This window comes from Haliaeetus leucocephalus, unplaced genomic scaffold (assembly GCF_000737465.1).
Source record: "Haliaeetus leucocephalus isolate CR32 unplaced genomic scaffold, Haliaeetus_leucocephalus-4.0 Scaffold702, whole genome shotgun sequence".
Taxonomy (NCBI): domain Eukaryota; kingdom Metazoa; phylum Chordata; class Aves; order Accipitriformes; family Accipitridae; genus Haliaeetus; species Haliaeetus leucocephalus.
The window spans coordinates 2,099,095-2,170,958 of NW_010973138.1; the positions used below are offsets into that span (position 1 = coordinate 2,099,095).

Here is a 71,864-nt window from a genome sequence, read left to right on the forward strand (position 1 = left end):
CTAGAAATATCCATTTGCTCTTTTGGCTCTGAATTTAGAATATCTATACTCACATAATGCTTTGATACCTCTCTTTTCATTAATTTTCCTTTACATGAAATAAGGAATGACATAAAAATCTGAGAGTGAAGTTTATAGAGAGAGAGGTAATTCTGTTGTTAAGTCAATCTGTGAGAAACTCTATCTCTGTAAATAAAGGCTTTTATTTACTAGCGGATTACACATGCAAGTATCCCATTCTCTTCTTTTTAAAACTCTAAGCCTAAACATATAATACAGCGCATTATTTACGATAACTTTTGGATTGTTTGCATAGTTTGATTACAACCTATTGTTACAAACAAATCTTATTGCCATTATGTCTCATAGCTTATAGGAATCATATTTCTTACAGTAGTTATTTTTGTTATTAATGCTTTTTTAATATATACCAATCAGTCTTTACTCACATACTGCCATGATTGGTCTATTTATTTTAAAAATGAAGAGGTTCAGAAAAACTTCAAAGCCCTCAGAATTTGATTTTGCTGCATCTGTCAGTAAGCACAGTCTTTTGAAAAACATGCTTAAAAACCAGAAGACAAATCTTCCCGTTAATTGATTTCATGTTCCATTTTTCATTTATGTAAGTGGGCAGTTTTGGCTGATGGAATCCTTTAGTCCATAGCATTTTGCTAAATCTTTTTATACATGTTTTTTCAAGTTCAAACTATGTTGTGAATTTTATTAATTAAAAGAATGTTTCCCAACTTAGTAGGCAGGCTAGACTAGACCCAGGAGGTGGGGTAGGGCACACTGCAAAATAGGAGAAATTTGAGGGCAGGGAAAACTACTTACCTTTCCCACCCTCCTGCAAATATGTTCCCACAGTTATGAATATAATTGTCTTTGAAAATCACCCATACAGCTTCCCCTGACACTTGTGGTGCCTTCTACTGTGTCAGATTCTATTTCCCCAAATGTAAAGCTTCTGACTCAGGCAACAGCCCCCAAAACTTCTTTCCTATTTACATATAAAGAAATATTCAAGAAAGTTCCGGCATAACACTTAACGAGATGGTGTTAACAAATGAAAATGAGTTTAACCCCCATATGGTTACTCTGATTAAGAAGTGAAGAGGTTTTCGATCACTGTCTAGCTCAGTACATTGATTCACCTTAATATGTCTATATGTTTTCATGTACACAAGACCTTGGATCTCTCAGATCGTGTTTCAAGCCCTTCAGAGGAAATAATGGCTTGTGTCCCTGAGGGAGCTATTGTGAAATACATTGGAGTATGAATTTAAAATGCAGCAGTTTGCCTGCATTAACTCCTCATGTGAATGCTCTATTCTGCAAGCAGAATGCCTAGCAGCTTAGTTTAATCCAGTCTACTAAGAATAGGATGATTAAAAACAGATAATAATAAATAGGTTTTTTCACTTATATATTTTTATTTTTTAAAAAAAAGGTGTTTAAATTTGAATCAACTGTACAGTATTGGTAGTGGCAATATCAGCCTAAGGAGTTTCACCTGTTTCCCATTTCCTCTAACCAGTGTTTTGATTTGGTTGAAGGCCAGATCAATTCCTTGTCCCAATTCAATGTGTAGCCTTACAAAATTGTGCCAGCCCAGCAGAGAGGTTAAGGGGTTAAATTATTGGGAACTGAGAGGAATACTTTCAACTGTGACTGGTGACAGTATGCAGTTGAATGACACCCTGTGTTACTTGAAGAAAATGCAATATGCAGTCTACTTTTACTCTGCAGGTGTGGAGTTTTGTGGAGTGAGGCAGAGGCTAATTAAGGTTTAGTCCCCCTTGTCACATAAGTACTGACTCATGGAGTGCTGTGTCCATAACACCTAATTCAGTTTAATCATTGTGCAGCCTTCCCATTTCTGTTGGAATTACCTGCACTGCCCTCATAGCCTTCTCGTGAGTAGGAGCAGGTAGAAATGAAGGGAGGGGAGAAGGTAAAGATATGCCAAAGAAATAAATCAACAGAAATACATTAACAGACACATCCCTGCCCCAAAGAATGGGTAGCATTCACTCAATTAGTCTAGAGAGACTTTTCAACTACTAGATGGTAGGTGAAAATTCAGGACCTGGTTTGTGTGGTGGATACTGCAGAATGTTCTACATTTTTGTAGTTGATGTAATTGTCTCTGTGTTGGGGTGAGTTAATTAAATGTTACTGCAATATTTACTGGTGTCTGTTTGGTTTCTAAAAACACTTAATTCTATGTTCCTGTCAGTTGATTTCCTGCCAAAACTATCTTGTCTTCTTCATGCTTCTATTTTGTTTTTAGATTACCTTCAATAACCCAGTGTGGTTTTATCAACATGTTGCTATTCATGCCTGTGCTACTGAGGAAGAAACTGTTACAGATCAGAAGAAAGCTGTTTATTGTCACTGGAAAGGTAGTTCATATTAAAAAAAATCCATTTCAAAAACTATTTTGCTGCAGTGTTTCTTATAAAATTCACTTAGTGCTACATGTTGCATAGGAACTTGTGAGAGATCTTCAGATATTTTTTTGTCTTAAATAGTTGCAGAAACATTTCCATTTTATGGGCACTGTGATTTAAGTAGAATAGTTCCTATCATCCATGGGGTTGAACAGCCTCAACTCTCAATTAGTCTAAGTTGAGAATTGCCAGTACTGAACAGGGTTGGGTTTCCTCATAATTCTGTCTGTGGTTGATAGTTCATATACCATTCAAACAGACTTCACTTATATTCTACTACTCAGGATCAGGGTTGTGTCCTTCAGAATAATCTGTCATGGTGAGCTTACTCTTTGCTTTCCCTCATCTGTTCCCCTCAAAACAAGGGAAGTACAGCTATTGCCCTCCTAGTTTTTCTCAACTCTGTGGTGAGAAAGAGCATTTTTAATGCATTCTCTGTATTGCTAGCTACCTCTTTGAGTTAAAATTATTGTCATGACTTCAAAGCTGATGTTCTGCCCTTGGCTCTGTTGTAGAAGCCACATTCCATTGACGGTCTTTCATAGTAGATGCCTTGATTGTTTGAGTAAGGGCTAAACTATGGACTGCCATTTGATGTGCATGCCATTCAGCTTCAGACCTATGAAGTGTATGTGCAGAACCTCTCCAGAAGATAAGACTTTCTGCTGAAGAATGAGACAATTTGTGGAACTCTGGTCCTGGAACAGATCATTCTGTGCTTGCTTTAAACCAATCAATTTGGCTATGTCTTGTAAAATGTGTCAACAAAGTCCAGGTTTGTTTGGAATCCTCTTGGTGAACCCTTCAGATAAGTCTTTTCAATTCATGGGTTAAAGTTACATTTTGGGTTAGCTATTCACTGGAATGATGACAGAATCCTGTTGGTGAATGCAAGGTGACATCATTTTGTTCCTTTTCCCTCTTGAGATTAGCTGACAGGTGCACTATTTTTTTGGGCTGGGGAACTCACTCCAGTGAGAATCTGTAGTACTTAGAGGAACAAAAATCACACATCAGTGTGATCATGACTTTATAAAATATAGCCCATTAGGACAGGTGAAGGGACTCCTCTGACTGTATAGCTTAAATAACAGAATGGAGAAAATGGAAATGCAGAAGAAAAGGAATATGGTATGTCTTCAGATGTTTAATAAATGCCCTGCTGTTAGAACAGTGAAATCATCTGTTCTCCACGTCTGTGCTAGAAAGGATGAGAAGTAATGAGCTTCAGTTGTAACAAGAGAGGTGCATGTTATAAGTTAGGAAAGCCATTTTAATAGCGTATTTTAAAATACTGTAGCAGTTGCCTGTTGAAATTATGGAGGTTGTCTGTCACTGGGGAACTGAGAAGACCTCTTTTGAGACCAAGGTGTAATTGATCCTGCCTTGGAACAAAAGAATAGGTCCTGGGGCTTAAAGGGTCTGTTGTAGTCTGTGATCTTGACATACAGGGTGGTGGTATACATTTGAAAATGACATGCAGAATCATAATGTCCAGGCAGTGAAAGACAACTTTTCATTTGCACCCCCAAACTTAACAAGCAAGGACAAGCCAGTAAGGTCTCATGTCTGTGAGGAAGCAGTTGTCATGTAACTGGGACAATAGATAGAAGGTGATCAGTCTTTTCCAGGGACCCTCAGTAATACTAGCTGGCATTTGTGATGGTCCCGCAAGAGTGGGCTGCTCTGCAAGGGAAGGCAAACTGGGAGTTAAGGGTGACAGTTAGGCAGACAGGGACCTCACTGACAGGGTGCAGTCTCACAGAACTTGAACAAGAAGAATAGAGCAGGTCTGGTGGTGCTAGCCAGGTTCAACCACAGCCCAGTGATCACCAGCCAAGTCCACTGTGACGAGACAGGTCTGAGGTCAAGCCAGGAAGTCCAGAGAACAAGTCACAGGCAGGTCCAGAGGTGCAAGAGGTAGGTAACTGCAGCTCCCAAGCCAGAGAGCACAGGGTGAGTGGAGGCCCCAGATGAGGCTTCTCACTGCTGTTTCTCACAACTTAGCTGTTTTCACAGAAGTGTGATTGAAGCTTGAACAGCATCACCATATTAGAGCAGACCTCAAATACAGACAACTAAACTCTTAAATGTGTGGGGTGGAACTGGCAGCAGAGGAGGATTACAGAGAAAGATGGCTGTAGGCTGGTCAGGGCAACCAGAAGCTGTTGGTATACTTGGGGCCCTGGCAGAGTTCACAAAGGAAGGATGTAAGAGAGAGATTCAGTCTGATGTCATTTATATTCCATTTTGTATCTGGGGCTAAACAGAGACAGAAATCTTCATGTTGTACTAGAAGAATAACCAGTCCTCCAGCTTTTGATCTAGACATGGGAGCTTGTCCTTTTTCTATGGCCCCTCCTGATCAGAAGTATCCTGTACACAGTAGAGGTGAAAGAGACACTGATGATCCTGTTTCCTCATTGTAGGCAAGGTGAGGTTTTAGGATTTCCTTTGTCTTTTAATAAGGTGTCTAGAGTTCAGTCCCTTTACTAAGTATGTTAATCTGGAGCTCAGAACTCCTTTCCAGGAAGCTGCCTATATTCTACCCATTGGAGTGGATGTGGGTTGTTATCAAGGCTATTACATTCTTGTTCTACTTGAGAGAATGTGCCAGTGAATAGTAGAAATGGAACTCACGATGCACATACTTGGTTAAATGAACTAGGCAAATCCATTTTGTTAAATGAATTTTATGTATTCATTTCTGAGACCAAAAGGTATCCAACCTGTTGTTGAGTTTGATTCACTTGATTAGTCTTAAAAAGAGTAATCCACAGAAGAATATTTTTATCTTTCCCTACCTCTTGCTCTTGAATTTTAATTTAGTCCTCTTGATTCTTAAGAGTCTTTGACTGGGTCCGGGCTACTTCACCTTTCTAAAAAGGCAGTATTCTGCATAGCTGTTATCTTTGTTAGGTAGATGAGAGAGACTTGTGGCTGCTTGTCCTTATGTGAGAGGGTAGGCTATTCCTTCACATCTGTCTGAAGTTTTCTCCTGAAAGTAGTTCTTTAGTTCCATTTACACCAATACATTAACCTACTAGGGTTTTTCCCCTTATTTGTCACATCAATAGCCAGATCTTTCTACTTGTGCTGTTAAAACTTGCACTGTGTCTATGGTACCAGACTGTTCCTGAGTTTGAGAGATCTGAGGACATAGCTATTTATATGCAAAGATTGTTTGGTGGATAGCCGATGGCTTGCGGTTAACCACCATGTGATTGTGTATGTAAAGATAGAAAATGTGAAGATAAAAAAAAAAAAAGAGGTCAGGAAGTGGAGTTCTTGGAGATGTACAGTTGGCGTATTCACTACACCATCTTGTTCTCCTGGTTATCCAGAGACCACGAAGATTGCTGGAATTCTGCGATGGGGGGGCAACAGGAATAGTAATGAATGTTATCTCTATTCTACTGTATGGGCATGCATGTGGGGTCAAACACTTTGACATGCGAGGGTGGAAAGCATAGCAGCATGCTCTCTGCTGATTCAAAACTGAATTTTTTGTGAGACACACACATGGCCAACATAATCTTGAAGAATTCTGATTACTGACAAATAATCTGGCTTTAGCATCAATATTTGTGGGGTTAAATGTCATGTGATGTTTGTAATAGTACCAGTCTGATTCCCACCCCCCCGAAGCTTTTTTGTATGTTTCTAAAAATACAACAGTAGACATAAGTATGTAATAGCCTTTTCTGTTTCTACATAAGAAATAGTACAGTACTCATGTGCAGCTTTTTTTGTTTGGTTGGTTTAGATTGTTTAGGCATATTTAAAGGAAAGCATAAGCTCTTGGATCATTTAAGAACCCACACACAAGAAAGAGTTGTAGCATGTCCTACTTGTGGAGGAATGTTCTCCAATAACACTAAGTTTTTTGATCATGCAAAGAGACAAGTTTCAAAAGATAGTAAGTGGATATGCTCTTATTTCTGTTTATATTTGTAAGAAATTTTCATTTAAGGTGCTTTGTGATAATGTGCACATGTAATTTCATAAATATTTCTATTTTTCATATAAGTCAATTGCATGAAAGCAGGGTTTACTCCAGGAAGGCAGTTGTTTTCATAAAGCATAGAAGTTCTCTTGACTTTGCATGTCCAATGAATTAGATTAATGAAAGTGAGCAACAGAACACCCTTAGATCCAGCAGAAAAGCTACTTGCTTGGCAGCTGTGGCATCACACTGCCTCTCTTTCCTTGGTGCCTGTGGCACTGCGTAACATTCCACTGACACTGGGAAACTGCCCGTGAATGGGAAAGACTTTTGATTATTGAAGAGTGAACCTCCACACGAGCCAGACTTGGATTACAAAATCTCTGCAAGTAATCCCAATGAGCATTTAACTGCTTTCAGGTCAAAAGGCAATTTTTTTCTCTTCAGCTTTGCTTTTCCAGTAAGTATTTTCCTCACCAGAATACTCCCTACCTCAACCAACTCGGTATTAGTTGGCATGCTTTCCTGCATGCTAAAGAGGAAGGGAGAGGTGGTTGGTTTTTCTGTTTTTAAGTGCTTGGAATATATTTAGGAATTGTGGGTGTTTTGGTGATGGTAAATAGGTGCATTCTAGGTAACTGACAGAAGAGCTCAAATTCCAAACTGTTAGTGTTTTGAACAGCTTGTTATTCTGTTTAGGATAAAATTAACTTGCTGATAAACAGTCCTTTTCATTAAGCGTAAACTAAATTTTCTTCTGAAGAGTATTGGTAATGAAAAAGAATATTGAAACTCTCTCAATGCTGTGTTAGCTTATTCGTTAAACTGGCAGGTATAGGTTATTAATTAATAAATCTTTCATAAGTTATTTGTATTGCCACTAAATAGTTTCTACTTAAATTCAGAACAAATATTTGTTTGCCAGAACTGTCAGAAACATTTTGCCAATGAAAGGCTGCTACGAGATCACATGAGGGGACATGGTAAGTCAGAGCTTTTTAAGATAAAATGTACTTTTCTCAAGGTCACCTTGTACAGAACAGGTTTGATAAACTACAGAGTTGTAAGTATGATTATATCAGCTAAGAAAATCAATATATGGAACTAGGACAACTGTGTAATAAATGCTGGAAAGTAAGAATTTCATTGCCAGTCCCTCTGAAGCATGGAAATTCCCTTCATGCCTTCTGATCTTAAAGTTTAAGGGGCTTTTCTATTTTGCAGTAGCTTCTGTGCAGATGCTTTTTCTTCACTTGCATCTCTGTTTATTTGCTTTCATGACTAGGGGCATGGTTAAAGCCAAAGCTATGTTTTAGCTTGGGCTGCAACTCTGCTCACCTTGCAGTGCATAATCAGCCTCACTCAAATAGTGTAGTCCATCGTTGACCTAACCACAATCTCCCTGAGGTCCCCAAATTATTCCCACAAGTTATACTACAACAGTTATGACTTGCTGGGAAAGAATCCTACAGCATCTAAGCACAAGGAAACATGTGATATTGCTGTTGGACATACAGGAAATGCAGAAGCCAAGAGGTGGGTAGGTCTTTGCTTTGGGAATAGGAATATTTGAACCATGTAGCTAGACCTGGGTACCAGTCGTTTAGGTTGTATAAACATACAAGTAGCTTTGCGCAGACTTGCTCAGTCAGGGTAGATAGAATCTGCTGCATTCTTAAGGAAACATGATTTTTCACTGTCTGCAAGTCACATTGATGCTTAACAACTATGCATTTGATTTTGTGCTTACTGTGAGCTACCAGGACTGACCATGTCTGTATTTAAGTGGTTTTGCAGTTGACATGCATCTGACTAAAATATATTAATTTTTATATTTTATATTAGAAAATATAGAATTAATTTAGGTTAGTTTACTAGATTAGTTTTATTCCTTTGTCTCAAGGTGATTTTGGATAGAAATTGGAAATAAATGCAAATTATGATTTTTTTGGTTTTGTTTTTATTAGCTAATGAAGCATAAATATGCTTCTGGTTTTTTGTTGTTTTTTTTTTTTAAATTAAAGCATAACACACCTTGAGATAAATTTGATATATTAAATAAAGCACATGGTGAACTGAACTATTTGTTTCTGGTCACTCTGGCTGCACTTAAACTTTTGTGAATTGTACAATGCACCTGGCTGTCTTTGCCCCCTGATAATTCAGACTGTGTTCTGCTTGCATAGCCAGGGAAAATCACAAGGTGGCTGGACCTAGGAACAAGGATGATGTGAACCTGTGTCATGTCCCAGTAAGCCACAGCGAACCAGCTGCAACGTGAACTTGGCTGAAGCAGCTGGGAGGCATTCCTGGGTCCAACTGTTTAGGCACAACCTAAAGCCATTCAGATATCAGAGCCAGTTACTTTCCTGATTCGTGATTTAGCTTTCCTTAAAAATTCTGGCAGCATACATGTCTACATGTTAGTGGAGACTGCCAGTGCAGACATGACATTTTCAGATTCTTACCCCAGCATATTTCATAATAGCTTGCTGGTATAGATAAATACTGAAATTTTCTTTTAAAGAGCTTGCCTACCTCTAAGAAATTATTCTGAAATACGCTGTGATGTGAATGCAAATGCTGTAGGTACTCTGAAATCACTCCCTACATGGACCTACTTACATGCCAGACAACTAAGTAAACTGTTGGATACTCCCATTTCAAGAGACTGCTGAACTTCACTGATGCAGTTTTACAGATTAAGTTATTCTAGACTAGTTTTCCACACAAAACTATTTATTTTAGGGAGGAAAAAAAAAAAATCATTTTTCCTGATTTAAGACAAACTATGAGGAAAAGTGCCTAGGCAGGGAGTGATTCCAGAATAGTTACAGTGCATTATATTTACTTCCTTTTTTGAGAAAACATGAGCACTTCAACTGTGTGTTTTTCTTTGGCCACCTATAAAGCACTGGGCTGATAAGATAATGTGTTGTTTCAAAGTCCTAAATATAACATTTACTCTAAATCCAAAACTTCTTCATTGAGACTCTTCCTACTGCATTCATCAGGTTGCTGATTTATATGCAGCAAAGCAAGCATTTGTTCAGCTTAAGATGTTATAGTCCTGCCTGCCAATCTGCCAGAGGTTCTCTGCAGTTCCAGAGTCGTCAGAGCAAACTTGTGTCTCAGCCATTGCAGTTCATAGTCTGGCAGCTTAGCAAGCACCTAGCATTATTATGCCTTAAGCAAATATATCTGAATGTGAAATGGGGAGGCGGAGGACAGACACATACTCTTTCTGCCACCTTTTTAAGAGTGGTATTGCCTTAAACACTAGAAGTAGATTTGCCAGTGCTTGTCTGTCAGAAGGCCTCCAGACAGCATCCACCTTCTAGAAATCCTCCCAAAGTGCCAAGGGCAAAACGATAATCATCTTTTTTGTTAGAGCCTAGAGAGTGAAACATGATCCTCTACGTCTTTTTCCCTTACCTTCTATTTTTTGAAAGTAACTCGAAACATTGTAAGATTGACCATTATTTCACTACCTTCTTTATTGCATCTGCGTTCCATTTTTATCTCATTTTTTTCTCTGTACATTTTATTCCCAAATGTATTATAATCTGTTAATTTTGATATGATATTTTAATACATTTTTTTTGTCATATGTCATAGCAGACAGTGTCCTGGTGAAGCTGTAGTATAGAACTGAAAGTATCTTTCTTTCTACTATCTTTTCTAGTTAACCATGTTACATGTGCCCTTTGTGATATGGTATGCACAAGTGTCTCCTCACTGAAAGCACACATCAGATTCCGACACTGTGATGAACGTCCTTTCCATTGTCACCTCTGTGACAGCGGGTAAGAAAATTTGAGGCTCATGGCTATGTGAGCAGAACTGTAGAACCAAGTTAGTGTTCTACATAGGAGTTAGTAAAGAAAGAAAAGTTTTCAACCACTAAAATAATCAGCTGTTCAATGAAGAAATCTAACAGCTTCATCTGCTGTTCATCTGACTTCAGCTGCTGAGACATTGTAGTTCGTGAACTTCTGGTGCAGGTAGGACTGATGAGTTAAAAGGTGAATTTTCTTGGCAAGACTGCATACTACAAAATGGTCATCACGACGAGTTGAGATGTTTAGCAGTAGCGCCTTAAACTGTGGGTTTTGCCATTCTAAATGATTGCTGGCTGCTTGCTGGGAGAGACACAGTCTTCTCCTTTGAGTGACTTTTCTGCCACAGGCTTACTATACCTTGTGCTGTCTTGCACTTTCATCTTTCTGTGGTGGTTTCTTTTCTGCCTTTACCATATGATGCCACACAGTAGTGAAATTAAAAAAAAAAAAAAAGTGGCATTGTGATGTGATAGACCAAGTTGCATATATAAGCATTGGCAAATTGTGTTTAACTTTGCCAGAGAAGATGAGAGGTCTAGCCTTTTTATGCTGGAAGTGGGATAAAATGAACAAATATTTAAGTACTTCTGTGTTCACACTGTGGGTGGACAGAAGGAAATCTGAATTTCTAGACCAGAGAGGGTGAAGTGACTGATTGATAATGGACAAGAATTTTGTCTATGTGAACAGAAAGAGAGGATGATGCCTTACAACATGGTTGTGGAATAATTACCTAGATTTGGGCATGGTGTGGATGTGTGGGAAGAAAGAGGGAATGGAAAATGAAATCCAGAGCACATCAAAGAGATGTCTGTACTATCCCCTTTTCACAGGTGGAAAAACTGAGGTAGAGAAGTAATTTACACATATTCCGCTTTCACTTGTCATTGTCGGAGCCAAAAATTACTACCTCCCAGTCCTAAACATTAACCACAAGACTACTCCTCTGTACTATTATATCTGTTATTTGTTTTACTTTGTTTTCAGTTTTAAGAATGCGTATGATCTGCATAAACATGTTGAAACACACAATGATTCAGATGCCTACAGCTGTGATGTTGAAGGATGTGGTTTTATTTCATGGACTTTACGAAATTTGAGACAGCATTACAAGAGAGTGCATGTGGTGAGTATATTAAATAGCAGAAGAAAATATATTGCTATAAATGAGACTAAAGCTTCAAATTTACGTGCTTTTAGTTTCTTCTGAATTAATGAAATGTTTCATTTTTGCATCAAATCAAGTATTTATTTGCACACATTTCTAGGACTCTTGCAAGGATTATGCAAATACCTGACTCATCCTTACCTATAGATTTTGAGTACTTACTTTAGGTGCATGCAGTTGCATACTCACAGTCTTGAACTCTGGCCAACCCCCTCCCCCACCTTCCCTTTAAAAAAAAAAAAAATGCCAATCTTAATCTCAACAGCAGAGTATTTTGGGGATTAAAATCCAATGTCACCTTTCTCCTTATATTGGTACTCCATCCTTAGAACTAATATGTTACCTGAAAATAGGGAAACTATAAAGTCTGTAAAGCTTATATCACTTTTAATTGGGTGAGTCTGGCCACAACATTAAAATACAGTTTTGGCTGCTATAGTTTATGCATGCTTGTTGCCTGTTTCTTCAACTTTCTGAGTTATGATCACTTCTATGTTGTAAAATGAATATATTTTAGTGGAAGCTATGTGTCACACTGCTGTTGGAGATATCTGCAGTACTGATGGCCAATCCAGAGAATTTCCATGTTCACTAGGGTTCCTTAATCAGGCAAGTTCTAAAACACACAAATTTTAAATGTTTTAGGAAGTCAACTTCAAAAGGTTTTCAGCTAGTTAGTGCGGTTTTCCCCTTTTCAACAAAGGAGTAATTTTTGTCATATATACGTGCAAGCCTTCAATGACTTTAACAGTCTTTCTTCCTAAGAGTAAAAGCATTCTGAAGTATAAATGCCACATCTGTCAGAAATGTTTCTCCTGGAGTTATACATTGACGCTACATCTTCGAAAAGCTCATAAACTCAGCAGTCATTCTCGTTTCAGGTATGTTACCAGTTGATTCTTGTTCAGATCATAAAGTATTTTTTTTTAACTTTTTGTTTAAGAGATCCAGATATTTAATTAAACACTATCTTAAGCTGTGTTCCATTTTAAACATTTTGACCATGAAAAAATTTACTACCTAGGTTTCACTATCATGATGGAAAACCTAGTGTAAAGATGGTTAAACCAAGGAAATAAAAAGCTCTTTTGCTTTTACCACTGTGAAAATCTTGTAACCTAGATTGTTGAAAGAAATTTTTTCACCCTGCAAGTTATAGCAACCAAAGAGAGTACATAAATATATCAACAGCTTCTGTAGTATAAACAAGCCAAACTCTCTATTTTGGGACAAGAAAATCCAGCAAATAAAATGTAATTATGAATAGGTATCTTTTATTTTCTGTTATGTGATGTATATTTGATAAAAACTACTTATTGGAACCATCTTGCAGGTGTTCCTTCACATAGTGTGTCTTGTTTGAGTTCCACCTTATAAATAGCAATCTAATTCATCTTTTAATTGCTGACATTCTCAGGTTTGGCAACCTAATTAGATGTTATTCTTATTTTCTGCTGTAAATGCTATGTTTGAAACTTGTATTTTCAATTTCATTTCTTTAGATACAAAGAATATGATGAGGGTCATATGAGTTTGAACATAGAAGTATATAATGCTGTCATGGGTTTAGGTCAGGCTGTTAATAACAAGATGGTAACAAATAAGTCTTCACCAAGTCAAAATAGTTTTGGAAGAGAAGGAGGGGGCTCTTGCGAAAGAGACACTTCAACAGTAGAAGTACTTTTCACACAGCTTCAGCCGTGGTCACAAGCTACTGGAGAAAATGTTCTGGTAGAAAGAGAGACTTCTATGCCAGAGCCTGTGTATTCTGAACTTCAAACTGTTGTACTTCCGCTAAAGTTGCTGAAGCAACACCAATGAATTTGAGGGAAAAACTCATAGAAATGGAACTGGGCTTGGGAATTCAGATAGCTTTCTAAAAAACAGCCTTTTTGTGGATTTTTACTGTGAAAACTATACTCTTCAGAAGAGGTTTGGTTTTTTTAAACAAAATATGTTTTAAAGTCTTCACTTTTATCCTTGTCAAATCTTATATATAATACTGTGTTTTCTCAGCTTTCATGTTAAATTATTCTCATGCACTTAGAGAATATATGCAAGATACAATACTATACACACATAATACTTTAATTTTTAGCCTTTTGGAGTTCTTTGTATTCATATAGCATGTATATGTGTATGCGTGTGTATTTATTTATTTATTAAAAAAATATAGCCCATGGGGAAAGTGTTGAGCCAATGCATGAGACAAACACTTTGAATCGGTAGGTAAAACATCCCATTTTTTATTAGCACACTATGTTATTTATTAGAAATCAAATAACAGCTTGTGAGATGTATATAAAAAAAATCTACAATTTTTGGCACTTAGCTTTACTTAGTGACTTTAAAATTATTTCAAGAGTTATTAGAGAGACTTTATTATTATAATGGACTTTTAAGCTACAGTGTATTGTTAAATGAATACCTTTAAATAAAAAAAGGTTAGGTGTAAATAGAACAGTTCAAGATGTTCGTAGAGCTGACTTTAGGATTTATATACCATTTGGTATAATGGAAATTTTATAGTTATTTGTTGGGTACTGCAGGTACAATGATGAGAAAGTAAAAGAATGATATTGGCAGCATAGCTAAATGTACCTAACTGTATTTTTATAAATAATTCCACATAGCCATAGTAATTCTGACCTGTTAGGAAAAATGCTTGGCAAAGACATTCAGTTGATTCTTGTGTAAAGGGCATAGACAAAAAGACCGGCATCTTTCATCACAGTAAAAATTAATTACAATGTTTGAAACATTTTTTGAAACAAGAACTGAAGGAGCCCTCCAACTAAAGTATGCAAGGCTTACACACAGGAGAAGGTAGTATTGAGTCAGCTAGAAGACTAACTTACCCTGTGTTAGGTACTACAAGCCAGTGTCCCTTGAGGACCCAGAGGTATTCTCTGAGAAGGGCTTGCTGTGCCACTTTGAAAGCAGCTTCCAGCGCATACACAGAGCTGTATTGCTCACTGAACGTTCATTCCTTTATGTAGACAAACTGATGCTGAGAGCCCAGGACAAGCAATCAGCCTGCACGCAGGTGAGTCCCCAGCCAATCAGAATGAAGTATCAGACAGACTGAGAATAGTTTGAACAAAAAAATAGGTCATGTGAAATTGAAGTGAACTTGTCATGTAACTCCAAGGATGCTGGGGCACTTCTATTTGGGAGGATTTACACTGTGCATCTTCTGTAGAAAACTTGACTCCCCTGAACTGGCGCCTCATCCTCTAATTGCCGACTGCTGTTGCATGCGAGGACTATGAAGCTGTGCAGGGCCAGGGGAAAGAAGGACTTTTTCCCTCTCATCCCCACAGCTGGAAGAGCACAGTGCTCTGCCTGGGGCCCTCACGAAGGCTGGCAGGAGCAGGCGAGGAGGGGACGTTCTTACATGAACTGTTCCTTCTGCTTCCTGCATTTGCTGTCACAAAGAACGTGGGGAGAGCGAGCCCGCTGAAAGGTCTGTGCCATTTTGCTGCAGATGCATTATGAATAGGAGCAGGGCTTGCTGGAGGGAGCTCTAAGTAATGCCTGACTGTGCACTTGTGCTCAAACAGCAGTGCTCACTGCTGCTTCAGCCTAACAGCCTAGACCAGGTTGTCTGTGATGTTTAGCAATCTTGACCTGAAAGAGAAAAGGAATTTAAGACCCCTGTCACAACTATAGGCAGATTAAAAGTTATGGCTGTAAAAATCTCCCTCCATACCTGTCCACCTTGTTAGTTCCTGCCTTGAAAGTTCCTGCTTTGCAGGCAGCTGAGATCTTTGTGCTCAGGTTTTAGTATTATTAAATATGCTGGGCTGTAATTTGTGGCAATTCAGCTGATGTTTCAAGAGCAGTTGAGCCATCTGTGCAGTAGGGGCAGGCCAGACAGATGTGGGTGGCAGCCTGATTTTAATCTGGCTTTGTGGGTGAATCAGAGACCCAGCATTTTTAATACTTTACAATATGGGTAAAACTGACTCACGTTTCTCTGGGCAATGAATAGGTACCACTGTAGCCTCTGGGATTTCCCCTGCTAAATATCAAAGGCCTGCAACAAACAACAGAGGTGTTAATGCTTCCCAGAGAAAGAGTCCTTTATAATGGAAAGTATTAGTCAACCAGAATACAGAGTAGTCTTTTCCAGATCTTTTACACTAGCTTACCAGAAGCCTTTAATCCAATATCCAACAATTTACTCCTTTGGGCAGATCCCCATGCCTGCCTGATTGGGAGGTTGCTGCCTTCATGCAAGCTGCACTGCAGGTACCAAGGTTAATTTACACAAAGCCCGTTCAGGGCTTCACATGACAGATTTAAACATGGCATTATAGATCTCTACTTGAGCTGTGGAACCACGCTTGCAGGGCAAGGGTATGACCTGCAAATTCTGAATTGCCACAACTTTGTGTGAGCCTATTAAATACATTTTGGAAGAAAAAATCAACTGTGGGGGCAGACACAATGGGATGATAATTTATTAATGGAGACCTATTTTTGAAAATCATATTTTAAATTAATTTCCCTCAGTTACGCTGCTTAATGACACTCTAGAGTTTTATTCTACTCTTGCTTAGGTACCCGTTCCACTTTATTATTATTCACAGTGTTTGCATTCACACAAGGGCTTTGCAAAGCTAAAAAGTTACCTCCATTTTCTTGTCAGTAATGTAGTTTAAAGTTTACATTCTTATATTAGTTTGTATACAGATGCTTTGTTAACACCCATGTATTTACTAGGCAATAGTAGTTAGTGACAATGGATTTCAAAGGTGCTTTGTCAGATTTTATGTTAAGATTTAAGTGTTACATTAGGACTCCAAGATGCTAGTTTGCATGTACCAAGCAAAATAAAATATCCATGTGAATGAAAGCACTTTGGTGAAGAGGCTTTTTTTCTGATTTTGATACCAAATTATAAATTTTTCATGCTAGTTATTTGTACTAAAATAACTGTATGTAAATCTATTCGGTTTTGAAAGCTAGGGTTTTGTTTCTGCTTAATTTTCAACGTGATTCTGAAGCTGTTTTCTGCCCAGCAAGTGCTGCTGAGTGCTGTCCCACAGAAGAGCCTATAGAGGGTGCCTGAGGACTGAACGCTCTGAATCACCCTGCCACCTTGTCCTACGACACTGTGTGACATGTGTCAAGCAAATAGCTTCATTGAACACATACTTTATTCAGCGCCTCCTGGAAGAAAGAAGCTCTACGAGAAACAAGGCATTATTTGCTGGGATTTGTGGGACCCAGCCTGAAAAACAACTTCTTCCCGTGCACACCAGGTATGAGGTGGACGTGAGTCATTAGGGACTTGTTCTCATGGAGCCAGATCATCAGATAAGGTAAACTGGCGCAGGTCCACTCACGTCTGTAAAACCAGCATAATGTCTAACTGTGGCTCTGGCACGGGACCTTTGTGGATTTCGGTAGGACCGGACTAGCCCTTGGCTTTGTGGAGGCAGGAGGAGACAGCTTGTCAGGCTGACAAAGAAACCCTTTGATAATGACCTCGGAGATGGTGCCCTGCAGCACAGCTAACAGCAGGAAAAAATGCACCTAAAAATGACGGTGTCTGCCAGGAAGCAGAGCAAGATCGAGCTTGAGGAACTCATGCAGAACACCTTTTTTGTTCTCAGAGGTTTGAGAATGAAAATTTAAAAGTAGGCATTCTTTTCCTTAATACCACAGCAACAACCGTGTTAGTCATTCACTGCTTACATGAATGTGATTAATTTTTTTTTTATTCTGTATTTTTTCACTTTGTTCAGGCTCTCTGCCATCATAAACAGAGCTGATAATGAGATACAGGTAAAATTTGGGTTTAATACTTCTCGATTAAGTTCCTGAAAGCAGGGCTTTTTATTATCCTTACAGAGGAAGAATGTTAGCAAAAATAGTTCAGAAATTTCTAAGAAAGCAATTGTGAAAAAGCACAGTATTTGTCTCTTGGAAAAAAAAATTCTCAAAGCTGGATCATTAAGCAGCACTATTATTTTGCACGGGCTGTAAAGTTCAGCGTCTGGGAGAGGAGTGGTTGCCCTGATCTGGTTTTTGGCATATAATTCGATGAAGTAAGACGTGTTAAAAGCAATCTGCAAAGCCTACCTAAAGCCCTTGAAACAGTAATTTTCTTACTAGATCACGTCAAATACAGAGAATGTTTTGTTACTCTCTCTACAGCAAGAAGCATGTGTGATCTCCAGCAAATTATGATGTGCCTTGGTTTTCTGCCTCTAAAGAAGAGTTCTCAGCTTTACAAGGAAGCCACAAGATTTTTATTAACTTGTGTTTTGATTTGTTCAGCTGTTATAGTCATGAGCACTAAAAACACGCTGATGAAGGCCCAAGCATGGTTGCCAGTCAGCCTTTTAATTCATGGCTTACTTTTGTACGTTCAAATCAATTTATAAAGGAACTGACCCTTGGGGTGCTGAGCAGGCAGAGCTGCCATTAACTTAAGATCTTGAACTAGCAAAAATTCATACACGTGCCTCCCTCTGGGCACTAGGAGCAGCCCAGCTGGAGTGTGTCATTGACTTCATTAGGATTACCTACACTGTACCTTTTTTTTTTTTTTTTAATTTTCTTCTGTGGAAAAGTTAGTTTGAGAATTCCCACCCTCTTCCTACTGCTCATTTCCACCGCCACACCATACTTCTCAGTTGTTTTGGAGGGTGTGCTTTAAATGAGATCAGCAAGGAACTCCAGCATCTGTTACAATGTGTAACTATGCCCCTTTCATCACTTTCTTTGGAGGTAGTTTCCTTCCAGGCTACTCGCCTCCCTTTCTGTTGACATTAACGAGCATCTGGTAAGTCAGGCCAGCTTTCTGATCTGTCTGAAAACTAACCAAGGGAGTTTTTTTAAGTGAGATCATTGAGCTGATTCAGTTACTGTTCAACCACGTGAACGCGAGTACAACCGTGTGAATACTAGCACCGACACCAAAAGGGGATGGCAGCCTCCTTCAGAGACAATGTAATTTTAGGTTGGCTTAAGCCAACTGCAGTATTGCACCGTTTGCGTATAAAAATCTAATCATAGGTTAAATGTTTGCAAAGTGGACAAATGGATGATTTTTGGTTTATCTTTTTGGAAAGTTGCAAGTTGCAAATTAGTGCTCTTTTGTATCAGCTTTAAAGCTCTTACATAGTTGCCATCTGCTATCTGTTTACAGAACACAGAAGCAAAATATTTTAGCTCTAACACACAGGACAAAGGTGCCCCTAAGACCTGTTGAAGCTTCAGGTTGGTTGACTTCATATACCCCAAGCAACCCTTTAGAAGGATTTCATTCTAAAAAGAGAAGGCTAAAGCACTAGATTAAATCCTGTTCTCCGAAAGGACTGAGAAATACTGCAAGACAATGAAACAGTGTAAGAAGGTAGTTTCTTTGTGATGCCCTTGCTAAAGTACATGCACGGGAGATAAGGATTTATACAAGACTGGTTACCTTGCCAGAAAAAGATACATTAGGTTGGTTTCACCTGATTTGTTCTCAGTAAACCTAGTATTGACTGTTGTTTTGTCAGTCTGGCTAGCTATTAGCATATTTTATCTATTTGTTTATTTATAGTCAGGGACCTGACTGCTCCGGAATTCCCTTGTGACTTTCTTTTTCTGCCTCTTGAAGACAAGCTCTTCTGGTGCCCTTTTCCAGCCTTCCTACACTTCACCAACTAAAAGCTCAGAGCCTTGGCAGCCAGTTCTCTAAGCACTTTAAATGTGAATTTTATTTAGGCCTAGTCCTTTTGAAAACACTGAAGTACTTGAAATTCTCTTAGATGAGCTCTTTCTATGTTCTTTCATGAGGTCTCACTCCTTTGTTGCTGGTGTTTGTTGAATTAATTCTCAAATCACAGTGCAGGTAGAAGGTATACAATCTACTTTTTGCTTAAACTCAACTGCCAACTAAGTGCAAGCTGGGTTTCGTCTAACTCAAGTTTTACAACTTTCACCATCTTCCCAATGAAACAGGAGTTTGAATGACAAAGTAATATTAGTGGAATAAAATATCTGGTGTGCTATTTGGAACAAAGTTGTGCACACCTCCAGAAGATACAGTGTCCAAGGCCCTGGTTCTGCAAATTGCTTTGACTTAAGCAGAGTCTCTCCAGGCTGATCCAGTTACAGCTGTAGTCCCAAATCAAAGCAAGGAAAAAGTTAGGATGATAGCTAGGAGAAGGAGGTCAGATAGAGGTGTATTGTTGGGTCACAGAGGTGACCTAAGGGCTTGTATCTACACACAGCTATTTCTTATTCCTGATTTATTTATACATAGATGTTCTCATTCAGAGTAAGCCATTGTTTAGTTTAATCCGGAGCAAATTAAGCAGGAACAAGTCCATGTGGAATAAAGCCCTGAGAACAGACTTGATGTCCCACGTCTTCTGAAAGTAATTAAATGTCTCCATAGATTCTTTTTAAATGGAGCTTTGCAAAGACAAGACTGCTATTAAGCTAGCTTTAAAATACATTGTCCTCTATCTATTGCCTAACCTGCCAGATTAAATTATCATACTCTAACTGCCTAGAACAATCAGCTTGAGTCTGACATTCAGTATAACAAACAAACAAAAGCTTTATTAACCTTTAGACATGTGATAGGTGTGAAGGTCGTGATGCAGATTGGAATAGCCTCTTTACCGTGGAGTTACATACCAAAGGTTGCAGACTCCTTCCTTCCAACTGCTGCCTCTCAGTAACAGACTAAGACTCTTTATCCGTTGGTCTGAGTCCTGTGGTACCTGCAATTCGATCCACAAAAGGATTCAGGCACTGAACTCTGCTGCTGGGATCATCAAAGCTCCTACTCCCAGGGGCAACTAAAAGCCAGAGAAGCCTCAGTTCTTGGCAGTACGGTTTCCCAAAGCCTAAAAATTGTTGCTTTGGAGCACGCCTGGACAGACACCAGCCTCTGCCACGCACTGCGGGCTGGCCCGAGTCTCGCAGACACGGTCAGGATGCACGGATGAAGGGTTTGTGCCCCTTGGCCGGAGGGACGCAGACCCACCAGGGTTTCCAGAGCAGGCCCTGCTAGAAGAAAAGAAAGGAACGCAGTTGCCGGTGCTTCCCTCCCCCTTTAATTAATAGTTTAATTATCACAGTGCACCAGCCTGCGCAGCCCTCCCTTCCCCCCCCCATGGCTTTTGCCCGGGAAGCTTTGGACACGCGTGCTGCACGGGGGCCGGGGGGCTGCCCCGCTCCCCCCGCCGGGAGCTTGCGGGGTGCCCGGGAGAGAAGAGGGGGCCTGTGGAGAAACCCACCCGGGGCTGAGGCAACTGCCCTCTGCGGCTGTCGGGAGAAGCACGGGCCGGGCCCTAAGCGCTGCCCCGGCCCTGGGGACATCTTGGCCGCCTCCGGGGTGGAGGTCGGGGGGGCGGGGGGGGCGAGGAGGGCGGTAAGGCCCTCGGGCCGCTAAACCTTCCCCTCAGCCGGGCGTCCCGGCGGCCGGGCCACAACCGCCCCCCTCGACAGCGATCGTTGCGCTCAGCTCCCCGCGGCGGCGGCGGCGGGCCCGGCCCAGGAAGTGACGCCAGCCCGCTCCCCCCTCCCGGCCACACCTGACTCACCTGGGCGGGCGGGCGGCTGAGGAGGAGCAGCAGGATCGGGCTCAGGGGATCGGCAGGAGCATGGCGCGGGAGAGCGGCTCCCCGTGGGCCATGGGGCTGCTGAAAACCTTCGAGGAGAACGAGTTCGGCAGCTGGGAAAAAATCGGTTCGGGGGGTTTCGGGCAGGTGTATAAGGTGCGCCATCTCCACTGGAAGACGTGGCTCGCCATCAAGTGTTCGCCCAGCCTTCACGTGGATGAGAAGTAAGGGGTGACAGGGACACGGTGGGGGGGACAGGGAGGGGGGAAGCGGTTCTTCCCACAGGAATGACCCTCTCCAGGCACCCCGGAGCCCCTCAGCCCTTGCCCATCTCCTAGGTTCTTAGAGATTTATCTTTTTAATTCTTTTGTTGTCAGGGTTTGTTTTCAGTTTATCTTATTTCCTTGGCTCAGCCTCCGCGAGGCATGCAAATGTAGGCAATCTGTGCTCCGCAGCAGTTCAAGCCCTTCCGAGGCCAAACAAGACGGTAATACGGCTCGCCCTGTCAGCGCAACACCTTATTTCTGAGAAATGAACCAAGCGATGTAGCCCAGAGTTACGGGTCTTGGGAGCGTACTCGAAAAAGAACAAACCAAAGCCACCCAGCCCCACGCCAACGCGGCAGGAGCACCGTAGCTGCAGCCCTGTTTACCAACAGCAACAACGGGTATGAAGGTCTGACTAAACGCAGCGAAGAGAGCCACGCAATTAAATATTCCCCAGGCAAACGTGGCCTTTGTCACACTTAAGCGAAGCCCGGACCAACACCTTTAGTTATATCGTACATAATGGGGCTGGTCTCCCTCAAAGAATAAGCTGTGTTCCTTAGCCACTTGCAGCAGCTTGGAAAGAGCCGCCGCATGGCTGCAGCATAGGTCTTGCCTATTCCCTCGGAGCAATTCGGAAAGCATTTTGCCCTGCCCTGGTCGTGCGTGTATTGGCTTGCGCCGAAGCATTCGGCCTGCTGCAGCTCCAAAGGTCGTGGAAGGCAGTCCTGAATGGGAAGTGCAGGAGGAGTGAAAAAGCTGAATGGGATCTGGGGGCTTCTCAGGCCCGCCGTGTCTCGCTCCAGTGAGCTCCCTACCTTGAGAAAAGCCAGCCCTTTAGCTGGCATTTGCAGATGCGTTAGTTGTGACTCCCATGCGGTGGTTAGCAGCGGTAAGCAGCAGGCTTGGTGTGGGGGGTGTTCGGGCGTGGGCGCTGCAGGCACGGGCGTGCTGTCTTTCAGGAGCGGGTGCTGAAAGGAGATGTGCTGGGAAATATGTTCTCCAGCTTCAGTTCAGGGCCAGTGCTCCTCCCTGTGTCTGCCGGGGATGAGTCCTCACTGGGTAGTCCAGCGTGGAGCCGTATTGTGTTGCGGGTAAATATACCACATGGTGAGAACTTTCTCCAGCTCATCTGCCTTCTGTAACTAGCTGTGGCCCATGGTGGAGGACAATCAGCTATGTTGTGCTCACACAGTCCATGTATGATGGGGGCCTATGGAGTGCAGCTCTCCTTTCCTAGGAGAGGAAGGCTCTCAGATGCATCTTTAGAAGCATCCTTCTGTTTTGTGGGACAGTAGTGATTTCCCAGCCAGTTGGCATCTGTGCAGAGGGAGGTGAATATGGCCAAGTCGCATTCATGAAGCTTTTCCAGCTCCACCTTGATCTCTGGGATCTCTGCTAACTCACAAGCTGATTCTGCAGTTCATTTTTTGAGACGTGGTTTGGTTCAGTCAAAAAAGGTTTCGCTTGTTGTGGTTCCTGCAGGAGGAGAGAGATAAGTTTGCCCAAGATGGAAAATGTTTCTAAGCCTGTCTTCTACAAGATTACTAGGGTAGTGAGGCATCTTGCCCGTTATCTGAATTGCTGACTTTGCTGTAGGCATGGCTTATATAATACAGTAAATGAGATAAAATGTGCCTTTTTTAAAAGGGGAGAGGGAGAGTTTAATACATGTGTAGGGTAACTGTGCTGTCTGTGAATAAAATGGGAAAGACCTCAAAGTTGCAGAGGGTGTTTTATTGGGTTAACCCGCAAGCTCTCCTACCATTAGAACTTCCAAGCAGGTTTCAGACTTGATGCTTATTGAGGCCTAATCAAACTAGTAATTTTGCAGTTAAAATGAAAACATCTCTTAAAAATAAGCTAGAACATGCTATACTTCTCATTTGCAGAATACATCTAGAAATTTACTTAAACATTAATTTTCAGTCTGAGAGAAAGGACGCTGTCGCCTATTTTAATATAAACAATTAATTTTGAGAGTTGCTATGAAATTTCTATATTAATATATTCACAATGTGCAATAGAGAACCACCTGTCCCTCAGTGGCTATGAGGTGTGCAGATACCGGAGAGATCATGCGAACATGCAATACAGTTAAGAAAAGTCCCTTGAGAATTTGGGAACTTTGAGGGCGTGGAGTTCCTGCAGCTCCTGGTTTATTTTAACAAACCATTTCTTGAAACACTAATTTATTTGTTTTACTGCAGAATTTGTGCTTCAGATGCTTAAGGGGAGTGCTAATTAGAAATTGGAAAATAAAGCTAAACTGAATTTGTATATTCTTTCTCCTTTGCTTCTTAGGCTGCTCTACCAAACCCCTTTCAGTAGCTGGTAATGCTGCTCCGCAAAGAGACTTTTCACCTGGAACTTCTCTAAGAAACTTGTGCCATTCAAATGGTGGGGTGGGGTGGGCGGCACAGACAAAATAAAACACTACCCCTCTAGTTCACAGGTTGAAACAAGCCCATGTAATTAGATTGTTAATCCAGGAGATTAACTTGACTAGCTGTTCCTTGGAATCCTGTGAAGCAGCAGAGTTAGAAGAATTATCAGTGGTATCAGAAACATTGACTGAAAAACACAGAGGCTTTTTCTTATTTATTTATTTGGTACCACATTAAAACCCTGTTCGTAATGTCTTGGTGGCAGTAATAATGTGTAGTCTCTCTTACTGCATTTCTGCAGACAGTAAGAGATTTGGAGTAATTCCTTTGGCAATTATCACAGCATAGAGCCAAGTGGCCTCAAGCAGAAGAAAAACTGAATGTACAGCCAGACGTGTTTTTACCTTTAAGCCCAAGCCCTCTCAGGCGATCAAGCCAAATTCCATTCCTAACGCCTTATTTGCTCCCCCTTTCTGTCTCCTGAAATAACATTTCCCACATAAGACTCAAGATGCTCTTGAGATGGGGAGGTTCAATGTAAGCCTGAAGAAAAGACTGTGTGACCTAGAAGGGTGGAGGAGCCTCTCCCCCAGGACTTGCAGTGGAGAGTGCCAAGTCTCTTCTCTTTACCCCTCTTGGCCAGAATGGAAGCGTGGCCTGGAGAAAAAGGGTGGCGAGCTCAGAGAGAACAACCTGGAAGCCTTTGTGGATTTCTTATAGCTGAACATAAATGTGCAGACTGTAACGAGTATGAATGGTGTAACGGTTCCCAGAGGGGGCTCTTTACTGGAGGTGTTAACTGGTGGAGGTGACTACAGGGTGTGGAGGTGGAAAGGTCTGCATTCTTGATTGGAGAAAAAAAAAAAAAAAATTAGCAAAGTGCTAGATGTACCTCCCTCTGCAGGACCTGGATTTAGGAATGGAGCGGGACATAGAAATTTAGGAGGTTTTAGAAATGCCTTGCTGTTAGCAGATGCTGCATTTATTTAGGTGACGAAAGTGAACGAATGTCTGTTCTGGCGGTCTCTGGATGTGTAGGTAGAATTTGAATATTCACCTTGTGCTCCTTAAAGGGTAGGGGTGAGCCTAGCTGCCCAGGTTAACCTGTAATCCTCTTGTACCAGGGCTATACAGCAGAGATCTGTTAGCAGGGCTGAGATCTGTGTTAACCCAAAAGAAGGAATTTTCTTCTTTTTTTTTTAAAATTTTTTTTCTTTTCCCCAAACTTATTCTGCCCTGACAATGCAGTGCTTTTCCTTTTCTTCTCTTATTCACATTCTTCTCTGAGGATCAGCAGTGTGAAGGTCATTAAAGATGTACCCTGCAGAGCAGAGGTCACTGTATGCTCTTAAACATCTGCCAGCATGCAGATGAAAAGAGTCCCTGAAAAAATTCAGAAGTGTTGTAATTTTGTGGACCCCATCTTCATGACCAGCAGTTTGTAAAGAGGTAACTTGCATTCCCCACTGGTCAGCAGCATGGCTGTGCAGGGCTGGATCTCGCCTGGGCTGGGAGAAGCCTGGCGGCTCTTCGTCTGGAGGTGGTTCGCACAAATGTCCTCATTACAGGTTTTCAGGGCTTTTTGAGTTTCTCTGGAGCAAATTTAACTGCTCTGTCTCAGACTCCATTAGGGAAATGTGATGGTAGTGGTGGGGGAATATAAAACTGCAAGGACTGCCTTGTGAGTTTAATGTTGCATTTTTATAACACTGTGTTATCTTTAGGGCATAAAGATTGGATACATGCAAATGCGGATGTAGTCGTAATTCTTGTTCTTGTGGCAGGGTTTGTGGTACAAGGGTTGGGCCCTGGGCCCTGGGGAGTGAGACAGTGGGCAGGAGTAAGTCCCTTGTCTCTCCGGGAGAATCCAAAGAGTGCAGCCCTATCCATTCGGGGTCTGACTTTGAGCGGAAGCAGACAGCTCTTTCGGGGATGTCAGAGGTTCCCTGTTCATGTAATATTTCTGATTGCTTTGAAAATGGCTGATCTGTCACTGACTTTGTCTCTGACAGAGATGCTATTTGGCACTGAACCCAGTGCTAGATCTCTTGATGTGTGTGCCCCTGTCTTTGAATACCTTTATAAGGGAAACTGTATGTACCCCATGAGCTCAGCTGTCCTGTGTGCAAGCTTTTTATTTTTTAAATTTTTATTACCATAATGTTAGGATGTAGTACTGGAGGGGGGAGGTGAATAGAGCCAAGGTGCTTTGAGAAGATAATTCTGACTCTTTAATTGTGTACGTGTTAAATAAGAAACTCTGTTATAACAGAGGCTCGTCTCATGCCTCTTGACTGAGAAACCTCATAAGGAGCTTTTCTTTTCCTTCACTTTGGAGGGAAGTGTTTCTTGGTGATAGTGCAGAATAATTTCTAAGCACTAAGAATAACTGAGCAGCATAAACACCCCCTCTCCCTCGCCCCATCCCATCCTTTGATCTGTTAAATGTGAACTTGAAGGATACCTAACCTCATCCTTTGTTGCAGCATTAGCACTTGCGTATTGAGGTGATGGGCACGTTGAGAACACCTAAGACTGTGCTGAGTGCCAGTAGCACCTTGTGCTAAGGGAAGGGAAAGACCTTTCATCTTTGCATGATGGAGGAGATCTTGGTTTAAGGAGCTGTTTGTGTTAATACAATTAACGCAAGCCACTCCAGCACTTGGCTAATGACCGAGTTGTGTTTTGTCTCTCTTTATTTCTTTTGTCTTTTTTCCTTTTCTGTTTTCTAAAGGTGACGGGGCCTGTATTTGAAAACTTACATGTCTCCCTGCCTATATGAGATCACTGGCTGATTCAGTTTTGGATGCTCTGGGTATGGGAAGATGCTAAAGGTGGCAATTGTTGTATGGGGCTTTTATTTAAACAGGGAAATTAGATAAAGGGCACTTGCCTGTTAATTAGTCAGTTAATTCACTCAGCTAACTGGGTCTGGTCCAAGCAGAGAGGGAGCTTTTTTTTATTTTGTTGAAACTGGAAATTCTTCGTAGAGAAAATGCCCCATTTCGAGCAGCTGATCTCTGTGATTTTGGTGATGCTCTCTGAGGTTGTCGTTAGCCCAGGAACTCTGTCTCTGGAAGTCTAGTGGTTCTTGTTAGGCTTTAGTTGTTGCTGAGTTCTTGCCTTGCCTTGGAGGGCTCAGACAGGTATTTTACATCCCTGACTCCAGAGCTCAGCCCTCCGAAGCCTGGTGAATTATGCTGGCTATGCATGTGGCTTGGGGGCAAGGAGTTGGTTGTGTTATTCATAGGCGCTCCCTTCCAGCGTGCCAAAGAGCAAACTGGGTACTTGTCTACAAAGGCAATTATTTCACAAGAAAGTTGCTGTAGGGAGCAGCAGGAGCCAACATGGTTAACAGAGAGAAAAGATTTCCCTTATCTTTTTAGTTTCCTCCCAGTATGTATGTCCCTCTTAAACCACTTTTCAGCCTGATCTTGCCTCTGAAATAGGTCTGCTCCTTCTTGCTGGGCTGGATTCCCCCCTAGTGTGAAATGTTAACTGCATCGGGTTATTGCAGGCTGCTGCAGTTGGTGAGGAACAGGCAGCAGACTGCATTTCCAACCTTGTCTGGGTGAACATCAACTCTGTGCTTCCCACAGCAAGGTGAAGCAGAGGGGAAGGGGACGGGTCTAAGGGCTAAAATATGGCTCCCAAAATTGCTCCCATGTGGGAGCACTGAGGCTCCATTGCAGGCTTCGTTTCAGCATGGGTGGTGTGTGCTGCCCCGGATCATCCAGGCTTGGGGGGGGCGGAAAGGGGAGGCTTCATTGTGCTGAGGCTGCAGTTGGCATTTTTCTTTTTGGAAACGGAGAGTGCTTCTAGCTGGCCTTGGATTTTTTATTTTTTATTTTTAAAAAAAGGTTGATTGAGCTGATAGCTCTGCCATGGCAGAGGCTCCCACAGTAGTAACTGGCATCACTTGTTAGTGGCACAAGGCACAAACTGTGACTGGGTTAGGATTGGTCCCCAGGTGTTTTCCAGCTCTCAAGGACTGGCAGAGGGGGCAGGTGACAGAGCTTTTTTCTGCCTTGCAGAGGGTACAAGCATCTTTCCTCTGATCAGTTGTTGCAGCCACTGTGAATGTACTTGCTGAGCTTTATATTTAAACTCTGACATCTTCCAGGACAGCTGGTCTTCTCAAAATGCCTGCATGGGGTGGGGGAGCATCAAAGCAATGTTTTTTTTCTTTTAAAGTAGGACTCTCTGTTTACCAGGCATCTGTGTTAAAACTTTATCCTATTGCTCCAGGTATTGTTCTCCATTAAATAGCGTACACATACTGGGTACATTACAAGAGCTGTCGTGTAATAAGAGAGGGTCTGTTTGGGAAATATTACCTATCTGACCTCCCTGTGTCCTCTTTTGTGAATCGGTGGGTGGCAGCAACAGTGATGCATCAGTGCCTGTGGCCCAAAGCTTCTCTGGCTACTGTCTGTTGTCACTAATAATGTAGTTTTTGACAGACAGAAAGTTCTTTCACCCATCACGTATGGCTCCTCTTTGTGGGCGCAGTCGGCCTAGGGAGAGGACCCTTGTTTCCCCTTTCCAACTCGGTGCCCGACGGGTCCTTGCAGGCTGTTGCAGCCCAAAGGCTGTGTGTGAGGTGCAGAAGGAGGGCATGGCAATTAAGGGTCTTGACCTGGGAGGCTGCAGCTTGGACTGAGTAATGCTTAGCACTCTGCAGGGTCAGGCTAAAGTGACCTGTAAACAACCCAGTGGTGCTCATTACGTGTGCTGGTGCTGGGCCTGTTACATCACTGAAAATGGCGTGCTGGGAGTTTTTGGCATCCGCTGGAGCTGAGTGAGCATAGTATTGGGGTTGCCAAATCTGGGGTTTGAGAGCGAGGAGGCTTTTGCTGTGTCCCCCCGGCTACAGCGGGCAGCTTGCTCCCCTAAATGGTGGGTCCTGGGGATTCCTTTCCCAAGGCCTGGCTCTGTGTGCTGGCGGCTTGTGCCAGCAGGGCAGCTGAAGCAATGCTGTCCATGCTCTCTCCTGATTAACACAGTCTTATGACTCACAAAAAGTTAATTACCTTAGCCCAAGGAGTTACAGCGGTAGTAAATCTGGGCACTACATGTATCGTCCTTGTTCTTAACAGCGCAGCATAAACATCAAAGCAGGGAGATGGACTTTACGCTAGGGATATTTGCACTGTTGAAGTGTACAACTTGCCTGTGGTTCAGCAGCTGTGAGCTCCCTACCATTAGAAGCATAAAAGAAAGTTAGTAAATGTGGAAATATGCCTGGAGTACAGGCTGGTGAGATGTAGCATGGTTCAGCCAAGCGATGATCATGAAATGTGGCGTTCAGTTTCATAAGAAATGTTTTGTGCATGTTTGAGGGCAGGGGGGAAACAGCTACTCCATCCTTCACCATCTGTTCTCTTCTACCCAGGGAGCGCATGGAGTTATTGGAAGAAGCCAGGAAGATGGAAATGGCAAAGTTTCGCTACATCCTTCCTGTTTATGGCATCTGTAAAGAGCCGGTTGGCTTAGTCATGGAATACATGGAAACGGGATCTCTGGAAAAGCTCCTGGCTTCTGAACCACTGCCCTGGGAATTGCGGTTCCGCATAATCCACGAGACGGCTGTGGGGATGAACTTCCTGCACTGCATGTCCCCTCCACTGCTCCACCTGGACCTCAAGCCTGCAAACATCCTGCTTGATGGCCACTACCATGTCAAGGTACACACTGGGCACTGTGCCAGGGCCCCACCTTTGGATATTCTTGCATGGGTCCTGCCAAACTCAAAGGCCTGAGAGAAACCAGCAGCATTCCTTCTAAATTAGAAAAATGCCCACCAACCCAACCCTCCCAGTCCCCCAACTTGTCTACCTGATTTATGCACCATTTTGGTACATAAATAGAGGTAGAGTTAGGGAACTTGTGAGAACCCTCCTGAAATTTTAGGAGGGTGCTAGTGTAGTGAACTCTGCTTTTGAGACCTAATGGGTCCTGCTATAAATTTCCATGCAGTAGGGTCATGAGGCAGATGAGAACAGGGAGAGGAAAGCAGTGTGAACCTCTAAATCATCTATGCCACTTCCAGAGCTCTCAGTGGTAACCTTATTCTGTCTAGGTCCTTCTGGCTTTGTACATTCCACTAAAAACTCAAATTTCATTTACAGCTGGAGTCCAGAGAAGCCTTCCCAGAGGCAACTTGTTTTCTTCTTTCGTTTGCTCAGAGCATATACAGTGAAGAAGTATCTCTGTCCTGAGTGTTTATGCATACCAGAGGTCACTTAAGGGGATTTCTGTGGCTGTATCAGCATGAAATTCTTTTTATTATCTATTTCCAGAGTAAGCTAGCAAACTTATTGGCCTTCTCTCTTGGAGGTTCTATTTTGACAGCTGGGCTAAGGGGGTTGTGCTTGCTTTCTGATCCTTACTTTTGGAGAGGAAAGAGATTGAAATACATCTTTTTCCTGATTTTTTTTCTTTTTTTTTTTTTTTCCCCAAATCAGTGGCCAAACTCTTAACCTTAGAATTGCAGGATTAATCTGCAGGATTAATCATGCTGGCTGGCTGATATAACTCAGTACATGTAGAGATAGATTTTTATCAGTGCCATCATCCATCTGGCTCCCTGTTTTCCCATCCCCCTCAAACTGGCCAAACGGCTTTGGTCTTGCTGTACCATTCTAAAAATGAAGTTTTCATTGAATGAAAACATCTCTCCAGATGTCATGCAAAGGTTGGAGCTGTAAGAGGTATGTGCCTCTAATGAAATCACATCTATGACAGTCTCAGCTTTTTTACTAGGCGTCTTAGTGGTTTACTTCTAAGAAGGATTTTCCTTCTGAGATAGGAAGCATCTACAGGTGGTCCATGGTGTTATGACCAGAACATCAGGATCTGAACTCTTGAAAGTATATTCTCCCACATTGGTGCTGAGAGGCCTTTGCTAGGTATTTATTTACCTAAAGTTTGTGCTTGCTTGCATAACTTCTTAAATTCCTAATTATTGACTCATCCATGAGCCAAGATATGAAGGCTGTATTTTTCTCACTGTTTAAGGAGGTTGAAATGCTGCCTGATATTCTGACTGCTGTATAGCCTATATCTGAGTGGTGATGTAATACAAGGGGGCAAAGTGTGAAATGTACAAAAAAGAAAAATGTTTCTGGTGAGGTCATTGCTGACATCCCTAGACTGTTACTACTTGCTCTGTATATGAAACACATGAAGGTCTTTGGACCCTTTCCATTATGTTCAGAAAAGAATGGTCTACTCCAACCCTTTTTCCAGCCAGCAGTGTTTTACATCTACAGGCGTCTTGGAAACCCCTCCAAGCAGCAAAGCAGACACAGGAACCCTATATGCAAAATAAGACATGTACATATTCTGTGAGGCGCCTTCACTTTAAAAATGTGGCCCCAAACCTTCTTTTTGTGTGATGTGAGACTTGTAATTAAATTTCAGACCCTGCAGCTTGATTTAATGTGCATTTTCTTGCTGGAAGGCTAATGGAGCTGATGATTGAAGTGTTTTTACTTTTTAAATGTTAGAGTTAATTTAGTAGGTGACCTGTCCCTAATAGAATCCGAAGGTGTGTGAACAGATGTTGCAGACTGCAAAAGAAGAGTTTGGAGGTAGGGAGTACTTTTATAAACTGTTTGCCCTTGAGCCAGGAAACAGACAGTCTTCCAGTGGGGCACATTAGAAATGTTGCTGTGCTCTATTGCTAGTTAAATGGAAACACGCCCTTCTTCTTTTACTAGCACAGTGCTTGCTGTAAAAACCCCAAGTGAGGATGGTGACTAATGCAGTAGTGTTGTACAGAACTTATCATCAAGTGGGTGCCTCCATATCATAAAGTCGTCTCCTGTGTATTACATAAGTATGTGCTGAATTTTGTTCTTGGGAGGATAATTAAGAGGATAGCATTAGCCTGAGCACTGAGCAGGGATATAGATAGACAGATATTAAATTTTTCAAAGGCATGTTGGGGGATTCCTTGGTGATTTTAAATGTATGTAATATGTACAATGCAAGCTAAGGTTTTGCTGGTTTTTGGAGGATGGATGGATGCATGCATGCATGCATGCCTCCTCCCCTACGAGTGGTGGTAGAGCTCAGTGCTGACAGGAGCTTCAGCTGGGGGCTCCCTTCACTGCCACGTCCTGCTCCATCTTGGTTGCCTTAAGCAGTGTGGTTTCCTTGGGAGGATTATTCCATACCCAGGCAGGCTTTGTGAGCAGGGATCAGCCTGCATTTGTTTTCCTCAATGTCAATCCATTACTTCCATTTGTACCAACAAGATGCTCCCTGCCTCTTTCGCCAGTGTTCCATATATGCAGCCTTCCAGTACTTACGGGCTGTCCAACACCTATCGTTTGCTTAACTGGACCACGTCTTATGAACTTGTTCTTCAGCTCTCCTGCCCTCCGTACGCATTCTGGATGTCTCCCCAGAGCTCCCTGTGATGTGGCAATTGCTTGTGGGGAGCTGGCGCTGGGGAAGCAATGCCACATTCCAGCACTGCCCTCGCGGCCTGTTAGTTTGCTCGTTCCCTGCTCCGATGTGATCTTTCTCCAGGGCCCTCAGTAGGAGAATACACACCCCCCCCCCACACCCCAATGCAGTAATCTCCTACGTTAAAGTGTTGCCAGCTACCATGCCTGTATGCTCTCTCTATTGCTGCTTCCCAGGTTTCTTATCTTCAATCTCTCATACTTAAGAGTTACTTTTTGTTCAGGTATTTGAAATGAAGTCAACAAGCAACTTAATTCTTTTGGGCAAAAGCATTATTTGTAAGTTCTTGTTTCTCTTACTATCCAGCCTGTTTTTTGCAGCTCCTCATCTTGTCATATATGTGTATACATACACATATACACACGGGCACGTATATATGTGTGGGTACATGCATGCACACCCCACCAGTTATTTTTCATCTCCCAGATTTTGTTTTTAAAGAACTTGAAGCAGGATGAGCTGGTCTCAGCTGTGCACTGCTTTAAGCTCACTGTAGTTGCCTGTATTCCCCTTTCCCCCCCCCAGTGCTCTAATTTAAACAAGTATGAAGAGTGAAGTTCGCTGCTGTGTTGTGCTGTGCTGATGGTCTTAGTAAATATGGATAGGTTGCCTCTGTGGTCTTCACTTTTATTTGCTTCAGCTGAAGAATGGGCTGCAGAATTTCTGAGTGTGGAGTTAGAAGAAACTTAGTCAGGCAGCAAATTTGTTTATCAGAAAGATCCTTAATGTAGGTTATTAACTGTAGGTCAAAGTAATACCCAGAGGCCAGGCTGGTAAAGAGCAGTTGTCTGCTTTTATTAGACTAGCTGATGGAGTTAACGCAGCCACTTTTTTTTTTTATCAGCTGCAAATGTTTTTCTGTTACTAGAAGTGAGAAGAGGCTTTTGTTGTTTTGTGTGTCCTTTCTCCCTGTTTCCCACCCCTCTTGATCAAGGTTTCCATGTAGGGCTGTTGTTGCATGGCTCTTTAATCCCAACCAACAAAGCTGGTTTTCACCTTGATCAATTCTCTAATTGATCTCTTTGTGGTGGCACAGGGGAGGGAACAAGACCATCCCTGTTACAGTAATGCAGATTTATGATGGACTGAAATGGATGTTTGACCATGGCTTTGGTTTCTGCCACTTCTGAAAAGAGCATTACAAACATCACACCTGAAACAGGTTTTTAAGAGTTAAGGTTTCAGGACAGGTTGGAAAGGATGGAAATACAGTCTGTTTCAGAAAGACTTCTTTTAGTAGCTAACTGAAGTGTGTTCATAAACACTGAAGTAAAGACATATGTTTGAAGTGTGGATGCTGGTTATGTCTACACTTGGAATTAAATTTTACTCCTAATTTTTAGTAGTCCAAATCTGTGACCCATTTAAGTCTCTTAAAAATTTCTGGCATTTCTTAAAGAACAAAATTGAAATAACCAGCCTTTCTCCCTTACCCCCAGAAAAAGAAAGAAACAAGGCCAACCCCACCTCCACCCCCTAACACGGGAAAACCCTACAGACAGATGTGGTGGCATTCTCAATATCCAAGTGCATGGAGACTTTGGACAGAGGCAAATACTGAATGTGCCAGCAGCAATTAAAAATTAATCTGATGGCTTTGTTACCTATTTGATGAAGAAAACCTTTCGGTGAACTCTGTCCCCGAGTCCATTGCAGTGGGTTCTTGAGCCTCATTTGCAGAAAAACGATGTGCAGAATCAGAAGCTAAGTGCATGCTTCAGGATGGCCTGTCAGGAGTCACCAGTGAAAGCACTTTCCAAGCACTAATTTTGTTCCTGAGAGATAGATCCCTGCATTGTTTGGGAATAGCTGACTTTAGTAACCATTGTAGTTATGTGACCATATCTACTAGTTTAAAAAAAGAAAGAAGTTCCAAAAAAATAACTTGATAAACTCAGAGCATCTAAAACTTTGCAAGTGAGTGGTTTTTACAAACGAGAATGGAAATGTCCACAAATGACAGAAGCAGAGAAAGACCTGTGTGCACAGCATGCTCGATTTAAAACAAAACTAAAAAAAGAAAGAAAAAAAAAAATCTTCAGATCTTGGAATCTCTCAGTAAAGTAAGTGTTGCTGGGAAGTGGGGAGGAAAACATGTACAGCTCCCCTCGCCAGTCGCTACTCACGTGTTTATTCTCATGCAGACCTTTAAATAGCAGAGACTGAGCGAGCTGCCTGAACATGAACAATCCCACTGCCTGCGTGGGCTTTGGCCAATGTTTTTTTCTCTTCTTCCTACCTCTTCACCACATGTTTTGCATGAAGCAGTCTGTCGCCTCCATGTCTCCTCTTAACTCTGCTGATATTAGCTATGCTTTTGAAGCATGATGGGATCCACCTGAAATAACTGATGTGAGGAGTAAGGTTATGGGTTCTGTCGGATCATGGGGCAGGGCAGATCCTGAGGTGGGCTGCAAGGGCTAGCAGGGATGTGGAGGAAGAAGTGGGGAGGGCTGCTCCACTTTCACTACCTTCACCAGCAAGGGTGCCTTGTGTTGCAGAACTAGGTACCTGGCAAGTAATTTAAAGGCAAAATAGGTAAGTTAAATGGCTGTGTCTTCCACCCACTGCACGGTTCCCACTGATGTTTAAAGAAACTCCATGACTAAATACACCATGCAGTGTGGAAAATTTACCCTAAAGGAACTAATAAAAGCCACAAAAGCTGTCCGCAGAATGTTACTATTTTGTTGCAGCCTGGAAGATAACAATTCTTCAATTTCCAGTGCTTTCTGCAGCATTTGATATAATTGAAGCTCTGCTCTACAGATGAATTTCCTATTAATTGGTATAAAACCTAGGTCTTTACAGTAGGTAAGGGTAAGTTCACAAGGTAAAGTTCTTGCTAGCCTGGGGGGGGGGTATACTATGTACCTTAGCTGTTTCTTGGTTTGTAGGCTCTGACTGAGACCTTTTCTATCATCTAGTGTGCTTAGCCTTCTGTCTTAGCCCCTAGCCTTAGATTCATGCAACATAGCTGGTGGCTCTTAACGCAGGAGTGTCACTGTGCTGTCTGTATTTCATCTTTATTTCTTAACTTATACAGTAGGAAACCCGGTATTGTTTAGACAAGGAGGAAGGTGTATTACTTTAATTATGCCTGCATGCCATATGGATTTCTTGAGGTGTATACAAGTCTCTGCTTCACATTAATCAAAGGATAGCAGCGCTTCACCAAGTTGGATCTGTTCAGACTTGCAGCAGTCGGTTCATTTATTAACCTGACACCATGGGCTTGTATGATGTTGGGGTTGTGCTTTTGTTCTCCTGTGGAGCAGTAAGTGCCCCAAATTCATGCAGCACTTCCTGGGGCAGTTGATTCAGCTCTTCCCAGGGTAAGCTGGCTTGCAAACCTGCGTTTCTTGAGTACTTACTGCTTTCCTGGACTCCAATGCTTGGCCTACTAAGGAGGTCAGCAATCCTCCTCTGAGAGTGCAGCCCTACATGCGTGCAAAGCTATTTCTCCAGATGACTTTGCTTTTCCCCCCTTTCTTTTTCCCCTCTTTTTTTTTTATCTTCTCAAGTCATTCCCACATTACCCTACAGATTTAAGATACAGATGGACAACAGGTTGGATATACCTGTGTGCTAGGGTACAGGACTTCTACAGCTCCTAAGAATGCCTCGAACTCTTTTTCCCTGGGAGAAGTTCTTCCTGAAGCTGTGTGGGTTGCTTGCTTAGTTTTATGGCAAAGGGAGATTCCTAGTGTTTGAAGACCAATGGCTGTGTAGCGTGCCTGTTCTCCAGGAGGCTGAAGCTGGCAGTAGTTTTCTCCCTTTCCAGTAATAGATGCATGTTATGACTAGCTTTGTGGTACCTTTAGAGAGAAACTTCTGAAAGTGTAAAGTTGGAGCCTATTTAAAAAAAAAAAAAAAGGAGCTTTTTTTTAATTATGCTTGTTGTTTTGAGGGAGAACTTTCTCAAAGGAGAAGCTATGAAGATCAAAAGGGGAATGAGTCATTGAAAAACCTGATTATTTATTAGATAAAAAGAATGTATAAGTTGGGGGGGGGGGCGGATCTTATCTAACATGTAGACAAAAAAATCAGTGGGCTGAGTGGTCCAAAAAGACTTGACTTTTCTTGACATTTCCACTTAGCATAATAGACATTTTTGACCAGTGGGAAATAAGTAAGAAAGACAAAGGAAATTCTTTGCCTATCTGTTTGCTTGATGATTGGTATGCCTTTGAGAGCAAATGAATGCATATTTGTTTGACACTTCAAATTAAAGTGGAGGTGTGTTTTCCTTTTTATAAACTTGCTGTCACTTGTTTTGTTCATTTCAGCTGTGTTCACTGCGTCACTGCACCAACTTGCTGTATCTCCTAGTTGCCAAAAAGAATTCCCTGTGTGGGTTTTTGATGTGTGTGTGTGTTTTGGTTTGGGTTTGGGTTTTTTTAACACTTGGTGCCTCTGGTGTTGGGCTTAGTCCTTGTTGGCATAGTCAGTGAGACAGTGATATCTGAAAGAGCAATTCTCTTGCACTCACTGGAGTGCTCATGGTCTGAAAACAGGTGTTCAGAACACTTAAACATAGCATATGACATGAGGTTACATAGGGAAAGGGGGTGGCAGGACCAATAATTACATTAAAGTAGTTTGCACTAGCTAAATTTGACTAGTTTTAAATTACAATAAATTGTCTTGACTATTTGTTGTGTTTGCTATGTAATGGGCTAACATGTTGCTGCTTGTAAAAAACTGCTTGCTTCTTTTTTTTTTTTTTTTTTCGCTTAACCATATAAAAAACCTACCATAGCATAATGCTTCCAGAGATGTTTTCCTAGCTTAGTATTTCTGAATGGCAGCTTGCTATATTTTGTTGGGTCATCCTGTTACATCTATCATTCTTTACAAACAATTTTTTGTTAACACCTCCGAAGACTAATGGTAGGCATGCACTTCTCTCCCCCTCATCCTCCTCCATGTTTTGCAGATTTCTGACTTTGGACTTGCAAAGTGCAATGGCTTGTCCCATTCTCATGACATCAGCATGGATGGCTTATGTGGCACAATTGCATACCTTCCTCCAGAGCGCATCAAAGAGAAAAACAGGTGTTTTGACACCAAACACGATGTGTACAGGTCAGTTAACTACGAAAGCACTTAAAAGTACTTTAATACTGTAAAGTGAGCCCTCTTTTTCTGGTTATAAAATGTCATTGAGTGTGAAACCCCTAAATCTAGTTTAAGCCTTATCTTGCAAAGGGTTACGTTTGCTTTGCTTTTTGCTAAGTCCTGATAGCGTAGAGGCCTTTTAACAAACTGCAGCTGATCCTGGGTCTTGAGCATTATCATTCCAAGTAAAACTTATTCATTAGCAACTGGCATGGGAGGCACTCTGCCCATCTTTAATTTCCCCATCAAAAGGTACATCCTGACCTACTTTTGAAGTCTGTGACAAAATTCTTAGTTATATTCAGTGGATTTCATCACTAGGTCTTTGGTTCTTCTTTCATGGTAAGGCTATTGGGAAAAGGAAATCATAGCTATAGATTAAAAGATATATCATATTCTAAATGGAATGTATTTCTTTAAAGGTGTCTTGCAGCGTTGGAGTATTAAATAAAATCCACAGTAATGCTTCGCTGCCCTCTGATTTTGTCAGTTTTGGTGTGGAATAGTTGGTAAATGTTACCAAGAACTCAGCAGCCTCCAGCAAGTCCCTATGTTTGCTGCGTTGGGTTCTTCCCTGCAAAAACTAGATTTTCAAATCATGGTTCTTGGCAGCATCTTGCTGTGTGTGTTCATGGGTTCATCAGCTGAATTAGATGCAGAAGTGAAAGACAAGGAAAGGGAACTTAAGAAAATAAATTATACTTCTGTGAGTTTTTTAGCTTTTTTTGTGTTGGGTTTTTTAAAGCTTTTCTAGAAGTAATTTTTTTGCATTTATTTGTAGCTTTTCTATCGTGGTTTGGGGAGTTCTTACACAGAAGAAGCCTTTTGCAGGTAAGTTTTATGTATTGTGGGTTGTGTTGGAATTTTTTCTTTTCTCCCATTGATAAGGGTGCTTCCTGCCCCACCAGCCCCAGATTATATGCATGTTCTCCAAATTCCTACAGTCTTGTGTGGTAGACACTTTCAAGCTCTCAAGTTCTGATCACAAATGTAAGTCCTCCTTTGTCCTACATCATGAAACCCATACTGCCGCAGGGTGCCCTAGTCTGCACCTTTTTACTTTTGCTGATTAGTGTGTGGCCTGCGCAGACTTCTGACATGTTTGCGGCCAACGAGGAACAGAGCAAAGCCAACTGGCAGGCAACTGTGCTGTTTTCAGAAACAGCTTCTCTGTAGCGAGGTTCTGTAGTTTATTTGTAGATTGTGGGTACAGATTTGTTCTTTTAAAAAAAACCAACAAACCTGTCTGTGAGAATAAGCCTTGTTCCACCCCATGGTAAATCTACTGATCAACAGGCAGATATTTATTCTTCATGACTTTTCCTGTGTGTATGACTAGCCTATGTATAGCAAACATGTTTGAACAGGTTCCAATCTACTATTAATTTTTCTTCAAATGAGAGATCCCATTTAGCCCAATGGTTGACTTCAGAGTCAAGAGCCACATTACTGCAATTCTTGATTTGTGTTCTTCCTTCACCTTTATGAAAAGTTCAGGTACCTGGTCTAAATAAAAGCTGGGGTTCAGTTTTCTTACAGCAGATACAGAAATCCAAAGAGAGGTACCAAAGAACTGTTTGAGGTTTTTTTCCTTTGGTTCTGTGTCTTTTATGGGTGGAAAAAGAACACAGTCACTCACTGACAATTTTTTTTAACTGATACATGGGAAGTAGGTGTTACTGCGTTGACAAATGTATTGTGGGAGAATAAGACCAACTTCTTTTTCCCTGTTGATAAAAGAAAGCACTGTAAATCTAGAAAAAATGGATGAAAACCAAGTTTCAGCCTAATACACTGTTAATGCTCTTAGACAAAAGATAAATAATTCCTTTAGCTGGGGGATCTTAATTTGTGTGCTTTTGTTTTACAGAGGAAAACAACATTTTACATATTATGGTAAAAGTAGTTAAAGGCCACCGCCCAGAGCTACCTGCTGTTTCCAAATCCAGACCTCATTCATGTAATAACTTGATCAAACTGATGCAAAAATGTTGGCAAGATGATCCTGGTGAACGGCCAACATTTCAAGGTAAGATTTCCTTGTAACTTGGCTGCCCATTTATTCTTTTATGAGTCATGTTATTGCTCAAGACTCTGTTAATCCTTGGGGTAAATGCTGTGAACCTCTGTGACAGAATAAATAGAGCACATTGTGTGGTAGAGACAATGATACAGGCCACTTACTTACTCATTTGTGGAGGAAGGGATTATCTGGGGACAAGTCTGACCATGACAGTGTTATGTAAACATGTCAGGAATAAGACCTGTGCTGAACCAGCTGATCCATTTAGCCAGAAATTATGTTCATTTCTGACTGTGTGTATCGGGGCATATGCTAAGCTAGAGTTGGTGTGGTTTTCACCATACCAAAGTGTTGAAGGCCCTGGCTCTTGAAATTTAGTGTTGTATGCAGAGAAACTGAATTGTTTTCTTGTAACAAAATAATTTGTGGTGTCATTTTTCTGCCAATAAAGGGCAACTCTGGTGAAAGGCTTGAACTTGCCCTAAGCACCTGTTATGAATTCAAATGTGCAGAAGGATGTAGCAAGTGCTATCTCCAGGTAGCTTCACTGAGTGTTAATGGGAGGGATTTGCCTCTTCCCTCTTCTCTTTCCCAAACAAGGTATGAGGACTGAAGGGAAAAGGGATCCCATCTTTTTAAAAACATACATCTAAGTCTGCCAGCAGTAGACTGGTTCCTATTTCACAGTCCTGCGGTGTAGCCACCATGTAATGTTTGTCTGGTCTGAATGTGAAAATTAATTGTTCAGTCAGCCCTGTGCACTCTTTGCCTAGCTACACACTTGTAGCTACTGATGAGGTGCTGGATGGAATAGTCAAAATTGGAGTCTTTCTCCCACAGTATCTCAAAGTTGTTAAGATCTAAAGATAGAGAAATGCAGCAGGGCATCTCAGAAAAGTCTCCTATTAAAAAAAAAACCCAAACCTTCTCTTGTTTTCTTCAAAGAAATCACTTCAGAAACAGAGGCCCTTTGTGAAAAACCAGAAGATGAAACAAGAGAGATGATAACTCAGGACTTGGACACCAAGAATTCCCCAGAGCAGAAGCCTGAGGTATTTTCTCTTTCCACCTCTTGTTCAAGTGCACTAGGTTTTGTGAGGAACAGGTTCCTCTGTGACCTGTAACTTCCCAAGCAACTTTCTCTTTGCTGCTTTTGAGCACCTTCTTGCCTGATAGAAGTGGGTCTTGGTGAAGGACTGGAATGCAAAATTGGCAGCACCTGCATGGACCAGCTTAGGAAAACCTCAGTGCAGGACTAAGTGCCTAGACTGTTGAGGGAGAGCAGGACAGTTAGGAAATAAAGGCTGGAACTATGTGGGTGTGACTGATCTTAAAAAATGCTGTAGACAGAAGAGCTATGCAGCTTCAGTGGCTCTGTGAGTACTGATGAAAGCTGCCCTCCTGCATCTGAAAATTTTCGGTGACCTTATTCATAGGTTTCATTTAATACAAACAGTGCTTAAAGACTACCTGCAAATGAACAAACTTACATTTCTTCCTGTAGGGCCTCATGCTCAGTTTTCTCTCCTGACCTTTCTAAAATGCTGTGTGCTTCTTTTAAAGGGGATGTCTGCATTATCCCAGCCAAAACAGGAGCCTGCTCTACCATCAGTTAAGGATTACAGTCTCTCAGAGTTGTTGTCCCAGCTGGATTCAGGGATTTCACAGACTATGGAAGGTCCTGAGGATCTCAGCCGCAGCTCTTCTGAGTCCAAACTTGCCTCCAGCGACAAGCGGCTTTCAGGAGTTTCATCTGTAGATTCAGCTTTTTCATCCAGAGGCTCCCTTTCCCTTTCCTTTGAAAGGGAGAGTTCAGGTAATGGTCAGGTTTTCTTTGTTGTTGTTTTTTTGTAGTTGTTTGGACTGGGGCATGGGAGTCAATGGGTTGGAGAGTAGTCATATAAAGAATAGCATTCTGGAAATCTAGCATTGCTTTGTCTTGGTGTCAGCACTACAGAATTATTTACTGGAGGCAGTTTTTAAAAACAAAACAAAACAAACAAAAAACAACAAAAAAACCCCCAGAGGTGGCTCCCAAACATGATCTAATGAGAAATAATAAATCTCATTTACTTTTGAAAAGAAGTGACCTGAATTCCCATCAAAGCAATTACAGAATCAGTCATGTAAAGGTTGGTTGGAAGTGAGGTCACCTAGTCCAGCATCCTCCTCAGAGTGGGACTAACGCCAATGCCCAGTCAGGTCAGCTGCATTTGTGACTTTTTCAGTTATACTAAGCCCAAGTATGAGCACTTTTTTTTTTTTTTTGAGAAGACTCAAGCCACCTTCTCAGCAGCCCTCATGAACATTGTAATAAGGACCGCCCACTGTTGTGCACATGCCCTTCCCTTTTCAATCCAGTGCTGCAAAAAACAGGCAACTATTTTCCCATTAGGCAAACAATGATTAGTGCAGGGAGATCAACCACAGCATCCTTTGTTCTTCATTTCACAAGAAACAGAGTAAAAGTGGGGTTCCAGATCTGACCTGAAATTGTCCTGAAACTACTGTGGGGGGAGGGGAGTCAATCATTGCTGAAGCCACCAGATATGTTAGCCATGGGCAAGTAACATTTGATGGGTATCAGAATTGTGATGGTGTCTTTTTCATAGAATCATAGAATAGTTTGGATTGGAAGGGACCTTTAAAGGTCACCTAGTCCAACCCCCCCTGCAATGAGCAGGGACATTTTCAACTAGATCAGGTTGCTCGGAGCCCCATCCAACCTGACCTTGAATGTTTCCAGGGATGGGGCATCTACCACCTCTCTGGGCAACCTGTGCCAGTGTTTCACTACCCTCATTGTAAAAAAATTTCTTCCTTATATGCATCTAGATATTGGTACTACAGACATACAGAAGAGGAAGCTAACGGAAGCCATTTTATCTGGAGATACCAGTAAGCTGATGAAGATCCTCCAGCCTCAAGATGTTGATATTGTTTTAGATGGGAACTCCAGTCTTTTGCACTTGGCTGTTGAAGCTGGTCAAGAAGAATGTGTCAAGTGGCTCCTCCTGTACAACGCTAACCCTAATCTCACCAACAAGAAAGGATCCACCCCTCTTCACATAGCCATTGAGAAGAAAGTTAAAAGCATTGTGGAGCTGATTATGGCTAGGAAAATCAATGTTAATGCCAAAGACGAGGATCAGTGGACTGCTCTTCACTTTGCTGCCCAAAATGGGGATGATTTCAGCACCAAAATGCTGCTTGATAAGAACGCATCCTTAAATGAGGTAGATTTTGAAGGCAGAGCCCCCATCCACATAGCTTGTCAGTATGGCCAAGAGAATATTGTGCGGATCCTGCTGAGAAGAGGCGTTAATGTGAACATCAAAGGAAAGGATGACTGGGTGCCACTGCACTATGCTGCCTGGCAAGGTCATCTCCCCATTGTAAAGCTTCTGGCCAAACAGCGGGGTGCAAACGTGAATGTGCAGACCGTGGACGGAAGGACCTCGCTACACTTGGCCGCCCAACGAGGACACTACCGTGTCGCTCGCCTTCTCATAGACCTGGAGTCGGATGTCAACATAAAGAATGTGCTCTTGCAGACTGCTCTCCACATAGCTGCTGAAACTGGCCACACAAGTACATCAAGGCTGCTCCTTAAACACGGTGCAGACATTGAGGCAGCAACAGCAGAAGGATACACCGCTTTGCACTTGGCATCTCGCAGCGGCCATTTAGCAACAACAAAGTTGCTGATAGATGAAAGGGCCAGCGTTCTAGCCAGAGGCCCTTTAAATAGGACAGCATTACATCTTGCTGCAGAAAATGGGCACTCTGAAGTAGTAGAAGAACTTGTCAGTTCAGAAAATATCAATGTTTCTGACAGTGAAGGTTTGACAGCTCTTCATCTGGCTGCACGAGGAGGGCACACAAAAACAGTTGAGGTTCTTCTGAAGCATGGGGCGCACACTGACATGCAAAGACCCACATGTCAGACCCTGCTACAGCTTGCTCAGCAGAGCAGTAATAGCTCGGTTACTGTGTTGTTAAGTGAGACTTAAGCAAAAGGTACAGAACTTGCTACCTTTCTACGTGGTGCAAGAAGGCTGCTGGAGCTTGACTCATGAGGGCCTTCTTCAGTTGTGCAGTGACCTGCTCATCAGTGGTGTCAGCTGATGGACTGAGGTGCAACAAGCAGAAGCTACTTGTGTTTGAGTGTGCAAGTGAGAGTGCACATGGACTAAGGCCACATGTAAGGCTAAGAGTTGGAGTCTGCCATGCTGTGGTCTGTATCAGTCATTCTGCGTGTGCCTGCCCTGTCTGTATATTGACATTCCCCTCCCAAGGATGTTGTGAGAAGGATGCAACTTGTAGGTTCCCTCCCCTGCTTTTTTTTTTTTTTTTTTATGTGCCAAACTAATTTAAGAACTAACATTCTGCTTTTTTATTTTCCTCCAAAAAAAAAAAAAAAAAAAGGGGTAGATTCCTGGTTTATTGCAGTGATCTGTATGTTGGGCTGAAAGGCTCCAATGTAAAATAAACACAACACAAATCTGCTTGAAATAATTAACACAAGAGATGAGGAAAGGGCTATTGAAGATATAGTTAATCATCTTTCAGTGTCACAAGGTACTCTACTCTGTTTAATGGAGACATTGATTACAGATTTCCATGTACTCAAAATTGATGAGGCAGACTTATTAACAAGGCAGGATCCCAAAAATACATAAGCAGAAGTAAAAGATTAACACTGGTATCTTCATATACAGTACCACCTTGTATGTATTCTAAGATCAGTAAGCTAAACTAGGTGCTTAGTGGTTTGTCTTAAATGAAAAAGTCAGAAGCTAAAATTCATACTGGACTGTAACTGGATGGTATATTCTAACACCATTATACCAACTTGCAAAACAATGTTTGGAAGGGCTGATGACTAGACTGATATACTGTGTATATAGTATTTCTACCTGTTGTATGCTTTTTTTCTACTGAAGAAAATAGATTGCTTAGAGTGGGTATGTTTTAATACACCTTTTAATTTCACTCTTTTCAAAGTTCAAATGTGATCTGTTATTAATAAAAGATTGTGTTCCATACCTGTCTCTATGTTGTAGTTGTTAAAGCTACTGAAAACCCATTGACCAGCAGCAGCACGCAACTGTAATGTGTTTAATGATGTTGAAGCCCAAACCATTGCCATGTAAGGCTGTCCTCAGTTTTACATTCCCCTTAGCTTTTATAATGGAAGGTAAGGAGCTTGAATGAATTGGGGGTGTTATTTACAGAATAAATTTATAGATTAAAACTCCATGTAGCCTAGCATTTATGTATGTAACACATTGATGTACAACTGGGATGCTTTTCTCTTATGCTGTAGCTGTTCAGGGAATTTAGTTTTCTTCCCCACCTTGAAGCCAAAGCAAGTGCCTTTGCATCTTCCGTATTGACTGGTGGGCTGCTGCCCAGACAGGTACCTCGCCTCTCCTTGGTAGTGTGTTCCCACCATGCATGCTACAGAGCAAGAAGCAGTGTTGTGCTTTGCTCCCACCTCCCCTGACAGGAAAGCTGCTCTTCCTCGAGCCCTTTTTTGCACATACCTGATGGCAGTCATATGAATGCCAGTGCTACCTCAGTATCTGATTTTAGGACTCAAAGTACTCCTGTGGGAACCTAGCTCCATGAAAGTCAATAATTTCTTAAAAACCAAAAGCCAGCCTCCTGTCACTAGAGAGGGTAGTGGCTGACAGCAATAACCAAAGGAGGATGGGTGCTTGCAGAGGGAGCAGGGAGCCTGCTCCTGTTTGATACTGTTCCTGGCTCCAAGTAGGTACCTCTATGTACCTGCATGCAACTCCCCTAGTTCAATTTCTTGTATTTCAAGACCGTTCAGTGACTGCCTAATGAAACTGTATTAAATAACAAATGGTAAAGCCATGCTCATGTCAATATATGGTGGTTACAAGGCAATATACCTCTTAGCAGAGCATGGCAGTCATGGCAAGCTTCCTAAAGGTGCTGACAGTGAAACTTCTCATTAAAGAAACAAAACTGTAATTTTCTTACTGCTTCCTTCAACTTCTTTTGAGACCAGTAAGGGTGTCATGTTTCATTAAGCTGTACTTAGTCTCTCTTTATAGCAAATTCAACCACAGACCACTTAGTCTCTCAAGTCCTGTGCCACTGTGATTAAACACGTGGCCTAGCACAGCACGCACCATACCCTTCTATTTCAAAGTCCTCCAAACAGTGAGATTTGAGGTACTTTAACTAACTCCAGCAGTATTTGCCTAAACTGCAAAAGAGCTGTAAGACCGGGTAACAGCCGTCTTTTTTGTGCCTTGTAATAAAGGTGGTGCATGCCAGCTAGGCAAGGGGAAAGTACACTTATAAAATGGTTTTAAAACAGCTCAAGCACTGCTTCGCCAGTACATTCCTTCAGTGCCTAATAATAATAGCACATTAGCTTCTAATTAAACATGAGGCCACACTCATGAGTCTTTATTTTCCATGCCATCTTTCACAATAACAGGCACCAGCTATGCATTACATAGAAGGCAGCACAGCTAGCACTGGGAAAAAAAGAAGAAGGGATTGCAATGACATGCTGCCAGTATTGGAGTGGGTATTTGTCCCTGTGAACCAACCTTCCTTCAGGGCAGGAGGGGTGAATGGGGGTGCTAAATTAGCACTAATGCAGCAATTACAAATTACTGTTTTGTAAAGGTCTCCTGGGGGTGACTTTCCTGATCGTATGTGTGTGCACTCCTCTGACTTAGCTGAAATCCTAACAGAGCTGCTGACCTAAAGCTTACAGGCATTTCTTTGCCTCTTCCCAATTTTAGCCACATTCTTTAAAAAAATACCCCCAAATACACAGAACGACCTAATGGCAAGATCAGGCTTTGTCACTACTTACCTACAAACCCCCCCGCCCCTACCAAAACCGAAAAGAAAGCCTCAGAGCCTACCATAAATGCACACTCGGTATCATTTGACTTCTTTTCCCTAGCTGAGTTGGCAGGTTGAACTCAGCTGCCCCAAGTCTGAAAGGAAACTGTTCCCCACACCACTTTTCTGCCAGCTTCCCTCCCTCCACTTCAGCTCACGCCCTGAAGCAAGCCAAGGCAACCGTGTGAACCACCTCCCGAGCCACAGGCTCTGCTCGCTCACCCGCCGGCTCCAGCCCTCGCAAAAAACCCTAAAACGTGCGCAAAACCCCGCACGCTCGGGAAGCAGGTTTGAGAGGTGGTGTGAAGGCGCAGAGGGCTCCACGGAGCTGAGCCCTGCCTCACTGCTCCCCGGGCAGCAGCAAAGGCTGGAAGACGAACGTAAGCGCCTCTTGCTCGCCTCCAAAATCAGGCAGAGGTTGCTTGCAGGGTTTCTGCGTACACCGTGCTCGCCTGCTTCCTTAGGACTTCTGGCCATGAGCCCAGGTGGCTATTTCAGCCCCAGCCCAGGGGGTAACAAAAGACAGGAAAAAAAGATACAGTGAAATGGTGTTAGGGACCATAAGCTTCACCTTTGCATCTCTAGACGTGTTTTTTCACCCTGGACCCTGCCTGCATGCCTGCAGTAGCGTAGTCTGGGTTTCTGCCAGCACCCACTGGTGCCAGCTCCCTGTGCAGAAGGTGCCTCCCACCATCCCCATTCCTCGCTCCTCCACACCATTCTCCGCCTCCGGGGGAACAGCACAGCCCCTGGTGCGTTACCTGTCGCCACACCAGTTTGCTCCCAGCACCTGGTAGCTTTATTTACCTGCTACTTAGCACGAGGTGCTGCAGCGCCATGTTCCTACAGGCCTCGAGAGGACTTGACAAGCCTGCCGTTCAAACACGCTCGGCGGCGGCGACGAGGGGAGAGAATTGCTGGGCGATTGCAAAGAGGCCTGGAGGCAAACCTCAGCCCTTTCATTCCTGCCTCCTCTCTTGCACCACTTTGGCTCTGCATGACAGGGTTGCGAGAAAAACAAGGCATGTGGGAGCTGCTCTAAATGGTCTCCTTTAGCAGAGAGGTCTGGGGCGGGGGGTGCGGGTGGGATATTTGCTCTCCTCCACGCTCCTTTAACCCCAGCTGGGTGGCTCAAGGTGCAGACTGGCTCATGCGCGTTGCCAAAAACCCAGGCAAAGCCTTCCAGTGCTGCAGTGCTCCGCTGCAGAGGTTCACACCTGCCCCCGGGCCCAGCTGCTGGTCAGATCCCCTCGTCCCTGCACCTTGGGGAGGGGGCACCCAGCCTCTCCCCTTCCCTCCCCGTCTCCGACAAGGGAGGACTTTCTTCAAGCAGGGTTGATTTTGATCTGTTTCTTTGAAGGATACCCACGCAAGCAAGGCAGCAAGAGCGCTCGGCTTCTTTACGCGAGTCCTGGGGCTGAGGTAAGACGTCAGCCACGCTTCGCCCGTCCTGTTCTTTGGCCAAAACCGCCTGCACGTGCACCCAGGTCTCTGCGTGAAGCCTTCGACTGCTTTTGCAACGCTGGTTCGGCGTTGGGGAGGGACGGATCGTGCAAGGCACCGCTCTGCTCCCTCCCCTCCCCCTGCTTTTGGGGCGCGCTTTAACCCGGGGGCTGCGGCAAAACGCCAAACGCCGGCGCTCCTACCCCCCGACCCGAGCCAGGGAGACGTTCGTAACCCAACGCAAACGCTGATGCAACGGAGCAGCGTAACAGCGCAGGAAGCCCTTTCGGCAGGGGAGGTGGCGGAAGGCAGATCCCAACACGTCGGGTCGCTGCGGTCGCTCGGCGGCCGAGCGTCACGGGCTGCCGGCAGCGAGACGCGGGGCTGGGCGGCAGCGCCTTGGGAGGCTGCGCCGGCGGGGAGGCAGGCACGACGCCCAGCTGGGCCGGGAAGGCCTCGCAGCCGCACCGGGGAAGTCCTGGGCTTGTAGGGAACCACGTGGCCAGGCGCTTGAGCAGGAATGGGGTTTTAAAAAAAAAAAAAAAAAAAAAAAAAAAAAAATCACTGCTGCCACCACCTTATTTACCTTGTGCTTTTGAAACGCTGTGGGGGAGGCTTTCAGGCTTTTCTCGGCAGTTATATAGAGCAAAGACCATTTAAAAGCTAATAAAGAGCAACTCGCCATCTACACAGAAACGCCTGGCTCTGAGAGGCTCGACTAGAAACGTGGAGAAGCACAACATAGAAACTACAGCTGAGGCAATGACAAGGGGAAAGATGCTCTGCTCTCTTCCCTAGAAGAGCAGACAAGAGCCCATTTGCAGGAACTTCTCCCCGGACAGACTCTGCCCCACGGGCAGAGAGTAACCCTTGACCGCAGCAGGAATAAGGGCCCACGGGCTGCAGACTCACAACACGCATGAGACACAAATTTGCCTGACAAGTCTCCCCCCAGTCTCCATTGCCCGATCGGATCAGAGGAAATAAATCCTGGCAGAGCCAGTTTTCACTTGAGTTCACGCCCTGACTCTGCCTCAACAGGGACCAGGTCCAATACATTTCCTCTTTATCTATTTAAATAGGATTCCTTTTCTTAGTCCACTAACAAGCAAAACATGACAAGTCCTGTGCTGCCATTACTGATGTCTGCCATGTGTTTTAAAACCCCCAGTGAGGCTGGCTTTATCCCAGTATCATCTTGCTTTTTGCAAAGATGCTTAGCTAGGGCACTGTAGGAGGTTAAGCAGGCCACAGTTATAACTGACATTGGGACCGTTTATCACAGTACCTATATCCAAAAGCACGTGTGCAATGGGGTTTAGACATTTGCAAAATCAAAGTCTAGGAGTGCGTATGCAGTGAATATAAAGGCTGACTTCAGCCTAACCTGAAGTCCCTCTGCCAGGCTCAGGGGCTCACAAAAATCACCAACATCTTCCTTTTAAAAAAAAAAAAAAAAATTAAATTTAATCAGCAGACTAGTCCATCCCACCTTGAAGAAGCTGCTAGATGCCTTCAGATTAACTTAGCCTGACCACCAACTTCCTAAAACAGAAAAGCCTTTATTCCCCAGTACCTTCCTCCTTGGTCCCAATTCCTAAGCACAGCAGCATCCCTCTGCCCAGTACAGCTGGGGTACAACTTGTGTAGTACCTTCAGGACGGGTGGGAGGTACCAGGCTTTCTCCCCATGTTGAAGCTCCTTGTTTTTCCACACAAGGACATGTGAGCCTACGCCCCAACTGAGCTCCCCTGCAGGGAGCAGCAGGGAAGAAGAGGAGGAGGAGGAGGAAGCTGCGCCGCAGGGCTGTAGCTACAGTGGTAACCATGGCCTGGGGGAACAGAGAAGCAAAGGGCCACCTACCACTGACAAGCAGCCAGGGCTTTCTGTTTCCACTCAACCTAAATCCAGATTTGGAGGGTAGTTTATTAAGGAAAGGCGGTGCTGCTCCATCGCTCTCCAAGTCAAACCTCCCCTCACCCTTTGGGCTCCTGACACATTTCTCAGTGCACCGATTCCCGGGGAAGAAGTTTGCTTTAGTGCAGAAAACCAGGCCAACCAGCACAGATGCAGACAAGCTCCCTCGCCACAGCTACAACCTGCAGCGTGCACACTCCCCCTCGCCCCCGCTTTTCGCTGGGGCAGCGTTTTCTCTGCTGAAAAGGTCGCAGCTTTGGGACATTTCCAAAACAAAAAGCTTTGCAGAGTTGGAAACTGAGGGGCTCGCTTCCCCTCCTTGGCTCTGCCAAGTTCGGGGAAAGAGAGGTGCAGAACTGCTCCTGGCAGCCCCTTCCTGGGTCCACGGCAGTGCCAAGGACGCAGCCCCAGACACGCTTTCGGCGCAGCACCCTTTCTCCTTTCTCCTCGCAGGCCTGCCAGCACTAGGCAGCTCTGCGGCAGCCCTTTGCCCTGGGTGGTGAGCGAACCCCGGCAGCTTGCACGACATGTGCCGGCACGCACCGCGCTACAGGTGGCTCTGGCTCACCGCCGCCTGCCTTTCCATCACAGGAGGCTCCAGCCCAGACGAGGTTGGCTGAGGTTTTCCAGCCAGCTTTTTGGCAGGGAGGCAGCGTTACGGATGCCGCTGGACTTTCTCCATTCGTTTCTCCCTACTAGTAACAAAACAGCTGCTCCAGCCTTAAGCCAGGGTAAAGCCCGACGGTGAAGGCAGTGGTAATTAGCTGTGCTGGCAGCTCACCCAGCAAAGCAAAATGGCTGGGTAGTCATCACGGCTCATAACCAGCCTGTGCCAGTGGGGAAGCTGAAGCCTCCGTGATCCTCTCCTTCTTCCCTCGCCTCTCAATTAGTTGCCTCCTTCCTGGAGGAATTAAAAGAAAAAATAAACTAAAAAGCCAACACAAACCGAGAGGAACACACTGGTGGAGATGTGTGCCTGAAAGGGGGGTGCCCCGTTTCCCCCCACCGGGGTGCATGCTGGCAGCTGAAAGGCAGGGGTGAAGCCGGCTTGGGTAGAGGGTGCAGCTCCCCGGCAGCGGCCCCGCTAGCCAAGCTCGTCCTCAGAAAGGGACTGTTGTGCTCCATGATGTTTTGGGGGCAGCGGGGCCAGCCTCCTTACAGAGCCTCTCCAGGCTGGAGCGGCCCAGGAAAAGCTGCTCTGGGGGAGGCTGTCGTTCCTTTAATGACAGCAACCTGTTTCCAAGGGATTTTACACACCTGAGTCCCATTAAAACCAGAGGGACCCTAACCTAAGGGACTTGGCCAGCATCATGCTCAAGACCTGCAGGCGGCTGGGACCGCTCCTTCAGTGGAGAGGCTGGGCTGGGGGGGTGCACCACAGCACCCTGCTGCCTCCCTCCAGTCGACACCCAGAAGAAGCCCCGCAGGGCTCAAAGTCAGCTTATTTCCATATAAAATTCCCAGAACTGTGCTCCGAGGTGTGCCGCAAGGGGCCCTTATGTGTGCCACAAGTTTGTCCCCTCTGTGGGCTCACGGGCAGGGCTCTCCCTCGGCCCCTCTCCCTCTGCCCTTTGCTCGACTACTCCAAAGCAGCTGGTGTCACGAGTTGGCGCAAGCGTCACGACAAGGTGGTATGGCATCCCGGAGAAGGACCCGACCTGCCAGTCAGCCCCGTGGCAAACACAGAGCAACCCCAGCTGCTGCTGCATCCCTGCTGCTGTTTGCGAGCAATTAACAGAGACATGGGACAGGGTGAGGCTGGGCGAGGTAGGAGACCAGAGGCAATAAGGACAGGATCTCAAGTTATTTCAGCTTTTTAATGCGGCTCTTTCTTCACTGTGATCACAGGGACGGTCGGGTGCCCGTACATGTGTACCTACCCACACAGGCACACACGCTTGCCTACCCACACGCGCAGGCTTACAGGTGTGCACGTGCCTGCTCCCTGCCTGCACACATGGGCATGCGTCTGCACACACACATTCACAAATGCAATATTCGTTTCTTATTTTTACAGTGAAAATTAGCCACTTTTCAAGGCAGAGAGCTCTCAGACCACTACATCCACCGAACTCACCCCAGCCCAGGCCGCTTACAGACAGGGCTGTAATTCTTTGCTTTCAGAAACAGACTACAAAAATGCAAAAGGAGATGGCAGTAATGCACCGCTGCTCGTGCAATGCTTTGCTAACCTAATCCCACGGACCACTCAGTACCACAGCAGTTTGCAGCTCTCCCCTTAAGCTACTGCATCCCAGCTCCCTGTGGTTTATCAGAGCATCCGGATGGCCAAAAGCTGCCTTGGGGTGTCTCCCTCGAGGCTGCCAAAGGTTCGAGTCAGACACATCACAGCACCGCCACAATCCTGTAATCCACCCCTGTGAGATACGGCTGCTGTCAAAAAGAAATCAAATCCTGGCTGCAAAAGAAAGAAGAAGAAACATCCACTTGCACAGCCATGAACACTGGTACAGTTGTTCCCAGTCAGGTATTCCCAATGCAGTAAACACAATCTAGACCAGACCAGCATTCCCCAAATTCAGTGTTTTGCCTCAGAGTTTCCCGTGTTAAAAACCTAAGGAAGAATCAAAACATAATCCTGATCTAAGTGGTTAGGAAATAAAATGCTCATAGGGAAAATGCCTTTTGCATCCCAGTCACTTACCAGTGTCCACATTACCTATAACAAATATTTAAATATTTCCAGAATCCTACACTGTTCTCAACAGTTACCTTCTTTGGAATATTTATATATACATACATATTTTTTATATTTTTTTTTATGTTTACACATGCATACATATAAACATGTATATATATGAAAACCCTTGAAAGCGTTTATTTGATCAGTCTGAAGACATGCTGCCTTTGGATTCTGCTGCTACCTCCCTATTGTGGCAGAGTAAGTTGTCTTTACCTTCCCTCTAGCAGTCACATGAGATACAGGATACAAACTCTTACAGTTTCCTCTACTTATTGACAACAGCTCCAACCCCATCCCATCCTGACAACCCAAGTCCAAACCCAGCAGCAAGGACTTGGGTCCAATATGGTACATGTGGCGGCTGCTGCTCCTGCATCACCAAAACCTGGAGGAGCTGGGAGCAACTTAGTTACTTTTGACCTTATATCTTTGCAGTGGTTTATTCCTCCGCCTGTCCCTCAGCTGCCTTCTTCAACACACTTTTTAATAACTGTCTCTGCTGATACAGCAACAGCCTCGAGTTTACACTAAAGGGCAGTCTTTGGCCCACTGAGAAGGTATTTACCAAGTATCTCTTACATCCATTGCAGACATACGCATGCGCGCACAGCGTAAGGAGTCAGTTGCAGTGCTCGGCTGCCTTTACAAGCTTTTACAAGCAGCAATGCATGCAGCCTCCTCCTGCCCTTCTGTTGTTTTCCCAAGCTCTGTTTGTTTTCCCAGGTTTGCTCTAGGCCCTAAATACGTTCCAGATTAACAAAGTTCACCGGAGACCAAGATGGAAGGGGCAAAAATTTCCAGCCAAGCAGACCACGGCCCCCAGCAAGGCTAGGTTTATTTATCTCAGCTAAAAATGTCCCCTTGCCCCCTCCCGATGCCTGGTGGGTGCCGGGGTCTCTGTGCCCAACCCCGGCCGCTCCTCGCCTGCCACGCAGAGAATTATGGCTTCCTCGGAGGTCTCCCGAGAGGCTTTAATTATCTTCCTCGATCAGATATCGAAGGTCCTCTGCCAATAGCGAGTGACGGGAGCAGACCCAGCCGGGGTGAAGACGTGCTCCTAGGCAAGGCACTGGGCTGCAGCAGGGCACGGCTGCCGAGCCCCCCGGCAGGGCTGCCCACAGGGAGAGCCAGCCTCAGCACCTCGGCTCCCCAGAAAGTTTAATTTCTGGAGAAGCCCAGTCCAGCTCTTGAGAGCTGTTGGGGCTTTGGGGGCAGCTCTGCTGCTCCCCACAAGAGGATGGGAGGTGGGTGAGCTAGAGGAGGAAAGTCATTGCTGCTGGAGAAACCTGCCAGAAGCCCAGCGCCAGCCTCAGGTTTGGGGTTTGCCCCTCACCAGTGCTTTTAACTCCTTAATGACCTTCTTGAACAACCAGTCAAATCCTCCTATTTTGCCCAAAAGGCATTTGACCGACAGCAGTGAAGTTGTCAGTACAAACATGTCTGTTGCCAGCAGAGTTTGGCTGCAGGTCTGAGTTGTGACATGGTTAATATATAATGAGGTTATTAATATTATATTGTGACATACTTAAGATCACCAGGTTTCCACTGAATATGTAATTGTTGTAGAGCCAAAAACCAATCCTTTAACTATGGATTAAATTTAGTCCTATTTGACATCCCATCCTTCATTCAAGCCATTAAAAGAACCCGGGCCAGGAAGCTATCCTTGTTCCTCACCAGAAATGTTCACATCCAGCTGAGATATTTTTCTAACATATACGCAAATAAGAAGATTTGAGTATCTCCGAGGAATGGCTGCTCCAAGCTAGTGCCTTTGTGCCTAGGTACATTAAATGCAGTTCCCTTGTCTTAGAAAGGCCATGAAGCTGCAGACGTATCTGTCCCATCTTACTTTGACGCCATTCTTGACTGCAAACTTAACGCAGCAGACCTCAAAGACAGCTCCTAGATGCCTACATTTGCTTGTCCCTGACAGCAGCAGGAACCAGGGGTGCTGCCACCGCAGGGTGACCCGGCTGTACCTCCTGGGTGTGTAGGTGTGCCCACAGCCACTGCACACACCAATGCCCCAGCCTGCTCTTTTCCTTAGGTGTGCCAGCTGCCACTGGAAAGGTGCTTAAGCCTGCTGTCTTCACCTCCTGCTCCTCTTCTGGGTCCTGCCCTTTTGAGTCGTCAGTGACTGAACGCATCCAGAGTTGAAGGGTGAGCCTCAATGACTCACGGGGGGGTGGGAGGAGAATAAACACAAGGGACAGGCCATGTGTTTTAAGCCCCCAGTGCAGATTTTTCCTCCCCTCCATGTCCTGCAGGGCTGTACCGTGTGTTCCAGAGGTTGGAGGCAGCAGGCATCTGCTCCTCTAGAGAAGCCGTTCCAGCATTTTGCGGGAGTACAGCTGCCAACACCCTCTGTAACTCAGCCTACCTGTAACCTGGCCCAGTCACTGCAGGTTTTTTTCCCCTCCCTCCCTCCTCTGCAGGACTTTTTCCTTTTCTTCTCTGCCACCTATGATGGAGGTCCCTGGAGATCCTTCTTTCACTTCCTCCTGCCTCAGCTGGGCCAAGTTATTAAGGATCTCTCTCTCTAGCAGCAGTGAAATGGGGTGAGACACAGGAAACTTACTGATAAATGAAAAGAAAGCCAACTGCTGAAACAGAAATATGGAGGAGGAGGAAGAAAATCAAGAAGGCAGCTGGGAAATAAAAGCACATGGTGGAATTATGCAGCATCCCTGTAACAAAATCAGTTATTCAACTACCTGTGAGGGCACCTATTTGCATTATTCATAGAGTATTAATTACACAACTCTTAATTTTTTTTTGAGACTTTGCCATTACAGCTCAGCACCTGCAGCGGGTAGCCCAGCAGCGCTTTGCTGCCTCCGCTTCCCCTAACACAGCCTATTCAGTTTTGTCCTCCTGCCTAATTATAACAACTACTTTCTTATCCTCCTCTTTTATTTCCCTTTACTTGCATTGTTTGAGCCAGCTATTGCAGCTTTAATGTTCTTGTAACAAAGTTGTTTCTCTGCATAAACCCCACCTGAGATGGCACCATGATATCAAGCTGGTATCAGGTAACAGCACTGCAGCTGAAATCAGCTCTCCACCAGGTGTTTTTCTGACAGCTCTGAACAAAAAAAGGAGTTTGTGGGTTTGTTTTGTTTTTCTCCAACTGCTGCATCTCTCCATGGCTTCGTCTTACCATCCCTTCCTGCTCAGCACATGCTGGATGAACATGGATGCACGGTCTCAGAGGCTTTCTCAGAAGTGGCAGGAGTCCCAAGGAAGGGCTCAGCCAACTGCCTAAGCACAGCATCCCAGCTCCTCAAAGCTAAAATCCATGGCACCGAGTGTCTAAGCATCACCGAGGACTTGTGCTCACAGCCCTCCTGCAGCGGGACCAGGCAGTCCCTGCAGCATGGGCTCCCCTCCCGCGCATCCCAGATTACCATGCAGGGGGCTGTATGCAGGCCACAGCAGGTAACGTGCTTACTAATTAATTATTGAAAGCTCCAAAAAAGAACCAAAAGAACACATCTGCAAGTGCTAGAAATACATGACCAAGTCAGAGACTAATAAAACAGGGGGAATAGGGCTAGTCAGCAACACTTGATTACAGTTGCTTAGGTTATTAATCAAATATAAATTTTCATAGCCAGGTGGAATGCAGCACACCCAACTTTAGGCCTCCAGTAGGCTGCAAGCGTGCAAAAGCGCTCTCAGCAGTCAGTGGAGAGAAAAAGAGGAAAAGCCAGTGTATTTATTCATCCCATGTTCCTCAGACACCGAGCTGTGTCTCTGGGTGAGCTGAGTGCCCTGCACTGACTAGAGAGGGAGAGCAGACTGCCCAGACGAACCCGGGGAACTGGGCTGGCCAAAGTCAGGAGAGCCAGATCCCACCAAGGCTGCCTACACTTTGTTGTTAAAACAGCCCCAGGAAAGGCCAAGGATAAGAAGCTCCTGTGACATGCCTCAGGGTATCACTAGAGTTACAAGAGGGTTTTGGTCTAGGAGCTGGAGAATTGGGCCCATGACTATGTGTTGTGGAGTCTCTTGAGGAAGGGAGAGGATGCGACAGTAGCAGAGCCAAGTATTTCATCTGATGGGTCCTCCTAGGGCGAGTGCTATTTGCGAGAGATTGCTGTCAAAGCTAATTGTCTAATAATTTGGGTTGAGTTGACCAGGCTAATGGGCTAACACTAGGGTTAGCATTATGGACAAGGACAGAAGGACCTAATGACCTGGGTCTACCACTGTATTAAAAGCAAGGACTAAAGACCTACAGTAGGTGCTGCTGTCTCTAAGGGTAATCAGGTCACCAACCCTTGAGCTAGAAGTGCTTCACTGGTCTCCTGTGTTAGGGTTGGGGCTTAAGGCTGCCCTGACAGAAGATGACCTGGGGTACACAGGCATGGAGGCAAGTTTCTGAAGGGCTGTAGATAATTCTGAAATTGGCTGAGAATTCCTGGGTGTGGGGATGCTCACAGCTGGAGGGATAAGTCAAATGATCATTTGGTTGTATTGGGTTTGCATAGCCAGGGTGCTACAGGGGTGGCTTCTGTGAGAAGCTGCTGAAAGCTTCCCCCATGTCCGACAGAACCAGTGCCAGCCGGCTCCAAGACAGATCCGCTGCTGGCCAAGGCCGAGCCCATCAGCGACGGTGGTAGCGCCTCTGGGAGAACAGATTTAAGACGGGGGAAAAAGTTACTGTGCAGCAGCAATTGCATCCAGAGAAGAGAGGAGTGAGAACATGTGAGAGAAACAGCCCTGCAGACCCCCAGGTCAGTGCAGAAGGAGGGGGAGGAGATGCTCCAGGCGCCGGAGCAGAGATTCCCCTGCAGCCTGTGGGGAAGACCATGGTGAGGCAGGCTGTCCCCCTGCAGCCCAGGGAGGTCCATGGTAGAGCAGATATCCACCTGCAGCCCATGGAGGACCCCACACCAGAGCAGGTGGATTCCCAAAGGAGGCTGTGACCATGTGGGAAGCTCACGCTGCAGCAGGGTCCTGGCAGGCCCCGCGGATCTGTGGAGAGAGGAGCCCACGGAGCAGGTTTTCTGGCAGGACTTGTGACCCTGTGGGGGACCCACGCTGGAGCAGTCTGTGCCTGAAGGACTGCAGCCCGTGGGAAGGACTCACGTTGGAGCAGTTCATGGAGGACTGTCTCCTGTGGGAGGGACCCCATGCTAGAGCAGGGGAAGAGTGTGAGGAGTCCTGCCCTGAGGAGGGAGGAGCAGCAGAAACAACGTGTGATGAACTGACTGTAACCCCATTCCCCGTCCCTCTGTGCCACTGGAGGGTAGGATACAGAGAAAATTGGGAGTGGAGTTGTGCCCGGGAAGAAGGGAGGGGTGGGGGGAAGGTGTTTTAAGATTCGGTTTTATTTCTCATTATCCTACTCTGATTTGATTGGTAATAAATTAAGCTAATTTGCCCAAGTTGAGTCTGTTTTCCCCATGATGGTAATTGGCAAGTGATCTCTCCCTGTCCTTATCTCAACCCATGAGCCTTTCATTGTATTTTCTCTCCCCTGTCCAGTTGAGGAGGGGAGTGCTAGAGCAGCTTTGGTAGGCTCCTGGCATCCAGCCAGGGTCAACCCACCACATTGGTGTAGGTGCGTCTGAGAAAGTTCAGATCTGAATCAAACACGACCTAAAGATGGAGGACGAGGCAGGGTGCCAGCTGGCATTATCAGCACATGCTTTGCGTTGGGCTATTCTGCTAAGGCCAGAGTGGGGGTTAGGAACCACAGGATAGAAGAAATAACCTGAGCAACATTGTCTAGAAGGTGAATGCAGACCAATGGTAGTAGTAGGAACAATTAACTCTCAGCCTTCTCAGTAACACCCAACCACTTCCAATTGTCCTAAACAAAGATGTTCCATTCGACACTCCTGGCACCAGCCTCACATTCAGTGATCAGCCAAGCTTGCCAACTCAATTCTCTTCACAATGAGGATAGCTTCTGCTTTTCTGAGACCTAAAACCTGTCTTACTCCTTGTGTTAAACCTGGGCCACAACTCTGTCTGCTTTTACACTATAGTTTCCTGTACGCTAGGTGCAAACCATAATGCCTGTTCAATGAGTTGAATCTGGCCCAGAATAATCAACGCTGGATTCATGCCAGGAGGCACTGGCTGGATTTTAGCCTTACAGAAAAATTTCATCCCAATTCTGAGCAAATCAAAGCCAATTTGCCTCCACATGATGCAACCCTTATCTTAGCCAGACAGGCTCTGCAGATGCTTATATTATATCAAACTCTTCAGCTTCTGCTCTTAACACTCTAGTCCAGTGATATTGAGCTGAACCTAAATGAATTATGACCCTTTTGCCCCAGGTGATGCTAACTCTTAGATTTTACAGGACTACAAGAATGAAACAGAAATTACAGCCCTTTGTAAGCCAGCTTGTGCCCTACCAATAGGCTTAATATCCTTTCTTACAGACCTAGAGCTGGTACAAAATGAATGAGGACTCTTTCACCCGCATGATAGCCATCCTATTTTAAAAGTGTAGCAGGACCCAGCAGAACAGAACACAAAGCCCAAGAGATCTTCAGCCCATGCTAAGCCAAAACCTAACCATCATGCCTTCTGCTGTGTTTTTTTTTTTTTTAAAAAAACACACCTGAACAAATCAAAGATCGATGTTTTCCTTCAGGACACCACCCTCACTTTTGCTTGTTTAGCCTTGCAGGCACATGCACATATTGACCCATGCGGCTCTTTAGACCCTTACCTTTCCATGTGGTCCCGCAGCCACAGGAGCCACAAACCCCCACCCACGTGGCAGCAGAGCTAATCAAAGCCCAAAGGCAGTGGAAACGCCCCAGAAAGCTTAGGGCAGGGCCAGGGCTTCATTCAACAGGAAGAGTTTCCCGTCTTACCATGAGGTAAATCTGAGGGCCCTGGTGAGAGCCTGCACAGTGTCCTCAAGGGCTTAATTATTTTTGTAAGGATGACTCCCAGAGGTCCTGTGCTAAGATGAGGGCCAGGATTAGGAATGGTAGGGTTTGAGGAGCCCAAGTGATTCACAAAGCTCAGATAAGCAGGAGGAGGGCTGGCTTTAAAATGAGCAAATTACTTTTGGAGTATTTTGGGATAAGGCAGGGACTCCTACATATGTGTCTCTGAGCACACACTTAATGCTTGGGTTGGAAGAGCCTGTTTTCCTGCTGTAATTGGCCCAGTGGGAAGGCAGGATGGGAGCTGGTGTCACACTGTTGGGGTTATTTAGCCCTTCTCACCATCTCAGTGAGCACTGTCTGGCCAAACTGACCACCAGCTCCACCCATGGGGCCTTCCCAGCTCCAGCAGCAAATCTCCTTTTTCAGGCCACACTGACTCTACCTTGCCCAGTGCTGACAGACCTCAGCAGCTCCAGCATCTGCTGGTGTCTCCTAACCACCCCTTGGCAAACAGCAGCCACTCACCACAGCTGCCAGCAGCCCTCTATTACATATCAAAGGAAGACGATTGGGCAGGATTAGGGATCAAAGCAATGCATGGAAGATCTCAGTCTGCTTCTGAATCATTCAACGCTTGCAGGCTAGGATTAGAGATGGTGCCACTGGAAGCCAATAGCTCCTGTCTGTTTCTGGGGCAGGGAGAGCTTGCTGGGATGCTATTCCGTGGCATGGTATTTTTTAAATATAGTGTTGGCGCTTTGGCCCAAACACTACGCCAAATGATAAATCCTGCAGATTTGCATAAGTACTGGTGTCAGTCTGGATGGCTTCTATGTAACTGTGGGGCATGTGTGGATCTCCTGGATATACAATAGCAAAAGCAAATAACTTAATAGGTCTGTTGTGAGTAAAGCCTGCTTCAAAGGCTGGAGTTGAAGTCCTGATTAAGAAAACCAAGGGATGAAGAGCTAAGCTGATTTACACATTTTGCAACACCTCCCAAGGTAGAATGAGTGCTGCTGGTAATAGCAGCAAGTGTCTCCTGGTTTGTCTTGGGGCACAAATTGTTCTCCAGGCAAACATGGGCAAGCCTAGAGCTGGGCTTAGTACTAGGGAAAGAGACAACAGGGGCTGAAGACCTCCTTATTGTTGATTTCTCTTAAGCTTAGAGCATTACAGTAGATGATGCCCTGGCAGGAGCTTACTGATATATTCAGACTCAGCGCCTGGCTGGTGCCTTGGGTTGATCAGGGTGCTGTGGTCAGCGTTCAGGCAGCAGCACCAAGTGACCAACCTTTTTGCTCAGGCCCAGGAGGTCCATGGCGATTAGCTCAAGTTAACACCTGCAGAGCCACCTGCCTTCACCAGGCTATCCAGCAGCAGCTTTGCTCCTCAGCCATAGCACGTGGAGCCACTTAGGCATAAGCCCCCCACACTCCCATAGCACCACCCAGACAGGCTTTTTGCCCCTTGGTCCTGCTCCCTTTTTACCCCATGCTATTCTGCAGCCCAGACATGTCCTGACACCCACTAGACAAGACACGATCGTATACAGGGAACACACACAAATCATCGGGGAAATTGCTTGGGAGCTATAACTTCCAGAGTACACGTGCTGTTATTCACCCCCACTCCCCCAGTAGCAGATGTTGGCCTAGATGATCTCTCTGAATTTTTCCATTTCTAATTAATTAATTTTAAAAGTCTACAATTTTTTTAGGTTAAAAAGACAACAAAACTTCAATTAGTAAGGGTATTGTTATCTATTAGATTTGGAGAGCCTCTGTTGACTCTCTGAATTATTGCCTTTCTGCTTCAGGTTAGCGCTATTGGAAAGGCTATTGAAGCACATGCCTAACATGAAGCAATATGAACTACGGTTTATAAATTAACATTTTATTGCAGTAATCTTTCACATGAGAGATACCTCATTTATGTACCCCTGTCCACCTTCATGTGCAAATGTAATGCTCATGAATTTTAATAGATATTGGAAATGCTCACTGGAGTGAGAACAGACTCTTTTCACTGGCCACAAACTTAATACGATGGCACTAACATTTTTTCCACCCTGCTCATTTTTTTGATCCTGGCTTCTTACTTAATAAACCAGACTGTGAACACACTGACTCATCTCTTGTTTTCTCAAAATAGTGAGAAGTTTTATTTATTTTTTTTTAATCAGTAACTACCTGAGAGAAAGGAATACCTCATAAGATAAAGGCATTTAATTAGTTTGTTTGCTGTTAAGAAAAGTATGTAGGTGGATGTGGGCGAACTGCCAAGCCAAAGTGGTCTGGCTTTACTGACAGTTCAGCAAAAGAAAAAGATTAGACGTCATGGAAAAAATTACTCCCTGAACCGGAAAAGCTGGACACGGCACATATTTCTCTTCATCATCTAGCTTTGTAACAGTAAAAGGAACCACTAGCATTAGCTAACAGAATGTGCTTAGGGTATAAAAGGGCTGCAAAACAACAAAAGTGTAGCTGAATCAGACGGACTTCACCAGTTACATGAGATTTCTTTCAAATATCTTATTTTTCATTATTATTTTATTATAGCAAAAGTGAGTACTCCCTCGTGTCCCCAGACTGCATAAAGGCCAACATGTCAGCACCGTTCAGGGGCACTGTGAACATTTGGCTACACTATATACGTTTCAGAGCAGACTCAGACATCAGGCTACTTTCATTTATAATTCAGAGTGCACTACAAAGCAGAATACTTTTTGTAACCAGGTTAGCAAACAAACAACACTATATCAATCAACCTAATCTTGATTTTAATGCTTTTCACATTCCTGCGGACGTGAAACTCGAGATACAACGTGCTGGAATCCCAAAACACAGACAAACCCAGACAGCCCATAGAGGAGCACAAGCCTGTTTAGACTTTGGCCATTCATGGTGAAAGCCAAATTTGCATCGCAACTGGACATCCTTTGTACTCTGTTCACAACTGTATCCTTCTGGTCCACTGCTGCCAAGGAGCTGCTCCCCATGCTTGACTTTCTGCCACATCCTGAAGTGGGAGCTCGCCCGTCCGTACCAAGCTCCTCTCCAGGGACTGCAGGGCATTTCAGACAAAGCTTTCCAGCTGGCTGCTACATCAGGAAAGTCTACCAGCATGTTTTGGATACAGTATCTTATTGCCAGTCATTCTTTACACTTTAGACTTTTGTCCCAGATAACAGCCGACCAGATCCATACCCTTCCCAAACTCCATGATTCTTTTCATAGTGACCTGGCTTATTTTATGATCACTCAATTAACTCCCACCTTTGGATTATTCAATCAGTTTCTATTAACCAGGAGAGATACAGAAATAGCCAGTCCATTATTAGCCGCCTCCCATTTCTGAGATGAGTCACTCCTACTGTGTTGGAGGAACCTGGCCGCCCAACTGCTTCTCCAACAGACCTTTGGGAGAACAAGATATCTGTTTATTGCAAGGTCCCACCCCTCAGACAGGCATGATAGCTGCCTTTTAAAAACAACAATAAATAAAAACATCACATCCATCTCTTCCCATACCATAGGGGTCTGCTACGGATCCTCATATTACCTTGGTTTTCCCTCTTATAATTGGGGAGTTTGTGTGCTTGACTGCATGAGTGCTTGTAAGGAACTCAGTGAGACAGTTTCTTCACAGCCACCCACCACGCAGTCCCACAGGACGCGTTTGTACGCAACTCTCCAGAACAAATTGAACCCAATGGGAGGCATCTAGTTTTGAAGACCAGGTGTGACGTTTCCAGCAGCTGTTAGTGATGGCACAGGGACCCGCTGGATGGGAGAGAACGGCGGTATGAACAGAGAACAGGAATTTACATCAGGCCAGAGACCTTGAACCATGAGTAGATCGAAAATTTAAAGAAATTAGCAGGTGGATGGTCCGCTCCCCAGCTTGCAGAGAGAAACCTGGCTCTCACTTTTTCTTCTCCCACAGGATCTTCCCTTGCATATGCTTCTCCCATTACAACTTCCACTTCCCCCGCGCCCTAGCAAGACTCCCAATTTGTGCCCTTACGCAACTCCCATTTCCTTGGGAGACGGGCAGGGAACCCTACCTAAATAGACAGCAACTGGCTCAGCACTTCTCGCTGCTGAGCAAGTAACACCAAAATTAATGCCCACACCACAGGCTAAAAGGGTGCGACCGCCGCCTGGGAAGCCACGGCTTGGGCACTGGCGGCAGCTTGTGTCCCTCAGCACGGCACCAGCAATCTTCCATGCTCCCAGGCAGGGTTTGCAACTTGTTATTTTACCCTGTATTGCCATTGCATCAGGACTGGTGTCAGACACTTCAAACCTCAGCTGGTTACTTTTTCTTTCTAGGGTGTCAAGAGGGGGGGGGAAAAAAGAACAAGATTAGCTCTGAATTTTCTTTTCCAGGAGAAATTAGAAATTAAATCCTGGGTTAATAAATCTGTGGTTTACCCAGTCTGGCCCCCCAAAGCAAGACTAAAGACAGTAAGTTCTCCCTACTACATCCATATGGCTTGGCTGGCTGCTGTCCTGCCAGGGAACATGGGTTCCTCCAAATTAAGGTATTCCTTCACATTTTATATAATCTTCTCCAGGTTGCATCCTCTCTGGCAGGATGACACAACTATCATTTTGCAACACGTTGCCTGTACACACAGCAGTGTGGACCTCCCTCCTCTCCTGCCATTACCCTCCCCAAACCAATAAGTTTCTCCTTCTACCAGTACCACAGCTGCTGTTTGTCACCAGGGAATACACCTGTGCGTGCACAGCTCCCATCACACATAGCTAGAGCTGAACTGTTCCCTTGCTAGGTTGATTTTGAAAGCTGACTCTCTAGCATAGACATGTGAAACTTCTACCCCAATGACAACTTCCCCAGCATAGCCTGGTGCCCTGTGAAGTCCCACCTCTGTTCCCCATCCCTTCTACTGCTCTTTGTCCAGTCTTCATTTCCACCCCTTTGTCCCAAAGGATGCTCTAGGTCTCTTGCTTCCCAATTCCACACAGGTCAGCACCTGGCTTGGGGCAGCTCAGTGCTATGCAAAGGCTACGGCATTGCCCTGATGATTCCAGGCTCAGCAAGCTGAAGAAAGTGGTGCTGTGGGGTGGGAGGTACTGGGCAAGAAGGGGCATGCAGCCCACTGGCTGTAGCCATCTTCATATCTCAGGTCTGTGGGCACTAGTACAGGGTCCAGGGTGATAAGGAAATGCAAAATGGTGTGTGCTATTGCAAGAGCCACTGATATGGTACCCAAGAGCCTTCCGTGGCCCCAGGTAAGGAAAAGGTTTCTCACACCATTCTAGTCAAACAAAAGCCTTCCCCCTCCACTTTAGTTTCTGCACTTTCGATACTCAGCCCAGCTTAATCTTCACTGCACCCGCATACAGTATTTAGCCATGTTATTAAGCCTTTGTAGACTGCAGCAGACACACCGCATTATATGAAAAATATAGGAATTAATGTAATTGTTTTTAAACATGGCACAGTCTCCAGCATCAATTAAATACTTAAAGTAAAAGGTATGCATGGAAGATAATGGTAGGAGTATAAAAATGGCACTGGGCAAACAACTCTAAAAGAACATGAATTTCTGGTTGAGGGAAAAAAAAAAAATCAGGAGGGGAAGCCTAAGAAAGTTTCCATTACATGAAATGTCTCCCAATTAATTCATGAAACTTTTGTTGTGAAAATTAATATAGAAAGATTTGAGGACTTAAAAAAAATTCTCAGTATTCCTTATTTTTATTCGTTTGAATAGCATGTTTTGATACATACGTCAAATCATATTTTTATCTTGAAAAACCTTAAGTCAACGAATTGGCTGATCAGATGTTGGAAATGAACAGAGTGAAAGGAAAAGAGTCAAAAAGTGGGAGGAAGCATTAAAGAGAAAATGTTTCTCTTTGCCAGTTGAAAATGAAACAGGAATGAGAATTTCATTTTCATGAAATGCATATTGACATGAATATAAACTCTGAGCAAATTAAGAGTTTTGACCATAAAATAACTACCCCAAATCCACTGCAAAAAACCATAAACCCCAGGTCCTCACATCTTCCTTAACACTTTTGCTCTTACTCCCCAGCGATGATGTGGAAGAGAATGGTGAATTTCCTGGCCACAAGAGATGTGGGCAGTGTTTTAAAGGTATAGTGAAGCTCAATAGGACGTGCAGTGCTGATGGAAAGAGGAATGAGAGAGGTGAGAAGACTGGAAAAATATACTCCTTAAGACAGAAAACCTGACAAAGTAAGAATACAAGAGTACTGGGGAATGGCAAGCTGACTTAACAGCCTGTGAGCAATGATGAGCATTTCTAATGCTTTACGCCTACAGTAGCAAGTTCATGCTCAGCTTTCACTCCAGTGTCTGTCTCCCAAGCTGAAAAATGAGTTAGCTAATAACCTGCACATTTCCTATACAGTTCACTTGGGAACAGCATCATTTACTTATCATCAGAAGTTTTATTTAGACACTGAGTAATAAGCTTGTCACGTAAGTAGGTCAAAGGCACTATCTGAAACACAAGTATCGATCCAAGATATCTCCTCCATGAAATTTTACAGTTAAATATTGACACATAGGAAAGCATCTAGATCCAGGACATTTTTCATTCCTTAAGCTGCATCCAATTATTTTTATCCTGTATATCACTTTGTCACTATCATTGAGATATACATTTTTTTCAGCTCATCTTTTGCCTTAAAAGACAGCTTGACTTCTCTTGTATGTTCATGTGTTGGTTGAACACAGCCCTCCATGTTATCCTCTGTTCCCTGCATCCACTGACTGGCAGATGATAAAAATCTTCTTCCCATCAGCTGCAGGCAGGTAAAGAGCATGCTGTGAGCCCACTGACAGAGGAGAACAACTGGGCTCCTCTGCACCTATGCAGCCTGGAAAGAAGCGATCATGAGGACAGAGCATAATGACACTTGGAGAAGGTGGTTTATTTCAATGTACTGCAGAAGGGGACCAGCTTGGGTGCCAAGCAAAGGTCAACTTTGAGGGACCTCATTTCACAGAGCCAAGTATGGGGGAGGGAGGAGGATTAGAGGGGAAGAGGAGTCCTGAGCCATGACTGAATCGCATCAGAAATCCACAATACCAACAGCAGGACAAAACCCACCTTAAACCTGATAGCAAGAGGTCCGAGTACCCCCTTGCTCTGAGGCTGGGTGGGCACAGTACCAGCGGGCAGCCCTGATGTCTATGCATGCACACATGCACACGTACACACACGCCGGTCCATCATTGAATGTGCTTGAGCAGTTCTCACCAAGGACAGCTTATCAGCAAGACAGGTATGAGAAAACAATAAAGGCCAATATAATCACACCTGCTTGTCTCATCACTGGGCAAATACTGTGGGACTCATGCTGAGGAGTGCTGAGTCCCTTGAAATTCATCCAAAGCCACCCTGTGCCTCTTAGGATCTGAAATCCTGGACACTCATATGCTAAATAAAATCGATCAAAATATCTGAGGGAAGAGTTTTCTCTTAAAAGGAAAAAAAAGTCAGTTTAAATAGAATCAAAATGTTTTGCAGAAATGGTTTGATATAAGTGTTTTCAAGAAAGGAAGAGACCAAACAGTTTTTCAGATTAACAAAATGGCACGAGAAAATTGTTTTGATGGGGTGATTTTGTTGTTTTTTTTTTAAAACTATGTTCTCTCTATTAAAATATGTTTACCTGTATAACAGTATTGTATAAGATGTCCATACTGCCAAAGTGAAAGGTTTCTGGAGAATTTTCATTAGGAATAACTGAATTTTGTTTTGCAAGAAATGTGGCCTTTTTATTCCCACACAGTATTTAAATGTCAACACTGGACTTCAGAACAGAAGTACTAATTTCTCAGCAGCTCCACCACTAAAAGCGTGCTTACCCTGATTAAAAGTTTCATGGTAACTCCTGTAATAAAGGCAGCAGCCAGATAAAGATACTTTTCCTCAAGGAGAGGGGAAAAACTCTGTAACCCATACTTGCTTGGAAAAGAGTTAAAGTTATTACATCTTTCCACAATGGCACATTCCTTAGACTGGACAGAAACCATCGAAAGCACATAGAAGTCATGTAGCACATACCAAAACCAGTCAATTTCTCACTTTCCCACAGAGAAAATTGGCCATTGGGCGTTTTCATCTCCGCATCTCCAAGTCATTACATACCCAACCACTCACAGGATAAACTTCAGCTAATTAGATCACAGTCTCCCATGTTTTAATCCTTGAATATCATTTAAAGTTTACACCATAACACCAAAAGCTCCTTGACACTGACAGCTTAATTTGCTATCACTGATCACTCCACTGCCACTTTAATCACATAGGCTGCAGTGTCAGAGACCCACTGAATTGGCTACCTGTGGTGTAATCTTGGGTGCGTAATACTGAGTTTTATATTAATAAAGGCTGATATCACCATGATGCACTCCTGAGGCAGATAGGAGATGCTGAAATGAGTGGAGTAATGAGAAACCCCACCCTTTCCATATATACTTGTTAATAACTGGTTTCCCTTAATAAAGCTTTTCCAAAGGACTGGCCTTTTCCTTCCCAGCAGCCATACATAATACCCACATAAGCATAAACGAAGATGTTTCCTTCCAAAGCATTGCTTTTATGCAATGTCAAAAGGTGCATCTCCATCAAGCCAGGGGCATGTAAAGAGAAAACCAACATTAAGCACATGAAAGTGAAGTCAAAGTGGGAACTGTCCTGTCTGTGAATATGCCTTTGTGGACAAGACAGTACGTTCCCACCCCACCCTCTCTTTTTCCAAAGGGTATCTCTTCTCACAAGATGGGCCAGAAAATTACTTATGCCCACCCTGCACCCCCTTGAGTTCATCCTGCCACCATTAGTGACTTCAGGAACTGGGCTGGACAATGAAGAGCAGCAGCTGGGCTGTGGGTCCTCCTGCCCTCAGGGCTGCCCCACTTCGGAGACACCAGCCTCCAGCAGAGAGGCAGAGCACAGAAAGGGACAAGCAGCCACAGCTACTTCTCCCAGAGTCCGTCTCTTGCCATCCTTGGGCAGATGCTTATTACACACAGGCAACAGAAGAATCAAGGCCAAAATTTGTACACTTTGTTTTTATCATTCATTTCCTGCTAACTGGCCTAGAAGTCCATCTTGCAGCCTGCTTTTGCTGTAAATCAAATCCTTTTTCTTTTTCCTTTGCTATTGCCATAGAGGATGACATTTTCTCTCAAGCCCTCCTAAAGCTTCCTCTCCTTCTTGCTGTGCTAGCTTGCATTTAAGTTAATTGGAGAGAGATCATCAGCCAAGTGAAGTAAGGTCTGAACACAGCTGTGTGTCATATCTCTCTGTCTATAAGATAAAGCTGGGTGGAGCCCAGGGAGGAAAGGAGAGCAGAGGGGAGCTGGTGTGGGGCAGGCGTGAAGGACCTAGGAGGGAAAGATGCAGTACAGGAGAGGGCGAGATGCACACAGCTCCTTGCCCAGTACGGTGAATGGGGAGCAATGGGAGGATGACGAGAGCCCCTGGTATTTAAGTTAGGCATGTAATCCATCCCTGCAGGGAGATGGCAGAGTAGGGGGAGAGGGATGCAGGCAACTGAAAATCCCTGAAATAGAGGGACAGGAACACAGTGTGGCACAGTTCGTGCCTAGCAGCATTCATAGCACTGACATAAAGGACCACACAGGCTACTAAAAGGACGGCAGTCATACCAGACTCCTACCTCTCAAAAAAAAAACAAAACAAAAAAAAACGCACCCACCTTCTCCTTCCATCTGCATATCAAAAATTTTGGTCCAGATCCTGAAAGCTGACCCACAATAAGGGAGGCAGACCAACCTTGTTGACCTCCAGAGAGCCCAGCCAGGCTCAGAACAGGCCCTGGAGGTGGCCTTTGAGGATTAACACTGATTTGGGGAAAGGTGTGTGAAGGGTCTGATGCATCCCTGCAGATCAGAGGCAGATGAGAGACCTCAAGCTGAAAAGGGTGGGTCTGGGCACTGAAGAATCATCACTCCACACAAAGAAAAGCATCCAAAAATACCACAGCTTTACCATTACTGATCTTGAGGGAGCACGGGAGGAGCCCCAGGTCCATACGAGCCCCAGACCTTTACAACCAAAGCAAGTCATGCACCTGCCTCCAGGAAACTGTGACATGAGACTGGGGGCTGAGGCAGCACGTGGCTACAGCAGGGCTGGTGGCAAGCACCCCGATGCGGGTGGGCCTGTGCCCAGGCACCGTCCCTCCTCCCTCACCTCCTGGCTGGGGAAAGAGTGGGTGAAGGGCATGGCCCCAGTTGCCTCCAGTTAGCCTGCCCGCTAGTATGGAAGGGCAAGGGAAGATGAAATTAGGGGATAACGAGGACGAATGAACCGTGATCACTCCAATAGACAGCAACCTGCACACAGTGTTGACTAATTGCTGTGGCAATTTCAGTAACACGGCACAGGGTTGGAGGGGTTTGCAAGAGGACAACGTGCAAAAGCCCACGAGGTTTTATTTCCTCTCAGAGAGGACGGGTGACATCCAGACGCCATGCCAAGCCTTGCCTTGACTCAGCAAAGCCATGAGTGCAAGACACTCACCCACCGAGAGCAGAAAGTACCTTGTGCTTGTCACATGGAAAGCACTATGGCAACCGGAGGTGAACACAGGAGGGCCAGATCCTGAGGTGATTACTCTGACCTTACTCAGTGGGAATTTTGCCTGAACAACAACTGAGTAATGACTTTACGTGTTGGCACACACATGACACACCATTGCGTTTTATATGGGAGTTGTCTAGATTTCTAATTAGTTTGCACTTGTCCTGGTTATATTTTGACAAAACAGCACTAGACAAGCCAATTTTCCTCTACCCCCTCCTGTGTTTAATGCACATAGAAAACACCTGGGGGGGGGAACCTAGCTCCATGCTGCAACCTGAGCACAGCTACAAGGTGCACAAGTGCAAACTCACTGCAGACTTTGGGTGTGCTCCAGGGATGGTGGCAGGGGAAGCCCGACTCTGCTTTGGACTACAGCACGGACAGGAGCTTTTCCACCGAGCACAGGCACTGGTGTGCATGGCTGGACTTTATCCACCACCTCCCGTCCCGTAAGGTGCTGCAACTATGCCAGCTGAGTGCAAAGATGTGACCCTGTGCCATCTTTGCTGAAGGCTGTGGGGACAGCTGGGGTTTATAGGGCAAGGAAAGCACCATCTGCTCGCCTTGATTTCAGCTCTGCCCACAACAGACATTTACCACCTAGAGCATAGGTCACGACACACCTCTCTGTTCAGGTCTCAGGACAACCCTCCCCAGCACTGCCCAGATTGACAGACGCCTTGTCCTGTTTGTGGTTTAATGCTTCTCCACCACCACGACGTTTGGGAAGAAATCCTAAAATAGCAGTGTCTCTGATCCAAGACTCAGGGGCTGCCCAACCTCCTCCTCCTCACTGCAAGCAGCCGCACACCCTGACGCAGGCCTGACCCGTGATGACTGTTCTCCCCAGCCCCATTTCCTGGTCAAAGTTCTCCTACTCCTCTGATTGTACACTTAAGTTATATAATAACACCCCATAAGTGCCGTAAAGTGTTTCAGCATCACTGTAACACTGCTTCTGAAGATGAAAAATAAAACCCTGTCACCCCCACAGACCTCTGTCACCAAAAGTTATTACAGAATTCATTCCAGCTGAGGCTGAAAGGAGAACATTGCAAGTTTTACAAGATGACTCTTGTTCTTTGAATAGACAGAAAGATATTCCCCTTGCAGACACCTGCAATTTTATTTCTAAACCCAAAGGAAGATGTATGTGCATAATTATGCAGCAACATGCTTTCAGTCAGGGATTTAATAGTAAGATACAAGAAAGAAAAACATCATGTGTGTCAAACCAAATACTATCCTTATGAAACACAGTGATAACAACAGATCAAACCAGAGAGCAGAGTGCAACGCATACTGCAAACAGCCCCCAAAGTCACATCAGTCTGTACAATAGGAGGGTTCGCATCCCTCCCACAGCCTCACTGAAGCTGACGGGAGCGCAAAGAGCAGCCAAGCCCAACGTGCTGCTCAGTCTGAAACCTCCACCTGTTGTGACAAGAGTGTTGTTATAGGAGATATGCTGCAAGCATTTGGCACCTTTAGAATCTATTTTGATCTTCAGATAAGGTCAGTTTACTAAAACAAGCTCAGAAATTGCAAAGGTCTCGTTATCAGCTTAAAGGACAGCAGTTCCAGAAAAGCTTTTAAGGGCATGGGTCAAGTATGCAATGTCAAGTTTAATAGCAGCAATTTAGGATGCTGCTACCTGTTAAGCTGTTTGCAACTCAGGTCTTTGCACTGCACCAGCAAAGTGGCCAGCCACCAGCAAGGCTGTAAAACAGACCACATGCTGGCACCTCAATCTTGCCAGGGCTGAGCTCACAGACTAGCTCAGACCCTATTACAGGCAATCACTTGACACTGAACCAGCCAAAGCGCACGTGCACAGTCTCTCTGCCACCAAAGGCAGACTTCTGCTACTGAAAGCCAGTTTGCCCTTAAACCACCATGGACATTTCTGCTCCAAATGCATTTTTTTTACCTCATTTTACTGTTTAACTGGCACAATTAGCAGTGCATTCAAATAAAGAAATAAATGGAGATATAAGCACCCAAAAGCAGACTGGCGTATAACGCCTGAGGGGTTCCTTTCTAAAACGTGGAGGAACTCAGACTTCAAAACTGACCAAATGAGTTGAGCTTAAGACTCCTGCTAATTTTGAACAGTGGCCAAGTTTCCTATCC

General features: G+C 44.4%; 1 protein-coding gene across 1 annotated transcript; it reads left to right on the forward strand.

Annotated features, from left to right (window-relative positions):
• Positions 1 to 20,968: 20,968 nt before the first annotated feature.
• On the forward strand, positions 20,969 to 43,278 carry RIPK4 (receptor-interacting serine-threonine kinase 4). Its single transcript, XM_010580310.1, has 8 exons — positions 20,969 to 21,214; positions 29,039 to 29,330; positions 37,061 to 37,209; positions 38,024 to 38,073; positions 39,113 to 39,271; positions 40,211 to 40,317; positions 40,829 to 41,081; positions 42,101 to 43,278. The coding sequence occupies exons 1-8, from the start codon at positions 21,033 to 21,035 to the stop codon at positions 43,276 to 43,278; spliced, it is 2,370 nt and encodes a 789-aa protein (XP_010578612.1). The 5' UTR covers positions 20,969 to 21,032.
• The last annotated feature ends 28,586 nt before the right edge of the window (positions 43,279 to 71,864 follow it).

Coding starts and splice junctions, on each gene's coding strand:
- RIPK4 (XM_010580310.1), top strand. CDS start 21,033: ATGGCGCGGGAGAGCGGCTCCCCGTGGGCCATGGGGCTGCTGAAAACC. Junction 38,074..39,112: donor ACAGAAGAAGCCTTTTGCAG/GTAAGTTTTATG, acceptor TTTGTTTTACAG/AGGAAAACAACATTTTACAT. Junction 39,272..40,210: donor TGAACGGCCAACATTTCAAG/GTAAGATTTCCT, acceptor TTTTCTTCAAAG/AAATCACTTCAGAAACAGAG.